The sequence below is a fragment of the Lolium perenne genome, chromosome 1, assembly GCF_019359855.2.
Source record: "Lolium perenne isolate Kyuss_39 chromosome 1, Kyuss_2.0, whole genome shotgun sequence".
Taxonomy (NCBI): domain Eukaryota; kingdom Viridiplantae; phylum Streptophyta; class Magnoliopsida; order Poales; family Poaceae; genus Lolium; species Lolium perenne.
In genome coordinates, this window is record NC_067244.2 from 197,762,585 (window position 1) to 197,833,966 (window position 71,382).

Here is a 71,382-nt window from a genome sequence, read left to right on the forward strand (position 1 = left end):
ATCGAGTGGTATTCAATCAATCTTCGGAGACGGCAGTTCTCCTCCTGGAGTATCTCCACTTCTCTTCTCAGAGCCCGATATTGATCACAAAACTCATCGGTAACCCGTAGAACTTCTTCCATCATGGGGAAGGAGTCGAGGCTGAGAGCGGGTGGTAGAGGTCCCTGCAAGTTATGAGAAAAAGAACGTCGAGTGTCAACAGATCCCACCAAGATTTGCTTGCTCCCTCCGGCTTGCTGATCTTGTCTTGATGGCACCTCCTTCACTTCTTCCTCCGAAAGCCCCTTGCCCTTGTTCTTGGAAACCATGGTGCTTCTAGACTGAAAACAGATCCTGGCAGAAACAGCTCGAAACAAAACACGTCGAAAACACGATATACGGACCTCCAGGGGTCCGGGGGATTATATAGCAAAAATTTTCTCGACAAAAGGAAAGCACCAGATCGAACCAGAGTCGGAAAGGGGCGACGGGGCGGCCAAACCATAGGTCGGCGCGGGCCCAGGTCAGGCCGCGCCGCCCTATGGTGGCACCCCCTCGTGCGTCCTTTCCACTCCGTTTCGAACTCGTAATTTCTCATATTTTCCAAAAACTGCAAAAATATAGTTCGGAAAGTAAATTGCGTACTTTTCATTACCAGTACTGTTACCTATTCAAAGTCGAGTTCTGGCGGACTGTCAATTTGCCCTTTGATGAAAGCTTCCGGTGTTTCCATTTGAATAATATCAACATCAACATTATAGGAGTCACCTGAGATATAATGCTTGAGTCTTTGTCCATTCACCACTTGCGTAGCATTGCCTTGGAGAGAGCTAATTTTGATTGCTCCTGAACGATACACCTCCTCGACAACATATGGTCCTTCCCATTTCGAGAGTAATTTCCCTGCAAAGAATCTGAGACGAGACCGATACAATAGGACTTTATCCCCAATATTAAATTCTCTTTTGATAATCCTCCTATCATGCCATTTTTTAACTTTCTCTTTAAAGAGTTTAGCATTTTCATAAGCTTCACTTCTCCATTCATCTAGAGAACTCAATTGCAACAACCTCTTATCACCGGCAAGTTTAGGATCTTTATTTAATTCTCTAACAGCCCAATAAGCTTTGTGCTCTAGTTCTAAAGGTAAATGACAAGCTTTCCCATAAACCATTTTATAAGGTGACATTCCCATGGGATTTTTATAAGCAGTTCTATAAGCCCAAAGTGCATCCTTCAATTTACTAGCCCAATTCTTTCTGGTTTTATTAACGGTCTTTTGCAAAATAGATTTAATCTCTCTATTTGATAATTCTACTTGACCACTAGTTTGAGGATGATAAGCAGAAGCAATTCTATGATTAATACCATACCTAGCAAGAGTTTTTCTAAAACCTCCATGAATAAAATGAGAACCTCCATCGGTCATAATATATCTAGGTACTCCAAATCTAGGAAAAATAATTTCTAAGAGCATTCTTAAAGAGGTCTCACCATCAGCACTTTTTGTAGGTATAGCTTCCACCCATTTAGTAACATAATCAACAAAGAACGAGTATATGAGTGTTACCTTACGAAGACGGAAAAGGTCCCATGAAGTCGAATCCCCAACAATCAAACGGTTCAATAACAAGAGTATAATTCATAGGCATTTCATTGCGTCTGGAGATATTACCAACCCTTTGGCATTCATCACAAGATAAAATAAACTTTCTCGCATCCTTGAAGAGAGTTGGCCAATAAAAACCTGATTGTAGAACCTTTTGCGCGGTTCTTTCTCCGGCGTGATGTCCCCCATAAGCACTACCATGACATTTACTCAATATCTCCTGTTGTTCATATTCGGGGACACATCTTCGCATAATACCATCCACTCCTTCTTTATATAAGTGTGGGTCATCCCAGAAATAATGCCTCAAGTCATAAAAGAATTTCCTCCTTTGCTGAGCTGAAAAGGTTGGAGGCAAGTACTTGGAAACAATAAAGTTAGCATAATCAGCATACCAAGGACTGTCTCACAAGCTCACCTTTATTACAGCCAATTGTTCATTTGGAAAACTATCATTAACAGGAACGGGATCATAAGCAATATTTTCCAATCTAGACAAATTATCAGCAACAGGATTATCAGCACCTTTCCTATCTACAATATGTAAGTCAAATTCTTGCAAAAGAAGTACCCATCTAATAAGCCTAGGCTTAGCATCTTTCTTTGTCATTAGGTATCTAATTGCAGCATGATCAGTATGAATAGTAACTTTTGAATCAACAATATAAGATCTAAATTTATCACAAGCAAAGACTACAGCTAATAATTCCTTTTCAGTTGTAGCATAATTTCTTTGAGCAGCATCAAGAGTTTTACTAGCATAATGAATAACATTCAGCTTTTTATCTACTCGCTGTCCAAGAACAGCGCCTACAGCAAAATCACTAGCATCACACATAATTTCAAAGGGTAAATTCCAATCAGGAGGTTCAACTATAGGAGCAGTTGTTAAGGCTTTCTTAAGAGTTTCAAAAGCTTCCTTACAATCATCATCAAAAACAAATGGTACATCTTTTTGAAGAAGATTAGTAAGAGGTTTCGAAATCTTGGAGAAATCTTTAATAAATCTCCTATAAAACCCAGCATGACCAAGAACACTACGAATACCTTTAACATCCCTCGGATAAGGCATCTTCTCGATTGCTTCAACTTTAGCTCTATCAACTTCAATACCTCTCTCAGAAATTTTATGTCCCAATACAATTCCTTCATTAACCATAAAGTGGCATTTCTCCCAATTAAGAACAAGGTTAGTTTCTTCACATCTCTGCAAAACTTTATCAAGGTTTCGCAAGCAGCTATCAAAAGAATTCCCATAGACGGAAAAATCATCCATGAATACCTCTACAATACTTTCACAAAAACCATGAAAAATAGCAGACATGCATCTTTGAAAAGTAGCAGGAGCATTACATAAACCAAAAGGCATGCGTCTATAAGCATAAGTTCCATAGGGACAGGTAAAAGTGGTTTTCTCTTGATCTTTAGCTTTAACAGCAATTTGTGAAAACCCAGAATAACCATCAAGAAAGCAAAAATGAGTATTTTTAGATAATCTTTCTAGCATTTGATCAATAAAGGGTAAAGGGTAATGATCTTTTTTAGTAACTTTATTAACTTTTCAAAAATCAATGCACATTCTATACCCTACAACTACTCTTTGAGGAATGAGCTCATCATTATCATTAGGCACAACAGTCATACCTCCTTTCTTGGGAACACAGTGCACAGGACTAACCCATCTACTATCAGCAATAGGATATATAATACCAGCTTCAAGGAGTCGTAGTACCTCATTCCTTACCACTTCCTTCATCTTGGGAATTAGACGACGCTGAGGTTCAACAACAGGCTTTGCATCATCTTCCATATTAATAGCATGTTGGCAAATAGACGGAGAAATCCCCTTCAAATCATCAAGAGTGTAGCCAATAGCGCCTCGGTGCTTCTTCAATATTTCCAATAACCTTTCTTCCTCAATCTCTGAAAGCTTAGAACTAATAATAACAGGATATATTTTCTTATCATCAATATGAGCATATTTAAGATTATCAGGTAAAGGCTTTAAATCAAAAACAGGATCTTCCTTTGGTGGCGGTGTTGTACCCAAATCTTCCACCGGTAAATCATGCTTGAGAATAGGTTGGCGAAGAAAGATTTCCTCAAGCTCATCTCTTTCTTTCCTAAAAATTTCGCTCTCGCTATCCTCCAAATGTTGCTGCAAAGGATTATTAGGAACAAGAACAATAGATGCACATTGCTCCATTTTAAAATCATTACTAGGCAAATCAGCTTTATAAGGAGTTTTAGTAAATTTAGAGAAGTTAAACTCATAAGATTCACCAGCAAATTTAGTCAAAAAAATTTCTTTCTTGCAATCTATAATAGCTCCACAAGTATTTAGAAAAGGTCTACCAAAGATAATAGGACAATAATCACTAGTAGCAGAACCAAGTACCAAAAAGTCAGCAGGATATTTAATCTTACCGCATAAAACTTCCACATCTCGAACAATACCAATTGGAGAAATAGTTTCTCTATTAGCCAGCTGAATAACCACATCAATATCTTCAAGTTCACAAGAATCAATTTCGTGCATAATCTCCGTGTAAAGCTCATACGGAATAGCACTAACACTTGCACCAATATCACATAATCCATAATAGCAATGATCACCAATTCTAACAGATATCATAGGAACACTAGCTTGTTTGGGTTTATTAGGATGTGAAACAATATTAGAAGCATCTTCACAGAAAATAATATGACCATCCTCCACATTTTCAGTCACAAGATCTTTAACAATTGCAACAGCAGGTTCAATTTTTATTTGTTCTTCAGGTTCTACAGGTTTCTTTTCACTTTTATGAACCGCACTATTTATAACAGAATACTCTTTCATTTTAGCAGGGAAAGGAGTTTTTTCAATATAAACTTCAGGAATAACATGATCAGCAGTTTCAACTACAGCACATTTATTAATAGATGAATCAATTTTATCTTTATACGGTTCATGATACTTATCAAAATTCTTCTTCGGCAATTCATAATGAGAGGCAAAAGCTTTATAAAGATTTACAGCAACTTGAGAATCAAGACCATATGTAGCACTCATATTACGAAATAAATCAGTATCCATAAAAGCTTCAATGCATTTATAATCATAAATTATACCTGATTCTCTATCCTTGTCGTTCTCCCAACCTTCAGTATTTTCTTGGATCCGATCAAGAAGGTCCCTTTTAAACTCTTCTTTGTTGCGTGTAAATGATCCAGAGCAAGAAGTATCCAGCAAGGTCTTGTCTTGAAAAGAAAGTCTTGCATAGAAATTATCAATAATAACATTACCAGGAAGCTCATGAATGGGGCATTTGAGCATTAAAGACTTCAATCTCCCCCAAGCTTGGGCAATACTCTCTCCATCATGAGGCCAAAAATTATATATGCGATTCCGATCCTTATGAATTTCACTTGGAGGATAGAACTTAGAATAAAACCGGGGCACAATATCATTCCATTCAAGAGAATCCCCATTATCCAATAATTTATACCAATGCGCCGCCTTACCGGACAGCGATAAAGAGAATAATTTCTTCCTCACTTCATCCATAGCAATACCTGCACATTTGAATAACCCGCATAATTCATGCAAAAACAGTAAATGATCACCGGGGTGGACAGTTCCATCCCCTTCATAGCGGTTATCCATAACACGTTCAATAATTTTCATAGGTATTTTATATGGTATCACTTCCTCACCTGGCGCCTCATCCACTACCGTTGCAGTAGTAGTAGATTTCCCAAATAGAAAATGAAGAGAAGATCTCTCCATAATGACTTATAGCAGCAGGCAGAAATAAAATCAGCACAACAGTAAAGGTTTTCCTTACCAATTCCACTTACCAATAGCGCTTTATCGCTCCCCGGCAACAGCGCCAGAAAATAGTCTTGATGACCCACAAGTATAGGGGGTGTATCGTAGTATCTTCGATAAGTAAGAATGTCGATCCCAACGAGGAGCAAAAGGTGTTGACAAGCAGTTTCGATGAAGGATTCACTGTAAATGCTCACAGACAAATATTCAGGGGGTTTTGATGTAGCAGTTGAATAAAGTACGAGTATGTAAAGTGCGAGAGTAATAATTGCAGCCAGTGGCCCAATCCTTTTTAGCACAAAGGACAAGCCGGTTTGTTTACTTATAATGACCAAACGTTCTCGAGGACACACGGGATTTTAGTCTAGTGCTTTCGCTACATACGGCTAAATAATCTTCATTGTTGTGATAAGTGTTGTGTGGGTGAACCTATGCTAATGTACCGCCCTTCCTAGGACTAATACATACTTGTGATTATACCCCTTGCAAGCATCCGCAACTACAAGAAAGTAATTAAGAAATAAATCTAACCACAGCCTTAAACTCTGAGATCCTGCGATCCCTCCTGCATCGATATACCAACGGGGGTTTAGGTTTCTGTCACTCCGGCAACCCCGCAATTAGCAAACGAATACAAGATGCATTCCCCTAGGCCCATAAATGGTGAAGTGTCATGTAGTCGACGTTCACATGACACCACTAGAAGAATAACACCACAACTTAAATATCACACCATTGAATATTACTCATCCATAGTTCACTACTAACATTTAGACTTCACCCATGTCCTCAAGAACTAAACGAACTACTCACGAGACATCATATGGAACATGATCAGAGGTGATATGATGATGAATAACAATCTGAACATAAACTTGGTTCAATGGTTTCACTCAATAGCATCAACAACAAGTAGAAATCGATACCGGGAGAGTTTCCCCTATCAAACAATCAAGATCAAACCCAAATTGCTACGGCGGTGACGGTGTCCAGCGGTGATGACGGCGGTGATGATGGTGGAGATGATGATGATGGTGATGGCGATGATGTCCAGCTCGATGACGGTGATGATGGCGTCGATTTCCCCCTCCCGGAGGGAATTTCCCCGGCGGATTCCTGCCCGCCGGAGAGCTCTTTTCTCTCTGGTGTTCTCCGCCCCGCAGAGGCGGCTGTAACTCTTCGCGAGGTACCCCTTCTGGCTTAGGTCTTCGGGACGAAGGGTTTGGCGAAGAAAAGGAGGCGAAAGGGGCCGTGGGCCCCCCAGACCACAGGCCGGCGCGGCCAGGGCCTGGGCCGCGCCGCCCTAGGGTGTGGGCCCACCCTGGCTGCTCCTGGCTCCTCCTTCTGGCTTCCTTCGTCATCTTGAAAAATAGGATTTTTGGTATAATTTCCTTCCAGAGTTGATCTTCCGAAATATTGCGTTCTGACGGTGCTTTTTCCAGCAGAATCCTGGCTCCGGTGTTCGATCCTCCAATAATGATGAAACATGCAAAATAGATGAAATAACATAAGTATTGTGTCCCAATATGAAATATATCAATGAATAACAGCAAATTATGATATAAAATAGTGATGCAAATTGGACGTATCAAACGGGAATGGCGTTGCTTCCGGTTCTGGGGGCGGTGTTGGTGTTGGTGTTGTTGTTGTTGTTGGGGGCTCTGGGCGGAGCGCGGTTGTAGTAGTTGTTGTTGTTGTAGTTGTTGTTGTTGTAGCCTCCTGGCTTGGAGTTTCCTCCACTCCGGTTCTGATAACCGGGGCGCGAGTTCTGCGTCTGGGGTCTGTTGTTATTGCCTCTCGGAGTGAAACCTACGCTTGAGCTAGGGCGATACTTCTGGGTGTGGCTAGATCCACTCTGGTTCATCATGCGGCACTTGCGGTTCTCATTGTCTTGGTTTAGCTTGCCCTCCATCTGGATGGCGGAGTCAACAAGGGCTTCAAGGTCGGCGAAGGGGATGTTGACGAGGACAGTCTGCATCTGAAAGAACATCTCTCACATTATGTTTTGTGTGTTTGATGTCAATATATATGATACACTAATGTTTGTTTAAGTGGTACAGGGATTACATAGATATTTATTCATGTGTGTTGGATTTGATCGTGTGTCAAAAGGATTCAGAAAAAGGTTGGCCAGGCCGGATAATCCGGGCCGGATATTGTTGAAATATCCGGCCCCCTGGTTTTGGCTAAGTCTTCGAGGAAATTTGGTTCTGTATGGGGGCCGGACATTTGCCCGGATAATGTCCCGGTATTGTACCAGGGCCGGATTATCCGGGCCGGATATTTTGGAAATATCCGGCCCCCCCGTTTTTCGCTAAGGACTGGAAGAAAATCTAATCTGGCTATGGGCCGGACTTTTGGCCGGACAATGTCACACTTTTGCCCCGAAGACCGGATTATCCGGGGGGGGCGGATTATCCGGCCCTTACTTAGGCCGGATTATCCGGCCCCCCGGAAACAGCAACGGCTCCTTTTTAAGAGGGGGTATAAATACCCCCCTTCTTCCTCCTTGGTTGCTTGCTCAATCATTGCACAAGAATTCTGCCAAGCCACCTCCATTAGAGCCACCTCAAGAAAGTCAAGATTTACAAGATCTCCTTCCTCCCCCAACCAAATCTCTTGATCTTTGGAGATTCGAAGGAGAAGACACCGATCTACATCCTCACCGAAGCGTTCTTCATTTCCCCCTCTCTTGTTTGAGGGATCTCATGCTAGTGTTCCTATTTGGTTCCCTAGTTGATTTGTGTTGATGTATTGTTGTTGATTGTTGTGTTGTAACAGATTTGGGAGCCTCCAATTTGGTTGTGGATGTGTGCCCCAAGAACCTTGTAAAGGCCCGGTTTCCGCCTCGAGGAAATCCCTTAGTGGAAGTGGGCTAGGCCTTCGTGGCGTTGCTCACCGGAGATCTGAGTGAAGCCTTCGTGGCTGTTGGTTTGGCTTTCGTAGCAACCACACTCCTCCAAACGTAGACGTACCTTCTTGCAAAGGAAGGGAACTACGGGAATCATCTCCGTGTCATCGCGTGCTCCACTCTCGGTTACCTCTATCCTATTCTATCTCTATATCTTGCTTAGTTGTTGTCCTTGTCATATAGGTAAATTCACTTAGTTGCATATCTAGAGAATTTACCTTTTGTGTCAAGCCTAAATTGAAAAAGAACTAAAAATTGGTTAGCACCTATTCACCCCCCCCCCTCTAGGTGCGGCATACGATCCTTTCAATTGGTATCAGAGCCTCGGCTCTTATTTCGGGCTTAACCGCCTAAGAGTATGCCGGACGAGGAGTCCTCGGAAGGGGCCGCCAAGATGGTCTCCGTGGAAGACTTCAATTCGTTGAAGTCCTCCGTGGAAGCCCAAATGGAAAGCATGAAAAAGATGATTGCCGAGCTTTTGGCTCCGGCCCTTCCCAAGGCTCCTAGTGTAGAGGTAAAAGACACGGGTGTGTTACATGAGGGAGAGGCTTCGGACTTACCCTCATCTACCAAACCCGTGGAAGGTGATAACTTAAACACTATCAAATCCCCCATTGCATCTCCCAAGGGAACTAGTGAAAGTGAGAGCTACAATCGAGTACCTCCACCTTTCCAATCACCCGATATGCTGAGTTCCCCATCCCCATTTGAACATTCGGGCGACCCACCTAAGTTTTCTATTGAAAATTTCGATACTTGGCGATTTGAGTTCCGCTCTCATGTTTGTAGTGCCTCCAATGAATTATGGAGAATCATCATGGAGGGCTTCAAGCCATACAACCCCGACAAGTTGACTAGAAGAGAAGCGGTTGATAGTCAACTCAACGTCACCGCCTTGTACATGATTCAAACTAGTGTGGGGACAAAGGAATTGCATCGTGTCCGGAACTATACCACCGCCAAGGAAGCTTGGGATGGTTTGACCTCGAGTTGCATTGGAAGTGAGAGCACAAGGAGGAACAAGTATAATGCTCTCAAGAATAAAGCCGAAGGGTTCATGAGGCTACCTGGGATGAAGATCATGAAGACATGTATGGAAGACTTCTCACCGTTGCCGATGCCTTCCGGCTTGTTGGTGCCACCCACATCAATGATTCTTGGATCAAGGAGAAGTACATTGAATGCATGATGCCATTTGTACCCATTGATGTCAAGACTCTTGTGGGAAGGGAATGCTATTCCTCTCTCACCTCTCAACAAGTCGTGCACGAGTTGCAAGCTCTCAAGGTGCTTGAGGAAACATCTCATGATTCTCGCAATCGTGCTATTGGGATGGCAAAAGGTTCCAACCTTGCCTTGGTGGTCAACTCCGTTGAAGAAGTGGTTCCTCAAGAATCGTATAGGGCATCTTGGAGTATGACCTATCCGGAAGATTTGCAATGCCACTACCATGATCACATGGCCTTCCATGCAAAATCCTTTTGGGTTGATCCCTCCAAGGCCAAGGAAGACAACATCAAGAGGAACAACAAAAATGGGTTCACTAGCTTTGGTCCAAAGACAAGATCATGCTACAATTGTGATGACAAGCGCCACTTCATTGCCGAATGCCCCTATGAGAATAGAGAGCTTCATAATGGGAGGCTCATTCCCAAGGACAAGAGCAAAGACTCAAAGGGCAAATATTCAAAGCCCCCCAACAAGAAGTTCTACAACAACAAGACCAAGAAGGGCAAGAGACCCTCAAGAGTTGTGCTAGTAACAAGGGAAGAATATTCTACGGATGAAGTTGAAAGTTCTAGTGGTGATGAAGATGAAGAAAGCTCAAAGGAATTAGCCGCCATCGTCACCACCAACACACCCTCTTCATCTCTCTTTGAATCTCCCAATGAGAACCCTCATATCAAGAATGCACATTGCTTCATGGCAAGGTCCTCCTTGGACACACCTATTGTGCTATCAACTCAAGAAGAGTATACCTCCGGAGATGATGATGTTGATGATGAAGAAGATGCAACCTCTAATGGATTGGTCGCTCTTGCCTCCCTCTCCACCAAATCTTCATCACCAAGTGAATCCCCCAATGAGGTCATTCATGTGGAGGAAGAAAGTTGCCTTATGGCTAAATCCTCCGAGGTATCATCCCCTAACCCCTCTATGCCTAACTTATCTAGTGACCTAGGGGTTGATGATGATAGTCTAAAAGTGAAACAAGAAATGCTAGAGTTTGATGATTTCATTCTTAACCTACAAGGTAACACTAAGAAGCATGTTTCTAGCCTCATGGTTCGTATCGCTCAACAAGGTGATATGCTTGAGAAAAAGGGTCAAATAGAGAGAGAAGACTCTCTTGAAATCCATGCTCTTAAAAATGCTCTTGAGGAAAGTCAAGAAACTATAGCCTCTCTTGAGGAGAGGCTAGAAACTCTTGAAGAGCCTCAAGATAAAATTAACAAGCTCACAAAAGCTAGAGATCTTGCTAGGGCTAAGTCTAAAGTGCTTAAAAAGGAAAAGGCCCAATTTGAGGTTGATCATGAGAAACTTGTGAAAGGTCTAGATGAACTAGACAAAGCTCACAAAGCTTTGAAGAGTGAATACACTCTCTTATCCAAGTCTTATGAGCAACTTCAAATTAGGCTTGCCTCATATGATGTGCCTAGCTCCTCTACTCCTTCATGTGATCATGCAAATGTTATCGAGGAAAATGCTAGGTTGAAAGATGAACTTGCTAGGACCTCCTCTCCCCAAAGTAAACTTTCCTTGGATGATCTTTTGAGTAAGCAAAGGTCAAACAATGGGAAGGAGGGACTTGGTTTCAATGCCAAGGCTAAAAAGGCAAACAAGAAAAAGACCAAGCCCGCACATGAGAAAGCTAATGGTGAACCCCGAAAGGGCAACACCATTAATGATGATGGTGCGGGAATAGATAATCCTCACTATGTTCTCTTTAAAGATTATTATGGTGATGTTTATGCTAAGTATGTTGGTCCATATGATGGTTATGTTGCTTGGTCTATTTGGGTCCCAAAGACCCTTGTTGCTAGCAAAAGAGGACCCATTGAAAAATGGGTACCTAAATCCAAGAATTGATCTCATGTAGGACTATGCCACGAGGTTCAAAATGGGTACTTGATAGTGGATGTACAAGTCATATGACCGGCGGCAAGAACCTCGTCAAGGAGTTGAGGCCTAACATAAATGATATCACCGTCTCCTTTGGCGATAATTCTACATCCGAGGTATTGGGTTTTGGCAAGGTTGTGGTTGCACACAACATTACTCTTGTGGATGTCATGCTTGTCAAAACCCTTGGTTACAATTTGCTTTCCATTTCCGCCCTTGGCAAGATGGGTTTCGCCGTCTTTATTGATAATGATATTGTGGTCCTCTTGTGGAGCAAGACTCTAAAAGTCGCATTCGTTGGGTATCGCGAACACAACTTGTATGTGGTGGACTTTTCGGGGACCACCACGTCAAGTGCGATGTGCCTATTCGGAAAGGCGGATGTGGGTTGGTTGTGGCATCGCCGCCTAGCCCATGTCAACATGAGAACTTTGCAAAGTCTTCACAAGGGGAACCATATTGTGGGACTAATGGAAAATGTGTCTTTTGCCAAAGATCGTGTTTGTAGGGCTTGTGTTGAAGGCAAAATGCATGACTCTCCGCATCCAAGCAAGACCATCATCTCTTCCAAGAGGATCTTGCAGCTCCTTCATGTGGATCTCTTTGGTCCCGTTACTCATGCAAGTCTTGGTGCGAAGAAACATTGCTTGGTGATTGTCGATGACTACTCAAGATACACTTGGGTTTACTTTCTCAAGACGAAAGATGAGACTCAACAAGTATTCATTGATTTTGCTACCGAGGTGCAACGCCAACACAACCTCCTCATTATGGCAATAAGAAGTGACAACGGCTCCGAGTTCAAGAACTACACACTCAATGATTTTCTTAGTGATGAGGGGATTCGTCATCAATATTCCGCTGCTTACACCCCTCAACAAAATGGTGTTGCGGAGAGGAAGAACCGGACTCTTATGGATATGGCAAGGTCTATGATGGCGGAGTACAAATCCCGCTATAACTTTTGGGCCGAAGCCATCTCCACCGCTTGTCACTCCTCCAACCGGCTCTATCTCCGCAAGGGCTTGAACAAGACTCCATATGAAATACTCACCGGGAACAAGCCTAATATCTCATACTTCAAGGTGTTCGGGTGTAAGTGTTTCTACAAAATCAAAGGGGTTCGTTTGTCTAAATTTGCTCCTAAAGCTTTGGAGGGTATATTTGTTGGTTACGGTGCCGAATCTCACACTTATAGAATCTTTGATGTATCCTCCGGGATTATCATTGAATCTTGTAGTGTGAAGTTCGAAGAAAATGATGGCTCCCAAGTGGGGCAAGTTGATGTTTGTGCAGGTGATGAAATACCTCAAGATGCCATAGTAAGAATGGGTGTGGCATTTTTCCGCCCCATTGAGGGACACGGTGTGGCGTCTCGGGAAGGACTATGCTCTACCACGGTGGAGCCCTCATCTTCTCAACATCAACAAACCCCATCAAGTGAAGCAAATGATGCACCAACCCAAGAACAAGAACAAAACCCTCCCCCTTGTGTGCAAGATCAAGGACAAGATCAAGGACAAGATCAACCACGGATTCATGATGGATCCGATGAATATCCTTTCAACATTCTACTCTCACCGGATAATGTCCAAGATCAAGCACATGAGGATGAGCAACCTCAAGTAATTGAGGAAGCTCAAATTGAAGGTCAAGACGGGGACCCAAATGATCAAGTTGATCAAGTGACACCTCCAAGGCCAAGAAGAACCAAGGAGGAGATCGAGGCCCGTCGTTTGGCAAGAAGAGATAGGACCCTTGAAATTCGTGGACACACTCATGATAAGGTCCTTGGTGATGTTCGAGCAAAAGTCTCCACAAGAAGGCAATTGGCTAACTTTAGCAATCATCATGCCTATATCTCCGTAGTGGAACCCAAGAAAGTGTTTGAAGCCCTTGAAGATTCGGATTGGGTGGAAGCTATGCATGAGGAACTCAACAACTTCAAGCGCAACAAAGTGTGGACCTTAGTAGAGAAGCCAAAGGAGTGCCGCAATGTTATAGGCACTAAATGGATATTCAAGAACAAGCAAGATGAGTTTGGAAATATTGTGAGGAACAAGGCAAGATTGGTGGCTCAAGGTTTCTCTCAAGTTGAAGGGATTGACTTTGGAGAGACCTATGCTCCCGTGGCTCGTCTTGAGTCCATCCGTATCCTTCTTGCTTATGCATCGCATCATAACTTTAAGTTACAACAAATGGATGTGAAAAGTGCTTTTCTTAATGGTCCTTTGCATGAAGAGGTTTATGTTAAGCAACCCCCGGGGTTCGAGGATCTCAACTTTCCTAACCATGTCTACAAGCTTGATAAAGCACTTTATGGTCTCAAACAAGCTCCTAGAGCTTGGTATGAGCACCTTAAGGAATTGTTGGTAGACCGTGGGTTTGATGTTGGGCTAATCGATCCCACTCTTTTTACTAAGAGGGTAAATGGGGAGCTTTTCGTTTGCCAATTATATGTTGATGATATTATATTTGGCTCTACTAACAAAGCTTTCAATGATGAATTCTCAAAGCTTATGACCGATAGGTTTGAGATGTCTATGATGGGAGAGATGAAGTTTTTCCTTGGTTTTGAGATCAAGCAATTGAGAGAAGGAACCTTCATCAATCAAGCAAAATATCTCCAAGACATGCTCAAGAGGTTCAAGATGACCGAGTTGAAGGGTGTTGCCACTCCTATGGTTACCAAATGTCATCTTGCACTAGATCCCAATGGTAAAGAGGTGGATCAAAAGGTATATCGCTCCATGATTGGATCCTTGCTTTACCTTTGCGCATCTAGACCAGACATAGTGTTGAGTGTTGGTGTGTGTGCAAGGTATCAAGCTTCTCCTAAGGAGAGCCACATGATGGCTCTCAAAAGAATCTTTCGATATTTGGTTGATACCCCAAGATATGGTATTTGGTACCCCAAAGGCTCAAGTTTTATTCTCAATGGATATACCGATGCGGATTGGGCGGGTGACAAGGATGATAGGAAATCAACTTCCGGGGCTTGCCAATTCCTTGGTAGGTCCTTGGTGTGTTGGTCTTCTAAGAAGCAAAATTGCATATCTCTCTCCACCGCCGAAGTCGAATATGTTGCCGCCGCAAGTGGATGCACTCAATTGTTATGGATGAGGCAAACTTTAAAGGAATATGGTGTCATTTGTGACAAAGTGCCTCTATTATGTGACAATGAAAGTGCCATCAAGATTGCCTATAATCCGGTGCAACATTCAAGAACGAAGCATATTGAGATCCGGAATCATTTCATTAGGGATCATGTTGCCCGTGGTGATATTGAGCTTATCTATGTTCCTACCAAAGATCAACTTGCCGATATATTCACGAAGCCTCTTGATGAAGCAAGGTTCTCTTATTTGAGGAATGAGCTAAATATCATCGATTCAAGGAGTATAGCTTGACCATCTTGCAAACACACCTTCGTCTCAAAACTTTATTTGGTTTAGATGTGGGCATGGACATAGGGGGAGTGCGGTTTAAATTATTGAGCTATCCCTCCCCCCATAATGCCAACATTAAAGATTTCATTCTCGTTATATCATATGTTGATATGTGAGCTTAAATGATGAGTATTGGTTTGGACCCAAGATATATCTTCGCGGTGCCATACCATAACACTCATATATGGTGGCCTAGGCCACCACACTCTTCTTCGTGAAGAGTTGGAGTTGTTTGGTTTTTCATTGGATTTTATTGACATCTCCATGTTCTTATGGGAAATCACTCTAGTTTGGCCTTATTTGCTCATATCTTGCAAACTTGAGTGACCATGTACCATTAACAGTTTGTATCTTCTAAAACCTAAGCCTACCCTCTCCTATAAGCCATTTCCATCTTGCTCATTTGTCATGTTTGGTAAAAAACTTGGAGTTTGAGGTTTTTCGGTCGGATGATCTAGGGTGTTCCATCTTATTGGTAAATTTGCACCTTATATGTGACGTGATACTTTATTACATCATATATGGGTGTTGCAAATAACCAACGAAAGATGGGCCGGATTCCCGGTGATTCTGGAATTTTTCAGAACCCCGGATAATCCGGCCCCAGGCGACCCCGGAATATCCGGCCCGGCCGGATTATCCACCCTAAGCTAGGGCCGGATTATCCGGCCTGGGCAGATCTTAAAAGGGTTGAGTCGAGGGCGCAGGGGGCAAAACGGTTCAGACCTTCCCCCCACGCGCCTCTCTCCTCTTTCTCCTCTCAAGGCCGCCGGATCTCCTCCTCCTCGCCGGAGACGCTCCGTCCGCCCTCTCTCGGAGTTCTTGGGTGGATCGGGTGCATCTCCTCCCTAGCTACCTTCTCCTCCAAGCGGTTTCCACAATGGATGTGGGTATGATTCACAATCTCTAACCCTAGATGTTGTGTTTTATATGTGCTATTTTCTTGGTGGAAGTGGTGTCTAGTTGTTCCAAATCACGAGTAGTGTACTCCTCTTGCATGCTATGAGGCCGATCTAGTCTTAGACAAGTTTTTGATTGGAAATCTGCACATCTCGCAGGGCCGGATTATCCGCCCCCCGAGCCGGCCGGATTATCCGCCCCCAGGGGACCCCGGATTATCCGGCCTGGAGCTTCATCGCCGCTGCAGTTTTGCTTCAATCTATCATGTCTAGATGTGTACCGACTTATAGCATGTTTCTCGAGTATATTACTATATCTTACATGACTTATGAGCATTACCTTCTCTTTGCTTCCCGCCTTTGCTTCTCACAGGTGGTGCTTCTCGGGGTGGACGGAGACGTCAAAGGCATGATCGATCTAGTGACGAGTTTGCACCCAATGCACCTCGCAAGTCCGTCACCTCAAGGAGGAAGAACAAGGAAGTGAGGGAGAACTACAAGACCATGGATCCAGTGTCTTATTCTGCTATTCGTCTGAAGAACTGGTATGAAGATGTTCCAAGGGATGAAGAGATAGAAGGCAGGAGATTCTGGTGCATGGAGCAAGTTTTCATCTACAAGGACATCTATGAGCCCATGAAGAATCTGAGACCCATGCAAGCTATCAATGTGGACATTCTGGCTGAAAACGATCATTTTGAAGATGCTATCTGGGTTGCTGGAAGAATGGGCTTGAAAGATATCATGAAGATTCAATGTGACTATAGCCCAGAGTTGGTGAAGCAATTCTTTGCCACTTTGGCAATCAAGACCGATGAGGAACGCACTATGGAATGGATGTCTGGCTCTACTCACTGCACTGCTACTCTGCGCCGCTTTGCTGGTATTCTTGGAGTTCCTATTGATGAGGGTCGTCGTCTACATGGACCACAACAGGCTGACAAGAATGTTCTTATGAATCTCTATACCTCAGCAGGAAGGATTGGTTATACTAAGGGGCTGCTCCTCATATACAGTCAGTTGCTCCGGTTCTTTCGGGCAACCATTTGCCCAAGTGGTGGTAACAATGATGCTATCCGGGGAGTCCTGGTGGATCTTATGCACCTCAGCTTTAAGTGTGCTCGTGATGGTAATGAGGTGCGGGACTACACTCTTGATATCATGGACTTTATCTTCCATGAGATCCGTGATGCCATGGTCTCCCGGACCACCATTCCTTATGCACCCTACATCCAGCTTCTCATCAACAACTCTGTGTCTGTGAGTGAAGATTTGAGTGGGTATCCGTTGGTGAAGCACCATGTCAAGAAGGCCTACAAGCTTAAGCCAGTCTCTTCACCGTGCACACTGGCTCTTTCATGGGTGATGCTCGTTCTAGTGGTGTTGCTCCTGCTCGTCATCCTGATGTCCCGGCTATGAGGAAGGAAGTGACTCGGCTTAGTTGGTTTCAGCGTCACATCCTTTGCATGAACATTGAGATTCACAAGGAGAACTATGCAGCTAGCCGTGAGCGTTCTGAGATTAAGCATACTCAGGCGGTTATTCTACACAAGCTCAGTGGTGATCAAGGTCCCCCGCCTCAGCCTCCAGCTCACCAGGGTTACAGTGGTTGGCACTCTGCACAGGTTCCATGGAGTGATCTTGATGATTGCCTTCAAAGGTCCAACACCTCTCGTCGCTCTCCGGATGCTCCTGACACTGATGAAGAGGAAGAAGAAGAAGAAGAGGTGCAAGAGTCCGATGATGATTATGCCTCCGAGTGATTCCCATGGGACGTGTAGCATCGCGCTTGTCCCCTTTTTGGCGTCTCGATGCCAAAGGGGGAGAAGTGTTCTATTAGGATTCTCGGGGATTTGCATGGTTTGGGCACAAGCATATGCGTTTACCATTCTTATATTGCTTGTGTTCCCGCTTATTTGAACTATTTGGTTTGTTTGTGTGCCGTTCAAAACTATGTGGTATGTGGTGTGAGACATTGTTATGGATTTCGGATTTCTATTTGTTGAGATCAAGGATATTTCATTATGTGTGATGCTATATCTCTGTATTATATATCTACACATGGGTATGACTTCTTACATCCTATCTCAACTTCATATGTGTCAATGTCTTTTGTTAGAGCTCATGTTGGATATCTCTTGTGTTGAGGCACCATACTCCTATGTGTTGTGTATTTGTATTCAAATGCAAATTACTTATATGCACACATGTAGGGGGAGTGCCTCTATGTTTTGCCATCATGCTTGTCTCTATAATGATTCTATTGCAAATCCGTATATTGTCATCAAACACCAAAAAGGGGGAGATTGAAAGAACATCTCTCACATTATGTTTTGTGTGTTTGATGTCAATATATATGATACACTAATGTTTGTTTAAGTGGTACAGGGATTACATAGATATTTATTCATGTGTGTTGGATTTGATCGTGTGTCAAAAGGATTCAGAAAAAGGTTGGCCAGGCCGGATAATCCGGGCCGGATATTGTTGAAATATCCGGCCCCCTGGTTTTGGCTAAGTCTTCGAGGAAATTTGGTTCTGTATGGGGGCCGGACATTTGCCCGGATAATGTCCCGGTATTGTACCAGGGCCGGATTATCCGGGCCGGATATTTTGGAAATATCCGGCCCCCCCGTTTTTCGCTAAGGACTGGAAGAAAATCTAATCTGGCTATGGGCCGGACTTTTGGCCGGACAATGTCACACTTTTGCCCCGAAGACCGGATTATCCGGGGGGGGGGGCGGATTATCCGGCCCTTACTTAGGCCGGATTATCCGGCCTCTCGGAAACAGCAACGGCTCCTTTTTAAGAGGGGGTATAAATACCCCCCTTCTTCCTCCTTGGTTGCTTGCTCAATCATTGCACAAGAATTCTGCCAAGCCACCTCCATTAGAGCCACCTCAAGAAAGTCAAGATTTACAAGATCTCCTTCCTCCCCCAACCAAATCTCTTGATCTTTGGAGATTCGAAGGAGAAGACACCGATCTACATCCTCACCGAAGCGTTCTTCATTTCCCCCTCTCTTGTTTGAGGGATCTCATGCTAGTGTTCCTATTTGGTTCCCTAGTTGATTTGTGTTGATGTATTGTTGTTGATTGTTGTGTTGTAACAGATTTGGGAGCCTCCAATTTGGTTGTGAATGTGTGCCCCAAGAACCTTGTAAAGGCCCGGTTTCCGCCTCGAGGAAATCCCTTAGTGGAAGTGGGCTAGGCCTTCGTGGCGTTGCTCACCGGAGATCTGAGTGAAGCCTTCGTGGCTGTTGGTTTGGCTTTCGTAGCAACCACACTCCTCCAAACGTAGACGTACCTTCTTGCAAAGGAAGGGAACTACGGGAATCATCTCCGTGTCATCGCGTGCTCCACTCTCGGTTACCTCTATCCTATTCTATCTCTATATCTTGCTTAGTTGTTGTCCTTGTCATATAGGTAAATTCACTTAGTTGCATATCTAGAGAATTTACCTTTTGTGTCAAGCCTAAATTGAAAAAGAACTAAAAATTGGTTAGCACCTATTCACCCCCCCCTCTAGGTGCGGCATACGATCCTTTCAGCATCTCATCATGCAGTCCGTTCAGGAACCTCTCCTTCCTCTTCTCAACTGTGTCGGTCTCATCAGGGGCGTACCTCGACAGTGTAAGAAACTTGTCGCGGTATTCTACCTTGTTTCAGTTCACGGAACTCATCCCTCATCTTTTTGATAAGACCCGGGGGTACATGGTACTTTCTGAACTTTAGCTTGAAATCCTCCCAAGTCATGAACTGGCCTCCGTTCATGGCACGGGTGCTTGTCCACCAAGCGCGGGGTGGTCCAGCGAGATAGTGGGTTGCAAACAAGACCTTCTCGTTGGCTTCCACTCCGGCTACTTCCAGGTTGTTCTCCATAGTCTGGAGCCAGGCATCGAGGGGTTCCTCAGTCTTGCTAAACACCGGAGGGTTGGTGTTCTGGAAGTTCTTGAGCTTGGATCCGGGGTGGTCATGATTTCCAGGGCCTTGATTGGCAATGTTCTGCAAGGCTGCGATGTTGGCTTGGCGTTCAGCTCTTTCCGTTTCCCTGTCGGCAAGCAGGGTTTGCAGTAGTTGCATCATCGCATCGTTGGTGCGATTGGGAGGGGCCATCTGAAGATAGAGAAGATCATGAGATAAGAGGGAACATTTCTATGGTTTATTTTGGGTAAGTTTGAAAACATTTGAAACTTGTAATCTTTTCATGACAGACATAACATTAATTCATTCATTCAACACATAGTACAAACTAGCACACTCATACTCCAATGGTTTTAAGAACCATTCTCATGCTACGATACAAAGGACGGGGTACAACTCACACCTACATAAGTGAAACTAGTGCAACTACTCCTCATCCTCGACGTCGATCGGGACGTAGTCGTCGGGTCCTGCCTCCAGGAACTCGTAGTCCTCCTCCTCAGTGAACTCGTCCTCCTCAAAGTCGTCGTCATCGCTCAGGAAGGCTCCTCCTCCCTGAAGGTCGATACCTCCGTCGTCATCCTCCATCTCTCTGAGCTGATCCTCCTGGGCCTTGACAGTGGCCTCAAGTGACGCGATCTTGGCGCGAAGGCGCACAATCGTAGCGTCCTTCTTGGCACGCTGCTGGCAAAGGCTCTTGCGGTCGTTGTTGAGTAGCTTGATCGCCTCACCCTGCTCGATGATGTGAGCATGGGTCTGGTTCGCGTAAGCGCGAGTGGCGTCGAGGTCCTTCTGAGTCTGATAGAGCATGAAGTCCAGGTGCTCAGCATGGTGCCTCAACTCCGGGTGCGGCTGCAGCTCCATGGGCACTCCCATGGCATCACGCCTCACGAGATGCGCGAAGCGCGAAGCGAGGATGCGCACCACGTTCTGTCCACAGAGGCGTGCAAGTGCCTCCTGAAGGCCACGTGCGAGTCCATCGAGCCAGTTGCTCTCGCGGAAGGAGAAGAGGATCCTCTCTGAGGTGGGAGGCTCCATCTTGCCCCTCAAGTCGGCAGTGATCACCCACTGCAACTCTCCTCCGGGCGTGTCGTCCAACTGAATCCCGTGGAACTCGGGGTGTGGGCGCCCAAGGAAGTCAGAGACGGCGTTGAGGTCGTGCTCGAAGATCAAGCTCCCTCCGTTCCCAAGCTGGTAAAACTTGGTGTTGATGGGTTCATTCGGCTCCATCTAAAAGAGAATTGGATGAGTAAGTTAGAGAGTGCAAAGTGTGGCAAAATTTTAAGTAGATTCAAACAAGATAGAGCATGATTCATCAAATTTTGGCAAAGTCTCAAAGGCAAGAGTGTAAGTAAATTTTCACAAATATTCTCTTCATTTGATTTTCAAAGTTAAGTTTTTCAGAACGCCCATTCTAACTAAGGTCTTCTAAGGTCAAACAATGGCTCTGATACCAACTTTTCAACACCCGGATTTTTAAGTCCGGATGCCTATTATGTCATACATCGCAATCCCAGGAATATTGTTGTTGCGAGGCATAATAGTTAAGTATCACAGTCATCATTCATTATAAACCATAATGTCTTACAAATTGGAATCACATGATCCATATTACACGAATAGTTGATCTATCGATCAACGAACAAACACAAGTTCATAGCGGAAGCGTAAGATACAAGGACTCTTAAGTCCACAGGCCAACGCTTGACGTCGGAAGACTCCTAGTTGTCGTAGGCATCCTGCTGATCATCTCCTTGTTCATCTTCATACTCTGGCCAGTTGAATAGCCATGGACAAAGCCGTGAGTACTTCATGTAATCGCAAACTAATACTAATGTAAGTGCTAGACATTTCTAGTAAGGTTTGCTAAGCTCTAGTTTATTTGCAGAAAGCCAATTCTAGTTCACCAATATTTGAGTAAAACCTTATTCATGTGCTAACTAACTCAAGTGGGAACATTAGTGTCATTCCCACCATTCAGGTGGTGATTTCAATTCAATTCACCACAAGTCATTTCACCATCTCATTTCAACATCATTTTCAAGAATTTGACATCGAAAACTGTATGGCCTTTCCAACCGTCCATAACCGTGGACGCGGCTATTCGAATAGATTGACACTCTGCAGAGGTTGCACACTTGTGCCACAACATTTGATTTCATCCGCCGGGATTACCCCGAATCATCGTAACACAGTACGCGGATCATCAACCATAACCTTTCACTTACAAATCCTAGTATGAGCACCTCTCCCCATGAGCTTGGCCTCCCAGTGAAGACCAATCGTCAACCCGGGAACCGCACAGGCTTGGCCGTACAATTCACCTCAATTTCACATCATTTCTCAACAACGGAGGCAGCCTCAAGCGTAACCCCTATGACGTGTGTTCAGAGGGAACCCATACTAAGATGCATAAACTTCCAGTTAAGCCCTACCCATAATCAGGTATTGTGGGGTACTCAATATTGGAAAGGTATCACATTCAAACCAATATCATGTTTATCAAAAATCACCATCTTCTCTTTGGTCATATTCACCTTCAAAAATCATTCAATGGAATGCTTCATCATTCCAAGGTTTCAAAACTCAATTCAAGTCACATTGTTCCCATCTAGAGTAGTCAGGTTTTATTCATTAGCACTAGCTCTAAATCATGAGGGGTGCTATCTTGCCTTGCTTGAGTAAGACTAACTTTACTACTCTAGTAAACCTCTTTTCATTGACCAAAGTTAACTATAAAAGTAACTTCTTGAGAAAACAAGTAAAGACTTGTAATGTATAAACTTGGTATAGGCTTATGTAAGAAAAGGTAAGATTCATGGTGCCTTGCCCCAAGGGGCTTTGCACTTTGCAAGAATATTAGCTTGCCTTGGTAGTTCTCAAAATTCTCCTCCTCCTCCTCTTGGTAGCAACCTTCTTCTTCCGTGTACTCTCCGGTGCTAGCGTCTAAATTTAAATACGAGTATAATCACTCAACTAATTCAATGGCTATTCCATACATCACATATAATCACACAAACTATTCTATGCACACAATTAATCTAATTAGGGTGCATGGGTTGTGTTGCTTGAGGGGATTTAATTTCCTTTTATTTAATATGTAAATGATAGTTTCCATAGGGTTCTTGAGAAATAATTTCCTCTCATTGAAATCTTCTTAAGATTTAATTTCTCAAACAATCATACATGAACTTATATTGACTTAAGTCAAACATTCATCATCATCATTTGAGAACATGATTTAAATGAGGTAGACCACCTCATACCATTTAATAATGCTACATATGATTTAAATCTCCAAGCAATTCATATAAGTGAGTTTGGCCAGGGGTCCAAACATCACATGAATTCATTTTAGACAAGGTTTAAATGAAGTATAGTACTTCATATGATTTACTTAATAGTTTTGGACAATATCAACTACATAAACTAGCCATATTATCCATTAATTAAACTAGGGCATGATCATGCAAAGTGACCACACCATTTTCTTGCATAAACAATTAGTGTAAGTCAAATGTGAGCTATTAGAGTTGGAATTAACTTAATATCTCTTTTAGTTGATTTTTAATAATTATCTAAATAGGGAAAAGTCCCTGCCTTCTTCTTTTTATCAGATTAATTCTACAACAAATTTTGAGATGGGACCAGTGGCATTTTGTAGATCTTTTTACTAGCTTTCCAACCATATAAAATTCATTGAATTTGGTTAAGCCAATTTGAATCTATTCAATTTCAAAGTTTGGGCAGTATTGAAATTTATTTGGATTTGATTAAATGAAATTTGAATTAACAGGGCCGGCGGGAAAACGAAACTGGGCCAGTTCGAATTAAAACGGCCCAGTCCAGCCCACCACGGTCCACAGACGCGTGGGCTTGCTGACAGCGTGGGGTCCACGCGTCAGCGGCTCATAACGACCGAATCGGTATGTTTTAAACTGGCGCGTTGGATTAGAAGTGAATCGGACGGTCGAGGTTCATCGTCTTCTCCGACGAGAACCCGACGTGCTGGCGGCGAGGGTAGGGGGTCGGAGAACTCACCGTGGCTCCAGCTAGGGTGGGCAGTGTGCGTGATGACGTTGTGGACGACGGCGGAGCTCCTGGTACCGGCGGCTCCTCCTGGAACGGCTCCAATCGACGGCGGCGACCTCCGGGTACTGGCGGCGTCGATCTTCAAATTGGGGCAGCGACAGCGATGATTGAGTGAGTGGTGGAGTGGTGGAGAGGCAGTGAAGGGTGGCGAGTGCGGTGGTGTGCTCCGTTGCTTCCAGGGAACTCGCTATTTATAGGATTGAGAGAAGGTGGCGGGGCAGTGATGCGGTCGACCATGGCGCGGCTTCTCCGGCGAGCTATCAAGCTAGGCGAGGGCGCAGGTGTGTTCGTGGCGTCGCTACGGTCCTCTGGGCGGTGACAGCTAGGGTAGGCGGTGCCTAACGCGGTCGCAATGTTTCCGTGTCTGGCGGTGTCCGCGTCGGGGTTTCCTCTTCATCTCCGGCGGCGGCGGGCACGGGTCGTGGTCGAGAGCATGTCTGGCGGCTGCGCACGTGTGCGGCGGTGCTCAACTCATGGCGAGGTGGTCCAGGGCGTGCTCGAGGTGGCCAGACGGCGCGTGTCCAGGGCGCGTCTGCGAGTGTCCACGCGCGACGTCGTCGGCATGGCGTGGCCACCATTGGGCGCGTGTGTTCCGGCGGCTGTTGAGCTCCTCCTCGACCAGGGCTTGCTCTAGGAGATCCAGTAGGGTGTGGTGGCAAGCATTGGCACGGTGGCCAGGGTTGGGGAAGGAAGGAGAGAGGGGTTGGGTGGACATGGTGTCCATGGCCGGCATGGCCATGTCCATGCCATGCATAGCTCCTCCTTAGGGTTTCTATTTGTCATTAAGGGTGAGAGGGGGCAGGGGAACCATTTAGAGTAGTGTGGTGTAGATTAGGTTTGTGTAGAGCACTATTTCAAATAGTGTCAAATAGTTACATAATGATTATTTGTGAATTTTGTCCAAATTTGGTTCAATTCAAATGGTTACAAGTTTTGAATTGTGAGTATTTCATTGAGTTAGAAATGACCAGAGGTGATGAAGTGTGGTGGTTGAATTGTTAAATTCAAAGTTTTGCAAAAATTGACAAGTGTGAGATTGTTGCATCTATTAAAATGTTGCAACTTTGGATGAGCATAGCAAATGATCAAGAAAGAATTTGGCATGGTGATCTTTACAAAAAGTGTTCACCTTGATGTTGTCTTGGATGAGGTGCAAAGAGTTAGCAAGGTTTAGTTTGAGAAATTTGAATTGCAAGGGCTCAAAGTAGTGATCAGACTATAATTGGCAGATTTGGCCATTATCATATGTGAGCAAGTTTTGGATTTGAAATCCATTTGAATTGTGCTCTTTTGATTACAAAAGTTGTAATAAGTGTTTAGTAACATTATTCAACTAATGGTGAAGACCAAATTAGCCTAGGGTCATAATTTATAAAAATGCCATAGGGCATATGTGAGGGTTTTAGGGTTTTTCATTTATTTGATTTCTTTCTCTTTTTGATTTATTTGGTTGGTGATCTTCTCATGATCACATTAGGGTTTTAGGGTTTAGCTTATACACATAATAACAATCATCATGGCATATCAATCAAATGCACAAGTCCTATGCATGGCACTATATGCAATTTAAAAAGTTTTTGTTGGTTTGAAATTTTGCTCTCTGGAATTCTCTAACTTTCTTTTTATTGAAATTTAGGATGTTACAGCTTGATACCACTACTAAAACCGTCATTACAATGCAAGTACAAGTGACGGATATTCAACTCTCTATTCAAGCGTTGCAGTTGGCTGTTGAGAACCTGACCCAACAACAACAACAACAACAACAACAACAACATGAAGAAGGGGACAATGTTCATAGAGATGAAGAACAACCTGCTGCTGCTGGTCGTGGTGTTGGACGTGGTAACCGTGGTTGTGGCTTTGTCGAACTTGGAGCCCGCTGTGTCCATCCACAACCGCAAGACGATGGTCCAGGTAAGCCAAAGTTCTCAATACCCAAATTTGAAGGAGGTCGTGATGTTGAAGAATACCTCACTTGGGAGATGAAAATTGAGAAGTTGTGGCGCCTACATGACTATACTGAAGATAGGAAGATTAACCTTGCTTCCTCAGAATTTGATGGCTATGCATTGCGTTGGTGGGATGGAATTACACGTGCTCGTTGATACGTCTCCAACGTATCTATAATTTCTGATGTTCCATGCTTATATTATAATAATTGCTACATGTTTTATGTACACTTTATATCATTTTTATGCATTTTCCGGGACTAACCTATTAACAAGATGCCGAAGTGCCAGTTCCTTTTTTCTGCTATTTTTGGTTTTAGAAATTCTACATAGGAAATATTCTCGGAATTGGACCCCATGAAAACAGAAGTCAATATTTTGCCGAGACGGGCCCAGAGAGCCAGAGAAGGGCCAGAGGGGGCCAAGGGGCCCCCACACCATACCATGGCGTGGGCCCACCTTGGCCGCGCCACCAGGTGGGGAGGGAACCCTGGGGACCCTTTGAGGCCGCCCTTCCGCCTATATATTCTTCCAGATGCGAAAACCCTAAGGATATCAATCATATTCCACCAAGGGTTCCGCAGCGCCCCCGCCATCGACGACAAGTTTCGGGGGACAGAATCTCTGTTCCGGCACACCGCCGGGACGGGGAATTGCCCCCGGAGCCATCTCTATCGACTCCATCGCCATCTTCATCGCCGTTGTTGTCTCCCATGATGAGGAGGGAGTAGTTCTCCTCCGAGGCTGAGGGCTCTACCGGTAGCTATGTGGTTCATCTCTCTCTCCCATGGTGTGATCTTTATGTGATCATGAGCTTTGTAATCTAGTTGAATATGTAGATGTTGCTCTTGTATATTATGCACTCTAGAGGTTACTTTAATATGAACTCCGGAGTCACTCTCCACGGTGTGATGGTGACAGTGTGCGTATCGTGTGTGATTCCTTTATGATGTTGTGGAGCTTGTTTACTCCGGCTTGAGGTGTGCTTTTGCAGCCCTACACAATGAATGGTGTTTGTTATCCAATAACAGAGTGTTTGAGAGTAGCATTTATTTAGTCAGTTATGTGATCATTGTTGAGAGTGTCCACTAGTGAAAGTATGATCCCTAGGCCTTGTTTCTAAGCATTGAAACACCATTTCCAACAAGTTCTGCTACATGTTCGCTTGCTGCCATTTTTATTTCAGAATGTAATTACTACTTATAATCATCCATATTACTTGTATTTCACTATCGGTCGAGGGTACTCCTCGCCAATGCCCTCCGATAGGGGCTTAGGGTTGATGGAATCCTGCAAGCTGACACGAGACATCGGTTCACAGACAAGCGGGGAGAGCGATTTACCCAGGTTCGGGGCCCTCGATGAGGTAAAACCCTTACGTCATGCCTGTCTGTTCTTGATTATGATGATAATGGGTTACAATGGGGTGCCGAATAGTTCGGCTGAGATCTCGTCGAGATGGCTATTGCTAAGGTGACCTAGCTCTAAGCTTTTGCTGGCTAAGATTGCTAAGATTGATCGTGTCCCTCGGCAGCCCCTCTCCTGGCCTTTATATAGGAGGCCAGGTCTCAAGAGTCTTAACCGAGTACGACTAGGTTTACAGTAGTTTCAGATCTAATCTTTCCTTGTTCGGCTGCTTCCTTGTCTTGCTCGCCAAGGATTCCTCTGGTGCGCCGTCCAGGTGGCCCATCTCGCCTTCGAGTGTCTTCATGGGCCGCCAATTAGTCAATACAAGATAGGACAATGTCGGTTACCCGAAGGGTAGTGCCCACGTCAGTAGCCCCCGAGTGTCTAGCCGAAGATAGTTCGGGTAGAGACTAAAACATGTCTTCTCCTGATGTTCTTCTCCTTCATTGCTTTTGTTCATCTTGAATCTGCTTCATCTTCTTCTATCGGGTGCGCGTCAGCGCTCCCGATGGGAGTAGCCCCCGAGTCTAGGTACGGATGCTTGCAATCCGTGCGTAGATTCAAGTTGTACCACTCGAATATTCTCCTCTGCCGAAGTTCTCCGCAGGTCTTCATGGGTCAGTCGATATATTTTCTTTATGTAAGGGATAATGAGTAACGTGCCCAACTTTTGTTGGTTAACTGCCGATGACAAAACAACGTTACCCTACACAGAATCAAGTCCCCGGGCATGATCCTGGAGTGCAAAAAACTTCTATCGGGTGCGCGTCGCGCGCTCCCGATGGGAGTTGTCCTCGAGTCTGGGTGCGAGTGCCTGTAACCGAGTGCAGACTCGAGCTATTCAAACAATATTTCTTCTATTCCTTTTTCCTTCAACTGCTCATTATGTCGGGTGCGCATCTCGCACTCCCGATGGGAGTAGCCCCCGAGTCTGGGCGCGGGTGTTTGCAGCCGAGTGCAGACTTAGGTCAAGTAATTATCTCTTCCTCCAAAACATTTTTCCTTCGAGTCTTCATTTTATCGGGTGCGCGTCAGCACTCCCGATGGGAGTAGCCCCTGAGTCTAGGTACGGATGCTTGCAATTCGTGCGTAGACTCAAGTCCTTCATCCGATAACTTTCCATTTTTCCTTCGAATGCTTCTAGGTTTTTTTTATGACGTCACTGTTGACGTGTAGCAGCTGTGGGCTGATTGACAGGACTTGACCTGACGGGCCTACCCTAGCTCTGCGCGGGCAGTTTTTAGGGCTTGACCAGTGCACGCGTGGAGGTCAAGGTGTCTCCTCGATTTATCCTCTACTTCAGGTTGCGTTCCGCGCGTAATTGGAGGTATCTATCTACCCGGGTTCTCGCTGTGAAAGATTGGGCAACACCTAATTGGCCCACATATGACCATAGATATAAAATACGATAGATAAGATAACTAACTAGGTGGAGTCCTGAAATTGGGCTTCACCTCGGGCTTCATGCCCGTATCATCTGAAGTTGGGCTTCACCTCCTCTTCATAGGAACAATAGGAGGTGCAGGGATGCCCTCATCAGCCGAACTCCATCTCTTAAAGCTTGAGCTTCCATCACTAGGGTAGGCGATCCCTGGTTATACCAAAGGGCTTGTGCCTTTAGAAATTTACATGTACGATCACGTATAACACACCCATATGTGCCCTCATTACTCTCAATATTAAATCCATAAATCCATCGTTAACATTTATGTTATAGTACCTTGATCCGGTGGTTTCCAACTTGAATTAGTTCTTTTCGGTTGAACACTTTTGTTTTTCCCAACCTGATGAAGATTTGTAGATGAATCTTATCCTGGCTAAAAAGCGCCATGAGGCACTGGTTCACGGTAAACATATCGATACATGTATCAACTATCACACGCCCGCATCGGCAGTTTGCATCTCAGCGAATTCCGTCGGAAAGAGTGACCTAGCAGAGCCTTGTCAAAATGGCACCCGTTATGATCTAATAGAACCACGCCACGTCAGTGCTACGAGTCTGCAACGGCCAAATACCCCAAACCATCCAAAATCTACCCAAAACCACCCAACTCCGCCCAAAAACTGACCGAGGGGGAGATTTACCTAGTATTGAATAAGTAAGTGTTAAAATCACACACCAAGAATTTAGCAGGATTTTGCTCGTAACAAACATTTGAGTTTAGGGGGATTTTGCTCCAATCACCAACATTTAAGGGTAAAATACATAGTTAATCCTTATTTTTTCGAAAAGACTTCGCTGATCCGCCAACTTCCCCCAACAAAATGTTGCCTCGCCAACTTTTATGAAGAAAACAAAACTATAACTTGCGCCATGTGAGGACTGAGGAACTAACAAGGTCTTGAACAACTATGAGCCCCCACGTCTTACGTGTCTTCAGCTTCGAATACGTCTTTTTTTTAGCACACGGTGTGCATGTCCATGAATCACTACTTTCATTGAAGCCTATGACTGAGAAATAACCAGAATGATAGAGCTCATCATGGTTGGTTTTCTTATGAGTGCTGTATCATATTTCCAATTTTCCAAACTCAGCCTCGTGTCGGACATGGCGCACACGCCTCATCAGAGAATCATGAGAAGGCAATCGTGTTTTTTCTATAGCAAGCTCTTTCTCGCCTGGATCGATGGACAAGGTGATCAGAGGGATTTTTTTTAGATTTTTTTTTTTTTGAGGGGAAGGGATTTTTTTTAGATGAAGACGATCAGAGGGAGTGGCGTGAAATTGGAGGAGAGGGGCCGGAAGAAGCTTGGTGGGCTGTCTACCGAGTTGGGCCATGAAAGAAGATGTAGCCCACGCGGGGTCGCGAGGCTGGCGCACGGGCACCGCGGAGGGAAACAGACTCGATGTTTAGTCCCACATCGACAATCGACCGGAGTTGTGACCGGTTTATAAGCTCGCTTGTTGCAACTGTGATTGTCCCTTCGGGGACATCCGATAAAATTGGAACGATACAGAGAAGATTAGCATGGCCCCTGCGCAAGGATGACACGCACAAATCGAGAAATGGTCCAAATTTTTTTGAGATTTCAAACGCCGGTCCTTCCCACTCTCAGATATGCCCCTAGATTCTTTCTTTCGCGACCTTGGTTTTTTCTGTATTAGCGCTCCAGTCCGTCTATGCTCACAGGCGTGCTCTAGCGGTTTCTACTTGAGCCCTTCTATTTTACGTGCCTTACAAATAGGTCCTTTTTAAGAAAAATGTTTCATGCCTTTCAGGCCATAACATTTCTGACTATTACTAGCGCCAGGTCTTCATTTTGCTACGAATATGTGCCTGCTATTGTAAACCCTAATTGCTTACGATCTGACGAAGCTTCACTTTCAAACTGGTCTTTTAGCTTTTCTTTCAAAAATTTCATTGCACATAGCCCTACATCAGTACATGATAGCTAAGTTGTTTCTGTGATGTTTAGTACTAAAATGTTTCTCAATAAGGATTATTCACTATATCATCACAAATCAAACTGTGAGAAGGATGCAGTGCTTTGTAATCCAACCATGTATGTACAAGATAGTAGATAACGCACGGGGGCTGAAACCATGCTTGGAAAGTTCGTGAACAATTAGCCGTAGCCACCTGACGCACGTTCAGGCCTCGCACTCTTTTTTGCGAACATAAAATAAAACACTAAGGAGACTACTAAGTGCGGAAAAGAGAACCAGGAGATAGAAACAATTGCATGTAAGTATGGATCATTTTAGTGCTAGAAGGCCAGTCTTGCTACACCACACAAACCTTAGACAAGAATACATGTTATGTCTAGTTCATATTGTCTTTTTTGAAACAAGTTCCTGCAGCATGTCCGTCAGGTCTTTTTTTTTTCAGAAGCTTGTGATTTGTCTGGCTTCACTAGTCGTAGTCGGCGCCACCAAAAAACGCGTAATCTGGTTCGGCAGATGACCCCAGCATAGGAATGTACTCCGATCCTCTCACATGAACACCGAAGCAAGCTGAAACATATACACACACAATGTTAGAGATTGGAAAACAAGTAGAAATGGATTTATCTCAAACAATGCAAACCAGCTAAAAGATAACTGCATCTGTCCCACATATGAATCAAATATTAACGAACTGGAACATGAAGATGATACCACAAATGCAGATCTAAGCAGATGAGATGGTTTTGAACTAATTCAACACACGCCAGATTACATAAAGAAATTGACAAGAAGAATATTAACAAATAGGGAGTGCAACATGCTTTAAAAATATATATACACAGTGATTAACAGAGACAAATACAAGTGGCAGAAAGATAGGCCCAATAACAATAGCATTAATAATATCGAAACAAATGCATAAAGATAACTGATGAGGTGATTTCAAAGCACACCTAAGTCTGAACCTGATGCGTTCGAAACATAATTCCACAAAAGCACAAACAAAGCTTTAAAAACTATCAGTAGACTGATTTCAACTTATGTCTATTCTGCTGCGAGAAAGTTCAGAAGAGAAAAAAACTATAGAAGCTTTTGTACCAAGTAAGTTCCTCTTGTCAGAGAATCAGGTAATTAAATTAGGTGAGTCCCAATTATTATTTAAAGCGGAAAAATCGCGTGCTTGTATTTTTCTTCATTTTAACAGTGTGAGTGCAAGATGCTTGTTTGGGAAAAAGCAAATGGACAAGCAAGGGTGGATGCTTGAGTTCAAGGCTTAGCAACTTCTGCATATTCGAAAATTCAAGAATAATCCAGAGACTTTGCATCATCTTAAAACTGCGCAGAGGCAAAGAAAATATGATGAAAAAATTCATGCAAAAAAGATGGTTAATTCCATTAACTCATATCTCTGCATGAAGTAGGTACTCAAGTTATAACATGGTGCACATCTTTGCCTTTTTTGAACTTCTTTAAAGATGCACAGGTAGTTAAAGCCTAAGCTCAAGCACGCCACCCTTCTACATACAATATCTACTCTCCATTCTTTTGTTTAAAAATGTGAAACTAAGTTCAAACAACATTTTACATAAGACTTATCTAGATGTATTGCAATAAATCATGAGCTCACGTCATACACAATTACGGTCACACCAAATGATTCTAGTTGATTAGCACTAACACAATTAAGGTCACATCTAACAAATATACTATAGTAGAACAATAATGCCAGTTTGATCATTGACAAACTTTAACATGATCATGATGGTTCTTGTCGAAAAGAACAAATCGATTTAAAGATGAATATCCAGTGTCAAACACAGATAGATGTACGAATCTTCCATAACGGAATGCATCACCAAACAAAAAACTTGTGATTTAAGAATGAAAATCATGCTTACAGAACTGGAATACAATGTTTAATGCAATGTCAGCATCATTAATCCTCGCAGATAAGACCAACAGAGGACGGTCAGTTTCACAACAATATAACTTAGCAGTTACAGGACATCACATTTTCAGTCGAGAAGAACCTTCTCAGACTGGCTATTCTAGCAACTATACACAAATTCCTCTTTTCTTAGCATCTATCGGTGGTAGGTACGAATCATCATTTAAGATCAGTCTGATGGTCTAGGAACTAAGATGTGATGGATGTGTCAAAGACCCTAGACAATATATCATGTATGTAAAGGTGAAGATAGTATATTCCATCGTGACTCATATTTAATTATCCAGAAAACAAGATTATTAAGTATCATGCTTAGCCAATTATGCCTTGGTAATTTATGCAATTCACTAACTAATTTAATCAATAAAAAGTGGTTAACATTTGCATAACATATACACCACTTAGTCGACAAATTATTGCACTTCCATGGGAACACCTATGGAAGTTGATATCTACATATTGCCACTATGGTAGGACATACATATGACATATACGATATTCATCATGTTGGTGTGATATCATGCCTTGTTCATATGTTCTGCAAGTGTTACTCACTGCTTTTGCCGATTAAATTCATCATTAAAGTGCATATCTCCTTACATTTGAGCAGATGGAAGTTGTGCAGAAAGATAAATTAGCTATTGTAAGTCAGCACGTCCAATCTTTGTGTCAATATCTTATCTTTTTTCTTGTCATCTGCAGTTATTTGGCTAGTCAAGATGTTATCACTGGCACTATGTAAAGCACGCACCAGATTAATTACAGTAAAGAAAAGGAAAATAACGAAGAAGACGTATTTTCTTTTGTTTGAATGACAGACTGTATCGTTCAATCCTAGCTCTGGGCCTAACGATTTGTATGATCCGTGGAACAGAGTTGGTTTGTCTGCCACCACTTCATCCCTTATAAGCCCAAGACTAGTCTAAAATGACAGATGGAATCGTTCCACCAATACTAATGGGCTTGTCCAATGATCAGCCATACTAGTATGAAATGATTCTTCAAACCAAACAATAGGCAGTTCTTGTTGTGATCTTCCCTCAGAGGTTTACACCCGCATTTACTTAGCATACATTACACAAACGAAGAATCGTAGGTAAGTTTAATAGTACTGGGAATGACAGAAGTGATACCATTTTCAATTTTCACAACACTTTGAAGCATAACCTCCATTTTCTTCTTCATCTCATTATTATCATCCATCAGTGGCACCAGAAGGGTCAGCTCCCTATAAATGTCACGTACAGATGAACATATATCTTTAGCATATTCGACTTCCCCATCAGATATACGGCCAATTGCAAGCCTCATTAGCTCCCCTGACAAATCAGCAACCTAGTCATTGGCAGCACAGAAATAGCATTAGCTTCAAGCAAGCACAGAAAAGGGAATGATACTGAATGAACTAGAGTAGTATTAGTATTTACCCCTAAAATATAGTCAAGCACGTTTATCTGCAAGGGCTCAACAGATTTATCACTTAGCGCTAGCAAAGAATCATTGATCTCATCTAGACTCAATAAAGTGCCAGTCTTGCAAAATCTACAAAAGGTCGCAGCTTCGATATATTCTTGTACCTGCAGCATTTATGACATATCAGATCTCCGGCAAAATAAATGCAAAAAGACAATATTGGATACTCACACCAAAGGTATACGCTCTTCTTAGCTTCCAGAAGTCGGTTCCTTGCAATTCTTTTACTAACTTTCCAATGTGTTGGTTAACCACAGCAGCAAGATCATTTTCTGCCTTTGAAAGAACTTCCTCCTTATTATTTCTGCTGATCCTGGAAAAGAACAATAGTATAGGGATACATGTGAAGTTTACCGGCAAATACACTGGCAGAGAAGATTTAGGTACACATAATTAAGCAGGCGTATTCCGTATTTGTATAATTATAAAATGTAGTCATGATGAAAGAACACTTTGAGGTGAGTACGTATTATTCTCCAGTGTTGTTAAGTAAGATGGATAGTGGTGAAACTAAATGATAATTAGCAAATGAGTAATCTGATTACTCATACGTTGGCAATTGAAGGAACCACAAGTATGATGAATTCCTGGAGCTATCTATAATTTGTTCTTAGCAACGAGCTACACGATGGACAAGAATTTTAAACTAAAATGGTGTACCTTATTGTCACATTTGATTTGAAGGAAGCAAATACTTTGAATGACTGAACTCGTGAAAACTTCCTGATCCTCCGGGCAGTTAATTACTGACTTGGGATGTGTTTTGTAAAATCCGGCATGATGTGTTTATACCAATACAAGCACAAATTAATTGGAAAAAAAAAGAGAGAGATTCTGTATTCCACCTTTTAATGTCACAGGACATATACCAATTCACATTAGATCAAAATTAGAAAGTAAGAGCAATCTAAATGGTTCTGGCTTCTGAGAATCAGACTCGATTTTCTCAGTTTTCCCAACAAATAAATAAATAAACCATGGCACAGCTAGCACAAGTGTTGAGGCTCAAATCAAATAGGCCACCAAGGCGCTGTATGATTACCTGTGGACTTGAAAGATGACCTTCTTGCTGTTCATTGTCACATCCCGACTTGCTTTCACTAGCCTTTCCCTTTTATCATTCTACAATTATACATAAGAGCGTTGATAAATATAATATAAAGCACTTAATGCATAATAGAGTATGGATAAACGCATCATATCACAACACAAGGCCTTGCTTTCAGTTTATAGAAGGAAGGCAAATTTTGTAATGGAAAAACTAGTGGAAAGGAAGGTTTGGAAAGACTTGCAGCATATAGTTCAGGGAGCCCTGAAGAGGTCAAGCGGCATAACATTAAGTACTCCCTCCGGTTCAAAATAATTTCTTAAAAATGGATGTATTACACACTAAAACATGTCTAGATAAAACTATTTATTTTGAACCGGAGGGAATAGTAGATCCAACTTAAGCAGACTAGTGGAGTTAATTCACACAAAATAAAATGGAATGTGACAAACGGGTTGCAACTTTCTTACTATAATATTACAGACATTCACATGAAAACCGATGTTCCTTGTTTATCTGAAAACAGAGATGGTAAGAATCTAACTTAAGACAGGGGAGGGGAGAGGAAAGAGAATATCTCTAACACATGAATCAATTGGGTAGAGACTGAGCACCGCCTGTGGAATACATCCAGGTTGCCTAGAATCCGGTGTTGTTTCCTAACAGCTCAGGTAGCAGCAAGCCACCTGAAGCGGGTGGGCGCGTAGTACTTACGAGCGCGTTGAGGTAGTCGGTGTGCCTGGCGAACTCGGCCTTCATAGCCGAGGCCGGAGGAGGCGCCGCGTCGGTGGCCATTGTCCTGAACCTCTTGGGCGGCGGGCCGGCGGTAGACGCTGGGGACAGAGCAGCAGACAGTGAGGAAGTGCGGCGTGCGGGTATGGGGGAGGAGGAGGAGGGCGGGAGGGGAGGAGTTTACGCGAAGAAATGGTTTTGCAGCCGGGTTGGGGTTGGGGCGCCGCCATGGTGATGGTGATGGTGATGGGGAGAGGAAGCGAGGAGCGCAGGCGGAGGAGGCGGTGGCAGGCGCGTAGCCGTAGCGGCACCATCTGGCTGGGCCGACCCACCGTTTCGGTGCGGCACTTTTTTTTTGAGGTCGCGTGGGCCAACTTGTGCAAATCTTTTCGTGCGCCAACTTGTGCAATTCTTTTACTACCATCCCATGAAAACATAAAATTAAAGACTAAGTAACTGGGCAACTTTCTGCAATGAATGGATTTATTATCATTATCTTGGTTATTAGGACGATAATAAAATAAGTTGCTTGCAATGATAACCAGAAAAAAAATCATTACTAGGGGCTTGTTGGTATTTGAATACTATGAAGGTTATTTACGTGGATAGTCAAATGTTCTAGCTAGGTTGACTTATTCCAACATTTATTTAGATAAAAGGAGCACCTCTTTAATTTTAATTGGAATATCTCTTCTCATAGAGGTAATGTCTCTCGATGATGAACAAGATGAAATGCCAAGAAATGCGTGTGGCAACAAAATCAACAAGCATTGACCATTGAAAAACTTAAATCATGTTTTAAAAAATGGACAAGGATCCTAACTTAACATGTTACACGCCAGGCAAGCTATGAAAAGTGTTGTCAACCCTTTAATACTTGGCTTTACATGCTACTTTACTGTCGCATGTAAATTATATGAGTGAACAACACAATGATCTCATGGAGCACACGAGATGATTCTCGTTCGAGGTCCGCCCCTGCTTTTTGAAGCTTTCATTATTTATTTTGAAAAGGTGCAACCCAATCCGAAACAAAACTTTATTATCTCTGTTAGGAAACAACGTAATACTTTGTTTTGTCTATTATGGCAAAGCTTTTTTATCTCTCGATCTTATTCAAAAAGGTTAGAAAAATATCTTGCGAGAGTGCCACGAATAGCTATTTTAATTTTGTATCATGCCTAATGTATGTTGTTACAGTAAGGATTTTAAAGGGAAGATGGCTTTGCTGATCCGCAAAGCTAAAAGGAAAGCAAGTGTGGGCATGAAGAACTAAGTGTCTTGCTTTTCTTAGTTTAAAACATTATTTAGTTCCTTTTTTTCAGAAGCTTACCTCTACCCTAGTTTCATTCCATGTGTATCGATGAATCGGCATTGTCTCTCATGTTGCTCATACTCTCGTCGTGAACAACCGCATCAATCCCACCTCGCACGTTGCTCTCCAAATAAAGGCGGGGTACTCTAGCGCCGGGTTCAAGCTCCCCTTTAAACGCACTTGGGAACGTAGTATTACCCGTTAAACCTCTAGTAGTGGTTTTATCACTATTTAACTATGGTGACAATCACTTATCGTTGTTTCGATCACGTATTCTATCTTCCTTACTCTTTGTTCCACTTTCTTTCTCCTCTGTGCAAGCTAGATTGCAGTGGAATGTTTGGTTCCGAAGAACATTCAATATTTCGATGGCTAGGTTTTTTTTTTTAATAATGGGTTGCTTATTAAGTATTTTATGCGAGTGATTTATTAAGTTGAGTCTACCTACAAATTTAACCATAGATACAACAACTTGTCCAAAAAATTGAGTTATAATCATCACAAAGAAAAACATGTTTATGCTAAATGCTTAGTCCAACTAAACTCTCGAATCCTCCGTCCTAAATAGAATTTGGCCATTTGGGACGAACTGGGTATTAAACATGTACTCCCTCTGGACGTGACACGGCTTTAGTTCAGAACATGTATATCTAACTAGTTTACGTCCGCGTCAATTAAAACAGACCCGAGGTAGGTAGTAGTACCTCTTCTCTTATGAATAAGGCTCACATGCATTTCAAGATGAACTTTGACCTAATAAATTGGACATAATTAATATTGTTAGAATTTTATTGAAAATAATATTAGTTTTATATATAAAAAAATTATACACATAAATCATTTTTTGTCAAACAATAACCACGAAAAACGAGAATGAAAATGAGAGGACTCACACTTGAGTTGGTCGGCCGACCGACTTAACCTTATCCCGATCAAACAAACCGACCCTCAAAGGCTCCAACCGGATCCCACCACATTACAGTCCCCTCGTTCGCGTAGTAGCGGGCTTGCCGATCTAAAATCCCGTCCGGTCGCCGAAACCCTAGAGGCCGCCGCCGCCGCCGCCGCCGCCGCCGCCGCCCACATGGGAGCCCCCACGGTGGCCCCCATGCCCCTCCTTCCCGCGCCGGACGGCGACGTCGACCGCCAGGAGCAGCTTCAGATTGTTCTCTCGTCCGCCGCCGTCGCCGCCGCGCCCTCGAAGCCCGAGCCCGAGCCCGCGCCGACGGTGGCCACGCACACGCGCACCATCGGCATCATCCACCCTCCGCCCGACATCCGCGTCATCATCGAGAAGACGGCCACCTTCGTCGCCAAGAACGGCCCCGACTTCGAGCGCCGCATCGTCCAACTCAACCAGGGCAACGCCAAGTTCAACTTCCTGCAGCCCTCCGACCCCTACCACGCCTACTACCAGCACCGCATCGCCGAGATCGCCGCCCAGCCTCCCGCCACCGACGCCCAGCAGCTCCCGTCCGACCCCGCCGATGGCTCGGATGACAAGCCCGACCACTCCGCGCCCTTCCGCGTGGCGCCGCCAACCAAGGTGCTCGTGCCGCCCAAGGCGGAGCTCTACACCGTGCACCTGCCCGAGGGTATCACCGGGGAGGAGGAGCTGGACATCATCAAGCTCACCGCGCAGTTTGTGGCTCGGAACGGTAAGAACTTCATGACTGCTCTGGCCCAGCGCGAGGCCACCAACCCGCAGTTCAACTTCATCCGCCCCACCCACAGCTTGTTCACCTTCTTCACCATGCTCTCGGATGCCTACTCGAGGGTGATGAGGCCAGATGAGGGCGTGCCTGCGCTCATCAGGGACCTGCGGGAGGGGTCCAAGGACCTCACCACCGTGCTCGAGCGCTGCCTCAACCGGCTGGAGTGGGATCGGTCGCAGGAGCAGGCTAGGCAGCAGGCAGATAATGAGGTTGAGCTGGAGAGGATGCAGATGTCCATGATTGATTGGCATGACTTTGTCGTCGTCGAGACGATTGAGTTTGCAGATGATGAGTACGAGGGGCTTCCTGTCCCGCTTACCCTAGACGAATTGAAGCGCCGCAAGAGGATGGAGACCTTGAGAGAGGACGATGAACCCGCGGAGTTAGCTGAACCAGCTAAGGATGATGCGATGGAGATGGATGATGATGAGATGCAACTTGTTGAGGAGGGAATGAAGGCTGCAAGGCTCCAGGAGAATGAAGGAGGAGCACAAGTTATGGTCACTGGTGATGATGAGCCACCTATGAGGATTGTCAAGAACTATAAGAGGCCTGAGGAGAGGATGCCTGCGGAGAGGGATCCCACCAAGGTTGTTGTCTCACCGATAACCGGGGAGCTCATTCCGATCAGCGAGATGGAAGAACACATGCGCATCTCGCTCATTGACCCCAAGTACAAGGAACAGAAAGAAAGAATGATGGCCAAGATTAAGGAGACCACACTTGCTCCTGACGATGAGATCTCTCGTAACATCATTGGTCTTGCGCGCACAAGGCCTGATATATTTGGAACGACCGAGGAAGAGGTTTCTAATGCCGTCAAGGCAGAAATTGAAAAGAAGAAGGACGAGCAGCCAAAGCAGGTTATTTGGGATGGTCATTCTGGTAGCATTGGTTGGACTGCCACTCAGGCAATGTCTATGGGTGGTGAGGAACAGCAATTTGATGCTTCCAATGTGCGAGGTCCAGCTCCACTTCCTCAGCCTGGCATGTCGTTGCCCCGGCCTCCTCAACCACTTCCTCTGATTAATGTTCCCCGATTTACACCAAATCCGATGCCTTATCATATCCACCCCCCGCCTCATCATATGCAAGGAGTTCCACATATGATGCCCAACATGCACCAACCTCCACCACCAGGTCAACAGCAGATGATTAGAATGACTGGTCCCATGGGTCATATGCCAAACAGTATCCCTCCTCCTCCAGGCCATACTACCCAGTTCATGCCTGGTCCACCACGGTTCCCTATGCCCCCGCCGCCACACATGCAGACCATGCCAACAATGGTCAACCCCATCGGAATCCCCCAGCCTCCACCACCTTTGCCTCCTCAACCACCTGCTGAGGAGCAGCCACCTCTACCTGATGAACCAGAACCTAAGAGGCCAAGAACAGATGATGCTTCTCTCATTCCAGCAGAGCAGTTCCTTGCTCAGCATCCGGTAATGTCTCTTCTCATCTATTTCTGCACTAATTACCTACTTCTCTTTCTTATTATCTGGCATGGTAATGCTAACATATCTGTTTCCTGCAGGGCCCTGCTCGCATCTCGGTTTCTGTACCCAGCCTTGATGAAAGAAACTTGCCAGGCCAAGTTTTGGAGATCCCTGTCCAATCTCTCTCAGACACCGTCGGCAGTCTCAAGGAGCAGATTGCTGGAGAGCTGCAGCTTCCTGCTAATAAGCAGAAGCTGAGTGTTAGGACTAGTTTCCTCAAAGACAATCTTTCTCTTGCTTATTACAATGTTGGCCCTGGGGTTGTGATCAATCTAGCTCTGAGGGAGCGTGGTGGGAGGAAAAAATGAGCTTTTCTTTCCCCAATTTACTCATAGGGCAACACTTACAACCAAGCTTCAGTGGCCATCATGGAGATCCTTTTTGTTGGTTCCTGCCTTGTGGATTCTTGTATTGTGCTTTTTATAAATTCAGCACTGTAATTTGCACTATTTATTTCGCAGACCTGCCTATGTTTTATGGATATGATTACATATTGTTGGAGGTGTGTGTGCATGATGTTACTTGATGGAGCTATACTTGATATTACACCAGGGTTCAGGTGCCCACCATAGCTTCTCCTGTTCAGTCTTCTAAGATCTTTATAGCATCAAAGTGCACAAAGCTTCTTCCCATGCTATGAGATGTTCTCTTGAATGAATACTTGTGTGTTACTGTAGATGCTGCTGCACTGCATCGTAAAGGTACTATCTTCGAAATGCTTATAAAGAAAGGTCTGTGTAAAGCTTATGATTGTAGGTCTAATTAAATTAGAATTGTGGGTGATGTCTCTGATGTTCAAAATTTTGTTGACAGAATAGCATGGCTTTCATCAGAGATCTCACTGCTGCTGGTATCTTATAACACATACCTTTTTGTTAAGGACTTAATTCTGTATGCACTGATGGCTATATTTTTATCTTCATTTTGCCTGGTTCATTAAGATTTGCATAAGCTCATGCAGAACCAATTTGCTGTATGCTAGTATGTTAGCCACCTTTGTTGGCTACTGTTGATATTATTAGTTTCTGCTGTTGCATACTTTCACTAGTAAACTTGTATAGAAAGAAGCCATTGAATATCTCGTGCCTTTAACCTTGCTGAAGCAACAGGAGTAATCTTACCACAGACGATGGATAGTAATGTCTGGAGGGAAAGGCTAACTGCTTAAAATTATTGTGGTATACTTTCACTACTAAGCTGGTATCGAAAGCAGCCATTGGATATCCTGTGCCTTTAATTCCGCTGAAGCAAACGATGTATTTTTTTACCACAAATGCAATGCAAGCACTATGTCATCCAGTAAAATATTGATGCCTTCTTAGGTTGTAATGTTTCTCTGAAGGCCAATATTGATTTGCTTAATGGAACATGCTGTTACAGAAATGCGTATATTGTGAAAACCATACCAAAAGCTGATACATTAGCTTAGTCCTTGTTCTGTATGTGTGAAGCTATACTTAGGTAATCCGCACCGATGTTGACCACACTAGCTTAGAGAAATATGCTAATATCAATAACATGGGGCATACTCTGATGGATTTATTTCAGAAAAACTTATACGTACTAGTTGAACTGCAGTTAGATTGGAAGGACATTCTCACCTTGAAATGAACAGTTTTATTTACTGTCGAAAATAGATGTTTTTTAGTTTCATTCACATACAACATAACATGTACATACTTCATACCATTTTTTTTTAATTTACTTTTTGCCATATCCCTCAAAATGAGCGATTTCACTATCATCAAGTTAAGATAACAGAGCAAAAAAAATCAGGTTCAGCTGATCGCCTGCAAAGGGTAACTGCCATGGTGCCATTACTAAAGGACCCAAACTAAAAGTGTTCAAGCCTAGCTTGTCCTCTGTTAATTGTGTGTGTGACTCTGTAATGCCACTGCCAGCAAGCAATTAAAACACAGTTTGTTGGACATGTTGCCTAAAAACAGCAGGCAGTATTTGCAAACCAAAACCAGCTCTGAACTACATATATTTTGGACCAGTTCTGATTTTCCTTTGATGAACACAACTAACGATTAGTTTAGGTAGCTAGGCTGTTAGGCGTTGACACAACAATTTATTCATAATTTGCAGCACTTGGATCTCTGGTAGCAGTTGAATGCTAACTTGTTAAGTGTTTCATATGTGTCAATAAAGCCACATCCCGTGCATAAGTTGCATATATGATGGCACTTAACACCTACATGTGTTTATAAACTGTAAATCTGTTGCACATTTTCTATGTACATATGCGGATCTATTAAATGATCAGTACTTTTCTTGTGAAAGATTATGTCAATAATGTATAACTGGAGACTTAAGACTCACATGTTTTAATTATTTGGATTTTTTATTTGTCGATGTAAAATCTGTCAGGTTCTCATTTAGCAATTGTTTTTGTTTTAGGATCATCCTATGCTTGCGAAAGAGTATGAACGTGTTAGAGCAGGCAAGCCACCTGCTACCATAGAGATGTCCCGCTATGGTTTGGAGCCACCCCCAGCAAACAAGAGGAATGATGTTGCTGCTTGGAGGCAGGCTCTACGGAATGCTCAGAGCCAACTGCAGCATCAAATTATAAGGTAAGGTGGTGCATTTTGAATAATCACGTGTTGTGAATCAACATTTCTTTAGAGAAGATAGACAATTAGCTGATTGGCAACTCTAAGTGGCCTTCTAAGGCAGCTTGTTTATAACAGTTTCAGTTTATGAATATGAATGTTGTGTAGTTGTGAAGTCATAAAGCAAATGAGCTCCTGTAGTGATTTTTTTAGTGCTGTGGTCAGGATATTCATGGAACCTTTCCCCATACAAAATGTCATTTACTAATAATAAGCTAAACACACTGGGCATTGAATTAGAATTGTACTGTGAAGTTCAAGCAGTATATTGCACTTAGCTGCATTAGAATATTACATTATTACGTTGATCAACATCTTGTTGTATCATGCCCTGCTGACCATTTTTTTAGTAATTAGTTATCACCAAAGTTTTCCATTACTATAATATCTTGTAAGCTATCTATGCTGTAAAAAATACAGGTTATAATATGTTCAAATAAGAATTTGATTCAAAAGGCAGAACTATTAACAGAGTGTTCTCCAGTTTGTTGAAATGACAAGCAAAATATTGTTGCGATGTAAGAGCTATTTCTTTCATATATGTACTATTTATAGAATGGAAGGTAGCACAGTGCTCGTAGTTGTATAGAGTAATAGACATACTATAATAACAATATTGTTAACAATTCATGCTCCAGTTTTAGTTTAGTGGTTTTGAGTGTTATATAGAAGTCTTTGAATGATTTAGCTTCAGTTGTGCTATGCATTTTATTTAGGAATTGCTGTCTCTTTGTTTCACCATATGCATATGGTTCTTATCAAGTTATCATGTGCTATTGCTTTCAAACATACTTCTTTTATCCTTTTTTGAAATGAAGTTAGTATTACAGGATTGAGAATCTGGAGCTTATGCTGAAGCACGGTGTTGAGGTTTGGAAGCTCCAGAACAGGAAAATGGAATCGGTTTTGTCTAGGTAATTTGTTCTCACCATTGTCCTTGACAGTGTTGTATCACTTTGATTTCAGTGCTGTGCATATCGTCCTATTTTCCTTGAATTTCGTTTGACATGGTTCAGTTTAGTGTCTGCGTTATCACTTATCAGTACTGTTCTATGTCGAAGGTGACTAGAAACCAATATTTCTGTAGGCCGGTCTCACCTGTGTGATGCATCAGTGTTAGTGCAAGCACTTGCTTGTACATGCTTTATTATTGGGCATGCATGCCAGCTTTTCAAAAAGTTGATCACCAGCTATGACTCACTGTGGTAATCTGATACTCTGCAGGATGCAAAAGATGGCTTTGGAATACAACGAAAAAATAGAAACCGTCAACCGTGAGAGGAAATTTCATCAGGTAGCAAATTGTTGATCTCTTGTCCTAAATTTGTACCAATATGCGTGTACTTTGCAGTTAACTGATTATTATTATTTTGGATCAGCAAAACACTGGTGGGCAACTCCATGCATTGACAGTAGAATGGCAGGAACTGTGCCAGAAAAATATAGCTATTCAAGCTGCCTGTGTTGATCTGCAGAATCAGATTGATCAGCTTAAACTTGAAGCTAAAGAACAGTACGATCTCCCTCCCCTGCTCTCGCTCCCCCTCTCTCCCTCTCTTTACGAGCCCTGACAAACTCTTTCACAGGGGAATGCTAGTGGATGACAGCAATGGAACTAATCTGCAAACATCAGAAGGGATTTGAGGTACCGATCTCTATTTTGTTTTTTGAGAAAATTGCAGTATCATTCAATTTGTTTTCCAGTTAATTTAGGTGTCATGACGCAGAATTTCATTTCTGCTGTTGACAGGTTGAGATGTTTCTAGACACAGATGTAGGAAGGAAGAAGCTGTGATGACCCTGGTTCCATGAGATGTCTGCTAGAGGCTCCATTAGCCACCGTGCTTACTTGACCTGCAACTGTGAGTTCCGGATACAAATCCAGGTACCTTGACAAATCCCATCCGTTGACTGTACATGGTGGCATGTGCTGGTGAACACCTGGTAGAGAAACAGCTTAAACACATGTAGTGTTGTGTGGTGGATTGTTAGTGTTATGTGGCAAGAGGAACAGAATGCCCATCTTATTTGTTCATTGCAAATGGACGCTGACTTTTCTGGGTGTAATTGTACGTTTTGACATTGAATTATGAGCTGAATCTTTGGTGCTTCTGCCCTGAAATTGCCTGTTTCGACGGCAAATGTAATGGGAGTTGTTGCCGTTTGGGTTCCTGGCCTATGTTCGTGGAGACTTTATGAGTCAAACCAGTGCCCTTCTATCCAGTATCAGAACGTATTTTTTCTATAAAAAAGTGTGCTAGACTGAGTTGTGCTTAATAATAAAGAATTGAAAAGAGTATAAACTCTACATTCATCTAGTTCCCCATTGATTTATTTGGAAAAATAAAATCCCTTTGAAGATTAAAGGAGTCCTGATATGTGCACAAAAAGGTGATTCGGAACTCTGGATAATCTATTGACATAAAAAAGGAAACATATATTCCAGAAAAGTAAAGAATTGTACATGTGATTTCAGAAATGTAAACAAGAACCACATACTCCCTCCGTCCATAAATAGATGCCAAAGATTTGTCCAAATTCGGATGTATCTATACACTAAATCATGACTAGATACATTCATATTTAGACAAACTTTTGGCATCTATTTATGGACAGAGGTAGTATTTATGCAAGGACGGAATCACACAGGCTGTATGTGCTTAGTGCAAAAGCAGGAATCGTACAGCAACTCATGATTCATGAATGAGATATGAGAAACCATTACAAGTGCATAGCAACAAGGCATGACCTAGTTCCCAACATATATAAAAGGATCTCGTGTTAGATATCTTAATAATGTTCCCATACCAACTTATATTATATTGTGAGACATTGGAGATAGCCAAATTTGTGTACAGTATGTTTCCTGCCATATGGTGTTTTCTGACCGTAAAGGCCCATGGCAAGCTGTGTATCCATCATCTTCCCACTCCAACCAAACAAATGATGTAACTGGTGATGTAAATCCGGAGGAGGAGACCGAAAGGGTTTGGTAATCAGTGAGCCGTAGCCCCTTACTGTGAAAAGGTGGTTATTTTTATTAGTGAACGTGGGGATGTTCATATCGTTGTCGCAAAACCATAGTGTAGTGGAGTCGTCCCACCCGCGGACCACAATCTGGATTGATCCACCTTGTTGTTAGAATAGTACCTCCGTCCTAGTTCATAAAACTTGTGTGTATTTCTAGGTAGTCAATTTGGTTAACATAATAATAATTGTACAACACAAAAGTTACGTTATTAGAAAATCGTAATAGATTGTGTGAGTTTATAAAAATGGAGCGATCCGCAGGTTATAGTTAGCCTCAAATTTTGCAAGGGGCAGAATGCCGTACAATTACGTGGTTAGGTTATAGGCCTGAAGATGTCCTTCAGGTGCTAGACCATGATCGTCTTGTAACCTTTCATGCTTAATAAAAAGTTTCTTTTCCCGCAAAAAATAATGATATATATTTTATATATGTGCTATAAGAGCATCTCCACCGGCACGCCCCATAGCGATCTCGATAGCGTTTTGGGAACCGGGAGCGAAAATGGGCTCACACCGGCGCGCCCCAAATAGCGCCGGCGCTTTTTCGAGCCCAATGAAGCACCGACAACCCCGTGTCGGCCCCTTGGTGAAGAGCGCGAATCGGGCACGCCAGCGCCTCGCGAGGCGAATTTTTTGAGCGTGGGAGCCACCTGTCAGCCACACATCTCAAAATTATACATCTTTTCCACCAAAACCCCATCCCTTCCACGTTCATGTCTCCGCTGGCAGCCTCCACGTTCATGTCTCCAGCGGCACCCTCCACGTTCATGTCTCCGCCGGCACTGTTGACGTTCGTGTCTCCCCGGCAACCGTGGATCCTGTTGCAGCGATGGAGCTGCGGCCAAGGCTCGTCGCCGATGAGGAAGCCATCGAGGTTGAGCCGCCCTTGACCCCGTTCATCTGATCAGTTGGCTTGGAAGCCGAAGTTGTTTTTTGCAGCCGGAGACAGCGATTCAGTGGCCGTATGTTGGCCCAAACTTCATATTCGAAAACCTATTCAAATTTGGTGGCCGTGTGTTGGCTCAAACTTTAAATTTGAAAACTTATTTGAATTTCTAAGCTTTTGTTTGAGTTTTCAATTCAAATTATCTATCGGGGTTGTCGTATGGGGCGCCGCCATGGTGATGGTGATTGATGGGGATATGCCCATAGGGGGTGGGTCGCCAGTCCCACTCGCCGTGAAGACGGAGGCCCAGGCGGACCGCCAGTCGCCCAAGCGACTGGGCCCTAAGGCGACTGGGCCGTGATCCCAAGGAGGTGATCTACGCGACTGGATAAGAAGATTACTTGCAAGAGGGTTAGCGGATCCCGGATTAGTAGCAACTGATACGATTCGGAGTTATCTCCATGTAACCCTAGATCGGGGGTGCCTATATAAACCCCCGAGCTTAAACCCTAGAGGACACCTTATTCGAGATCTAATCTCCCCTTGTAAGCTCTTGGCGTAGCCGCCGACTGAGCCCCCCCATTGTAATTCTCCACTGAGCAATAAAGATCTAGCAGGACGTAGGCCTTTTACTCTCCGGAGGGGCTGAACCTGGGTAAAACCCTTGCGTCTCTTGCACCTCGACCCGTAGATGGCGATGTTCCCTTCCCCTCGCATCAACGAAGTGCTACCCCTGTAGCATCTGCCGTGGTCACATCCACGACAGTGGCGCCCACCGTGGGGCATGGGACATCAAGCCTCCGAGCTACGGCGAGGCCCTACTCGCCAGTGCGGCGGCCGGTTGCTTCCGGCAGGATGATCGCCACCGGCAATTTCTTCCACATCCAGCCAAGCACCTACCGGCCCGCCTTGTCGCCTCTCAAGCACGCCTGGATGGTGCCGATCGGCTCCATCAACCTCTTCGTTGGGCTCGCCGGCGTCAGCGACCCCGCTGAGCCTCGCCCCGGTCGGTCGCACGACCCCTTCGCGCCGGGACAGCTCCTCACTGCTACTCGCCCGGTCACCGGCGAGGTATACGCAGAGGCTGAGATGGCCCTGGAAGACGATGCCGAGTCGGCGGTCGTGGCACCGACCGCCAACTCCACTGTTGCCTCGACAGCCGCCGACTCCGCCGACACCGTCCCAGCCGCCGACTCCGCCGACACCGTCCCAGCCATCGACTCCGTCATCGCCGCGATCGACGCCGACTTCACCGACATCATCGCTATAACATCGGGTGCCGGGTCCTCGTCCCCGACTGCCCGCTCTGTTGCCACGGCATCGGCCAAGGACTCTATCTCCTTGGTCTCCCACCCAAGCGACTTCGAAGGTGGCTTCGAGGACGACTCCATCCTCTCCCTCTTCGGCAGCGACTCCGACTCGGACTCCGTCGAGGCCCCACGCTACCGCTACCCGACCGCAGTCTTCATGGCAGGGGGCGAGGAGGAGCTTCCAGTCGACGCCTTCACCACCCCCCTCCCTGCAACCGCCACCGCAACAGAGATCGAGGCCCACCGGGCGGCCCTCGAAGAGCAGAGGAAAAAGGAGCTCGCCGAAAGGCAGAAATTTCGTCTCGAGCAAGATGAAGTGAGAGCCGTATCCCACTATCGTCAGCAGCGAAACCGCCGGCGCATGGAGCGTGCCCGCGCAAACGACTTCCCCAGCGCGCGCCTTAACTTCGACGACCCAGACGGAGAAATCCGGGTCGCCCGAATCCAGAACCCTGACATCCCGGAAGGAAGTCGGGCTGTCGCCGATAGAGCGGCGCGCGGAGCACCTCCGCCACCCCCACCGCCACCACCCGAAGTTCCTCGGGCAGAAGTTGACGCCAACGGCCTACCGTTGCACTCGTCTCCAGCCGACAATGTTGCGGCTGCTCAGGCCGTCCTCGCAAGAATCCCCGAAACGGGAGATGGAGCAATCCTTGTCCAGCATGCCAAGGCCTTGGTCGCCAAGGCATTGGAGCAACAGCACGCCACAGCCGATTCGCAAGGGCGACTCTATTCGCGCACATCCGCCAGTCGCGCGGCGTCGTCGGACGCGGCAAACCGCGCAGTTGTCAACGCCAACAACGGCCCGCCGCCAGCACCGCGCGCGGCCCACTCGTCTAACAACCGAATCGAGCCGCGCCCCGCGCGGGTGATGGTCGCCGCCAATGGACAGCCAGTCGACGCCCGAACCCACATCGTCAACGACCAAGAATGGCGGGCGCGTAATCGGTTGAACGACCGCCACGCCGATGAAGCCCCGCGCCGGAGCGCGTTCACTCGAATCGGCCCCGCTTGCTTCGGGCCAATGATCAGAGGCGAGCCGTACCCTGTGGGGTTCAAAGGACCCCGCGACATCGAGAAGTACGACACACATATCGACCCTACGGTCTGGATCGACTCGTACGCCATGGCAATGGGGATCCAGGGCCACTCCGAGCTACTCGCAGCACGCTACCTACCTCTCATGATGGACGGCGTCAGGACGGCGTCAATCGCCACTGGTTCAACACCCTCACCGTCAACAGCATTGACTCTTGGGAAGAAGCCCGCGCCGCATTCATCCAGCACTTCGCCAGCGCATACACCCGTGCCACAACCATAGAAGACCTGGATCGCTGCGTCCAAGGCCCGCGCGAGTCGACCCGCCGGTGGGTGCAGCGCTGGCAGGACATGTGGACGACCTCCAGTGGCATCAGCACGGACACGGCAATCTATTGCTTCCGACGCTGCTGCCGGTACGAACCACTAAGCGCCAAGCTCCGTCGCGTCAGCAGGGATAATATCTCAATCTCCGAGCTCTTCGACATCGCCACCCGCTACGCCGACGAAGACCCTACAGTCGACTCGGACGACGAGTACGGTCAGCGACGCAATCGCCGCCCTGCGCACACGGAGCCCCGGCGTGGCGACTACCGATTCGCCGGCCGGTCTAACAATGGCAAGCGCCGCGGAGAGGGAGGACACAACGAGCTGGTCGCCACCACCGATTACGAGCAGCGCGAGCCAAAATCGTTCCGGCGCGACACTCGCGCACCACGGGAGGATCGGCCTCAGCCCAAGCGCTTCGACGCCCGCAGCCTCCTAGATGCACCATGCATCTATCACAGCAAGGAGGGCAAACCCGCCAATCACACGACGGGAAATTGCTACTCCCTGAAGCAGATAGAAAGGGCCCGCCGCGCCAAGGAAAATGACGGCGGTAACCAGCACAAAGACCGCGCCAAAGACCAAGACCAGCACAAGGGAGAAGGCTTCGGTCGCAGCGCCGGCTCGCTCCACACCTTCACTGGGGTCGGCGACCGGCGGGACAGGAAGGTCCTCGCAAGGGCAGTGGCGGTACATGCAGTCATTCTGTCCGACGTGCCCCGGTGGCTTAACTGGTCCGAGCAAAGCATTACCTGGAGCCGCGAAGATCACGCTCCCCGCATCGAGTACCCCGGCCGAGTGGCACTAGTCGTCAGGCCCAAGGTCGCCGACTACTGGCTGCCAAAAACCCTGATGGACGGGGGGAGCTCCATCAACATTATGTACTACGAAACCTTCCAGCGGCTTGGTTTACCAGACTCACGCCTCGAGAACACCAAGGTTACGTTCCACGGCATCGTCCCTGGGCGGAAGGCCTTCCCGATCGGCAAGGTGACGTTGCCAGTCACCTTCGGCACGCCCGTGAACTACCGCACCGAGCGGATAACGTTCGAGGTGGTGAACTTCCGTAGCTCCTACCACTGCGTACTCGGCCGACAGGCGTTCGCCCGCTTCATGGCGACCCCCCACTACGCATACAACATGATGAAGATGCCAGGGCCTCGAGGCGTCATCACCGTCCACGGCGATCCGGAGATGGCACTGGAATGCGAGGACGTCAGCGCCAAGCTCGCCGACGCCGTCATCGCCGACGAACAAGACAACTCCGCCGAGCTCGCCAAGTACCCAGTAGATCGCAACGACCCCGCCATCCTGGAGAAGCCAACCGAGCTCGACTCGTCCGCAGCAACCTTCAAGCCTGCAACCGGCACTCGCCAAGTAGATCTTGTAGAAAACGATCCAAGTAAGCAAGTTACCATTGGGACGGGCCTGTCCGCCCAATAGGAAAGCGCGCTCATCAAGTTCCTCCGTGAGAATCGAGATATCTTTGCATGGAAACCGTCTGACATGCCAGGTGTCCCGAGAGAACTTGCTGAGCACAAATTACACGTCGATCCCTCCGCGCGACCCGTTAGGCAGGCAATGCGCCCTGTAGGAGAAGAACGGCGACGCGCAATCGCCGAAGAAGTAAACCGGCTACTCGCCGCCGGCTTCATCATCGAAATCAAACACCCAAAATGGCTGGCAAACCCAGTCCTGGTGCTAAAGAAAAACAAGACGTGGCGAATGTGTATCGACTACACAAGCCTCAACAGCGCATGCCCCGAGGACCCATTCGTCCTACCGCGAATCGACCAAATTATCGATGCGGTCGCCGGGTCCGAGTCGCTATGCTTCCTTGATGCGTACTCCGGGTACAATCAAATAAAGATGGCCAAGGAAGACCAAGAGAAGACAGCATTCATCACGCCCCTGGGCGCCTACTGCTACACGTCCATGACCTTCGGCCTCAAGAACGCCGGAGCAACGTACCAGCGGTGCATGAACAGCTGCCTGGAAAGCCAGATCGGCCGCAATGTGCATGTCTACATCGACGACGTGGTGGTCAAATCGACTCACCAGGCCGACCTCATCAATGACCTCGCCGAAACATTCGCCAACTTACGGCGGTACAAGATCAAGCTCAACCCTCTAAAGTGCACCTTCGGGGTTCCGTCCGGACAACTGTTAGGCTACGTCGTCTCCAAACGAGGCATCGAGCCCAACCCGGAGAAGACACTGGCGGTCATGCGCACCAAGCAGCCGACCTGCCTAGTCGACGCGCAGAAACTCGCCGGCCGAGTCACCGCCCTCAGTCGCTTCATACCCCGGCTCGGCGACAAGGCCATGCCACTCTACCGCTTGCTCAAGAAGTCGGAATCATTCAGGTGGACAGATGAGGCGTAGCAGGCCCTGGAAGAACTCCAGCACGCTCTTTCGAATGCCCCTATCCTCGCGGCCCCGCTGCCAAAAGAGACTATGCTCCTATACGTCGCCGCGTCGAACCGCGCTATAAGCGCGGTCATGGTTGTCGAACGGAAGGAAGAGGGAAGGGAGCAACTGGTACAACGCCCGGTCTACTACATCAGCGAAGCTCTAATCGAATCCAAGCAGCGGTACCCGCACTACCAAAAGCTGGTGTACGCAGTCCTCAGGGCCCAGAGGCGACTGGCCCCTTACTTCCACGAGCACCCCATCAAGGTAGTCGCCTCAACGCCACTCGCCAACATCATCTGCAACCGCGACGCAACTGGCCGGATTGCCAAGTGGGCAGTCGAGCTCGGCGTCCACAACATCACCTACGAGTCGCGCCATGCCATCAAATCTCAGGCACTCGCCGACTTCCTCGCCGACTGGGAAGAGGCCCAGCAGCCAAGCTCCCCCGCGGACCTTAAACACTGGACACTGCACTACGACGGTTCTAAAAACCTCGAAGGGGCAGGCGCGGGAATCGTCCTCACATCACCAAAGGGCGACACAGTGAAGTACGTCCTGCAACTCAGATTCGAGCCTTGCACCAACAACATGGCCGAGTACGAGGCGCTTCTACACGGTATGCGAGTTGCAAAAGAGATGGGCGCAACACGGCTGCGCTGCCTCGGCGATTCCAACCTGGTCGCCAGCCAGACTTCCGGCACCTGCGACGCCACCGACACCAACATGATCGCATACAAGCGCGCCGTCGACCAAGCCGGCGCTAGCTTCGCCGGTCACATCGTCGAATGGGTCGACAGGCGCAAGAATGAAGAAGCCGATGCGCTAGCCAGAATCGGGTCCAAGCGACTCCAACCCCCTCCGGGCGTCGTCCTAGATATCCTCAGCCACCCCTCGGTGCGCGCACCCCGCGAGCTGGACATTGCCGAGCCACCTGCTCCCGACTCCACCTTAGTCGCACTCTCCGCCGACAGCATCGATTGGACCGAGCCATACATAAGCTACCTCGAGCGCCAGACACTGCCAATGGACGAAGCCAAAGCACGGGCCATCGTGCGCAGGTGCAAGTCCTTCACCATCATCAACAATGAACTATACAAGCGCAGTGTCTCGGGAGTGTTCCAACGATGCGTCGCTACCGCAGAAGGGCGCAACATTCTGCGCGACATCCACGCAGGGGACTGCGGCCACCACGCAGGAGCGCGTTCAATCGTCACCAAGGCCTTCCGTCACGGCTTCTACTGGCCAACAGCCCACGAAGATGCAGTCGCGCTCGTCCGTTCGTGCGCCGGGTGCCAAAAGTATGCAAGCCAGTCGCACATGCCAGGGTCGGCATTGAAGACCATTCCCCTCACCTGGCCCTTCACCGTCTGGGGCATGGACATGGTGGGGAAATTCAAAACGGCCCCCGGCGGATATACTCACCTCCTGGTTGCGGTGGACAAGTTCACCAAATGGGTAGAAGCAAAGCCCATAAAGAAGTGCGACGGGAAGATAGCCACAAAGTTCCTACGCGAGCTTATCTATCGATATGGCTACCCTCACAGCATCATAACCGACAATGGCACCAACTTCGCCAAAGGGGAGATGGCTGACTTCTGTGAAGAGAAGGGCATCCGACTCGACCTCGCCTCAGTCGCCCACCCCGAGTCGAACGGCCAAGCAGAAAGAGCAAATCAGAGCATCCTTCACGGACTCAAACCGCGCCTGGTCGTGCCCCTGGAACGCGCAGCCGGTTGCTGGGCAGAAGAGCTCTCTTCGGTACTGTGGGGCATCCGCACAACACCAAACAGGTCGACTGGCTTCACGCCTTTTTTCCTGGTGTATGGCGCCGAGGCCGTTATGCCCACGGACATCGCCTACGATTCGCCTCGGGTCGCCAACTACGCCGAAGAAGACAACGAGCGAGCTCGCCAGGACGACGTCGACCTCCTTGACGAGGCCAGAGACCTTGCACTCTCCAGGACCGCCATCTACCAGCAGGATCTCCGACGCTACCACAGTCATCGCGTTCGGAGTCGCTCCTTCCAAGTCGAAGACCTCGTACTCCGGCTAATCCAAGACAAGAAAGGCATGCACAAGCTGTCCCCGCCCTGGGAAGGACCATTCGCCGTCAGCCGCGTACTCGGCAACGACTCCTACTACCTCACAGACGTCCGCAAGGACGACAAAAGCGAACCGCTCACCAGAGAGGTGGAGCGCCCCTGGAACGTGAACCTCCTCCGGCGGTTTTACACCTAAAGACAAAATGTAGCCCGCAAATTCAGAAGTTAATAAAATTCGCCGACCGCATTGATCTCCAACTCCGACTGCCTCTCCTTCACCCGCTAAATAACTCCATCTCTCATCCCGGTACATACCGGCCCAGTCGCCGCGACAAGCGACTCGGTACTGAGAGACCTTCGGTCGCCGCTGCTGGAAGAGTGAAGTCCACGATCGGCCAAGTAGCCGGGCTAACAAGGGCATGGCGGTGTGACTGGACGCAACACCAGGTCCGATCACCCACCACCCCTCACGCCGTCAGGTGAAAACGGCGACTGGAACCCACAGCAGGGCCGCACGCTCGGCCAGCCCCACGGGCCACGGCGACCGTCTTGTGCTACGCTATACAGCACACCAATGCCCTCCTCTACCTTAGGCTGGCGAATTGCGCGGCTAAGTACTTCGACTAGGGACCCCGCAAAACGGACCCGCGGCTCGCCAAGGAAAATACGCCCGCAATGACCCCCTTTGGAGTCGCCTAGCGACTGGCTCACCGAGCCACGACGAGTGGCGCGCTACATATTAACAGCGCAAACTACAACTTACCGCTACTCCACCCATGAGGCTGCTATTCGTACTATAACGACTACGTACTGCGACTGGGGACGCCCAGCTCGAAAAGGAAAACAGTCAAGTCGATAGCCTTCATCGGGGTCGCAAGGCGACTGGCCTGAAGGCCATGGATAGTCGGAACCAACTCCAAAGCATCGCCGCCACAATAACATAAATTCAAAAGCAACCACCGAATTATAGTTAAGCAAAAATTACCACTTTATTTACAACTGACACCCGCTCGCGGGAATTCAAGTTACTTCTTACACAGGGACTTAGAAACCTACGAGGACGGCCCCGGAGCCCCTTCTACGACAGGTTCGGCGCCATCATCGCCGTGACGAAACTTCGGCGTGTACAGAACGACCGTGTACGTAGACAAGGAGCCGGTGGCCGCGGCATGGAAGAGGCGCTCCGCGGGGTAGTCCACCGGGCCTGGCTCCTTCTCCGCGTCCCCAGGCGCCGCTTGGCTGGAGATGTGAGTCTCCAAGTCCGCAGTCGCCAGTACCCGGTCGGCAAAGGGACGCACCGCATCCATCAAGCGCAGCACTTCGGCAACGTCGAACTCGCCAGTCTCCGAGGGGAAGCCAGCGGTGACCTCCTCCACGTCGAACCCCTCGGAGTAGTGCGCCAGCACCATGCTCAGAGCCATGGTAATGCCAATACGGCAGGAGGAGCGGCGAAGCCAGTCAACGACGGCCGGAATATTGGACACGGCCCTGAAGACGGACGGCGTGTCCCGCGGAATCACCTCCCGCGGACTCAGGTACTGGAGCGCAGCCAGTATCTCCCCCGCACAGGCAATGATACGCGCGGTGGCAGTCGACAGGCATTCCCGCGGAGTCGCCGTCTCCACGAAGTCGCACGTACCTACAACCAAACAACACAAGGAAGAGAAAAATAAGAACTCGCCTTCGACATCGACTCGCCATGCTCGGGGACTGGCCCCCGAAGCCGACTCGCCATGCCCGGGGACTGGCCCCCGAAGCCGACTCGCCATGCTCGGGGACTGGCCCCCGAAGCCGACTCGCCATGCTCGGGGACTGGCCCCCGAAGCCGACTCGCCATGCTCGGGGACTGGCCCCCGAAGCCGACTCGCCATGCTCGGGGACTGGCCCCCGAAGCCGACTCGCCGTGCCCAGGGACTGGCCCCCGAAGCCGAGTCGCCACGCTCGGGGACTCGAAGCCCCGGCAAGTAAACAACAAGCGCAAAGACAGGAACTTACCAAGAATCTGCCGTGACATCTCTCGGACGAAAGCCTCGAAGTTGGTCTTCTCGGCCTGCACCGCCAGGACGATGCCTTCGGACGCCTCCTTTTCCGCAGCCAACTCCTTGGCGTACTGCTGCTTCAAGGCCGCAACCTCCTCCTGCAGAGACGCGGCAGCCCCACGCGCGGAATCCCGCGCATCAGTCGCGGCTTCCAGCTTCGCCTTGTACTCAGCGATGACATCCTCCAGTTCCCGACCCTTCTGCTCCAAGACCTTCGTCAATTCCGCCACCTCCGCCTTCGCCCTTTTCCGGGACTCTTCGGCTTGCTGCGCCCGGAACTCGGCTTCGCGGTAGAAGGATTCCTTGACAAATCCTTCCCGAGCCTCGGCAAGAGCCTTTGCCTGCGCCTCTGCTACAAAAAAAAGAGGGCGGTGAGAAGAGAAGTATCATCAAAGCCAGCTCTACCGAGAGAGGAAGGCGAGTGGGCATGACTTACTGCCTAGAGCAATGAGCTTCCGATTCTTTTGCGCCGCCTCCTCCACGAGCGCGGTCAATCGCTTAACCTCCACCTGCAAAAATCCAAAAACAATGTCAAGGGCGATAAAAGAAGTCCAGACAGACAAAAGGAGACTCGACTCGCCCTTTCAGACCAAGTCGACCCTCGGGGACTGGGGGTGACTGGACTGCGAATACAGAGATACTCACCACGTGTGCTTCACCAAGCGCCGTGTGGAGCTCAGTGAAGGTCAAGGTAGAGGGCGGTGGATGTCGCGACTCGGCCGCTTCCCCCGCCTGCATCACCGCCTCAGTCAACGGCACCTCGCCCGTCCGCGTGTCGGCGTCGCTTGGTGGGGCTCGGTCCCTAGCAGCCTTGGTCCGGCGCTCCTTCAGCGGCTCCGAGAGGCCGCCCTCCTCGACAATGTTTTCTTCGACCTCGGGCACCTTCCGGCCCTCGGTCGACCCGACGCCTGCCGACTCCTCCTCCACCACGGGTGGAACGGCGTCCGGTCCCGTCGCTGCGCTCGCCGTGCCCCCGCGAACCATGCTGGGCAGGGGGAAGACTTCGGCGGTGGGCTCGGCGTGGCTGGCGCCCACCTTCTCAGCCCGGCTCGCGGTAGCGGGCTCTTCCGGAGCCGCCCCCGCGCCCCCGAGGTCGGAGGGCGCCGCTTTCTTCTCTGCGGCTTTCTTCTTCGCCTCAGCCGCCCTTGTGGCCGCCGCCCCAGTTGTGGCTGGTTTCGCCAAGGTCTTCTTCTTGGACCTACAGGGGAGCAAGGTGAGTCGACACCCAATCCCGCCACAAAGAGAATAAGTTTGATGAGGAGCACTTACTTCACCGTGGGGATCGCCTTTACGCCTGGACCGGCCCGAGCTCCCGCATCGATCGCGTCCTTCAAGGGGCGCTGAAGCCTCATGGAACCTTCCAGGAGAGTGGGGCGCAGTCGCTTCGACAGCGGCTCGGCCCCTTCCTTGGAAGGGTCCGCCTCGCCCTCCGGGCGAGAGGTCGCCTCCTCTTCTACCGCGCCCTGGGACGAAGACCCGGCACCCCTCTTCGACCCGCGCGGGAGTCGGATGAAGTCCCGCGCCTCGGAGTCCGACTCGGTGCGCTCCTCCTCGTCGTCGACCTCTTCTTCTTCGCCCTCGGTCATTTCCGGAGGCTCCTTCCCGGCGAGGGGGGGAAGGTGGTCAGCGATCTTCTGCCAGCGCTACATTCGAATCAAGGAAACAAGTCAGAAGAGAAGAAACACGGCCAAGCCGTGCGGAGTCACCATACAAAGCATTACCTGAGGCGCCGGGGTATCTTCGGAGTAGGGCTGCATGCCGTCCTCGAAGGAGGTAAAGGTGGCCGTGGTGATCTTGGCGAGCGCCTTCCGGTACTCGCTCTCGTCCCACTCAGTCGCCGTCGACCGGGTGCAGTCATTTTGCCCCCGGTATTCCCACATGGGGTGAGCTCGGCACCGCAGGGGGATCAGCCGCCGGCCAAGCCAGCAGTTATACATATTGACCGCCGTCAGGCCGCTATCCTTCAGCGCCTGGATCGCCTGGCGCATCTCCTTCACCACTTCCTCCTGCTCGCGCGGCAGCGACCGGACGTTGAGGCGTCGCGGGATGCTGGGCTCGGGGCTGAACTGAGGAATGCAGACCTCGCCGGGGGGAGTGTACTCCTTGGCGTAGAACCAGAAGCGGCGCCACTGCGATTGCGCCTTCTTGGGGAGCGCCATGTCGATGAAGCTTTCCCCGGACTTCACCTGGAAGGTGATTCCGCCGTTCGGGATGAGCGCCTCGCTGCTCTTGCTGGCCCGAGTCGCCCGCCCATGGAAGATTGATACCCACAGTGGGAAATAGGGCGGACAGCCCAAGTAGCACTCGCACAGCGCCACGAACAGCGAAATCTGTTGGACGCTGTGCGGCCCGAGGTCGGAGACCTTGATGTTGTAAAAGGCTAACAACTGCCGGAGGAAATCGGAGGTGGGGAGAGCGAACCCGCGGTCAAGGAAGCTCAGGAAGATCACGAACTCCCCGGGCCGCGGGAGGGGTTCCACCTCGTTCGCCGGCGGAACTCGCCACCGCTCTTGCTTGAACTCCGGGATGACCCCGGAGGCGACGTACGGGAGGAGAGACTCCCGCGTGACCTTCGACTTGCCCCAGCCTTTCGCCGCCATGGATGCGTGTGGAGCTTGGAATGAGGATGAGATGAGGAGAAGATGAGAGAAGAGTGCGGAGGAGTGGTGAACCCTAATCCCAGGGGCAACCCTTTATACCGCCCGCACTCGCCCAGATTAAGGATGAAATCCGTTCGTTAATTCGTCCCGGAATCGCCGCCCCGCAATCAACGGTCAAGATCTGCGCCGGCTCCGGCTGAATAGCCGTTAAACTAGCCGTTAGCGGTCACGTCAGGCCCAACGGTCAACAACATGCAAACGGTTCATGCCTCGGTCAACGTGAAATCTAGCCGTTGGCTCCTCCACGTGTCTCTGTGGTGAATGCGCGCCGACTGGCCAACGACGATTGGCTAACGCCGACTGTCAGACGACGACTGGCTAACGCCGACTGTCATACACCGACTGACTGACCAAGTTCTGGCGATTGGAGACTGACACCGAACCCGCAACTTTATCTTCGGGAGCCCGGTGGCGATTCACCTTGATCCATCGCTGTGCCTCTCCAAGACTCGCTCTAGATCCGCGCTTCATCACCACCGCGCTCGGGGACTACTGATGGGGATATGCCCATAGGGGGTGGGTCGCCAGTCCCACTCGCCGTGAAGACGGAGGCCCAGGCGGACCGCCAGTCGCCCAAGCGACTGGGCCCTAAGGCGACTGGGCCGTGATCCCAAGGAGGTGATCTACGCGACTGGATAAGAAGATTACTTGCAAGAGGGTTAGCGGATCCCGGATTAGTAGCAACTGATACGATTCGGAGTTATCTCCATGTAACCCTAGATCGGGGGTGCCTATATAAACCCCCGAGCTTAAACCCTAGAGGACACCTTATTCGAGATCTAATCTCCCCTTGTAAGCTCTTGGCGTAGCCGCCGACTGAGCCCCCCCATTGTAATTCTCCACTGAGCAATAAAGATCTAGCAGGACGTAGGCCTTTTACTCTCCGGAGGGGCTGAACCTGGGTAAAACCCTTGCGTCTCTTGCACCTCGACCCGTAGATGGCGATGTTCCCTTCCCCTCGCATCAACGAAGTGCTACCCCCTGTAGCATCTGCCGTGGTCACATCCACGACAGTGATGGTGATGGTGATGGGGAGAGGAAGCGAGGAGCGCAGGCGGAGGAGGCGGTGGCAGGCGCGTAGCCATAGCGGCACCATCTGGCTGGGCCGACCCACCGTTTCGATGCGGCACTTGAGGTCGCGTGGGCGAACTTGTGCAAATCTTTTCCTGCGCCAACTTGTGCAATTCTTTTAACCTGAGCTCCGTTCACGTACATGTAAATTTTTCAAGACATATTATTAAATAGAGGAAAATTCTATTGAGAAAATGCAAATCAACATCTCTCCTCTGTAATTTCTTTCACCTTCAATAAGAAGGGTGAAGCTAGAAGTAAAATTAATTGTTTCAGCTCTTGATGTTGCTATATAATCTTCCACTAATTGGCAGTAACACATACTAGTATAATGAAGTTTTGACTAATCTTATTGGGTTCACCTAAACCCAGTTGTTGTATGCCAGCTCCTACCAATGAACTAAACGCATGTAGAAATTAAAATAACATGTGCTGAATATTATTAAGTTTGATGTTCGTGTGATGGGAGAGAAGCAACTTTTACTACTTTAAAGTGCATTGGTAATATAGAAGTACACACTTTTATGAAGAAAGTTTGAGACTAAACGTCCACTTGTTTGATGACGGAGAACAGAGGGAGTAAGTAACTAGACAACTTTCTGCAATGAATGGATTATTATCATTATCTTGGTTATTACGATGTAAATAAAATAAATTGCTTGCAATGATAACCAGAAAAAATCACTGGTAGGGGTGAGGTTATTTACGTGGCCAGTAAAATATTCTAGCTAGGTTGTGTTATTCCAACATTTAGATAAAACGAGTACCCCCATAATTTTAATTGGTACCTTTCTTTTGATAGAGGTAAAGAAAAAGTGGTCCAAAATAGATACATATGTCTCTCGATGGTCAACAAGATAAAATTGCCAAGAAACGTGTGTGGCAACAGTATCAACAAGTATTGACCATTGAAAAACATAAATCATTTTAACACCCGGCTTCACCGGAAATGGTGAATGGAACCTGGGTACGCGCGCACCCGTTTACGTAAAGTTTAAAATAATGCTATTTAAAAGTTTCAAAAAAATGTGAAGTAAAATTTTGCATGTATATACTATGTTGATACTTACTCGTGTGTGTTTTCACGGAAAAATACCATTGTATGTGACCTACACAAAAATGACAAAATGCAAATTCCTATTCCTGTGAATAGTACAAATTCCTGTTCACTATTCTCATTTGGACATTTTGTCATTTTTATGCAGGCCACACACAATGGTATTTTTTCGTGAAAACTTACACGAGTAAGTATCAACATAATATGTACATGCAAAAATTTACTTCACATTTTTTTGAAAATTTTTAAATAACATTTTTTGAACTTTTCATAAACGGGTGCGCGGGCACCCAGGTTCCAAACGTCCGGGTCGCCGGCTTCACATGCTATTTTACTGTCGCGTGTAAATTATATGAGTGAACAACACGATGATCTCATGGAGCACACGGGATGATTCTCGTTCGAGATCCGACCCTGCTTTTTGAAGCTTTAATTATTTATTTTGAAAAGGTACTACCCAACCCAATCCAACACAAAATGTTTTATTATCGTTGTTACGAAACAACGGAATACTTTTTTGTCTCTTCTGGCAAAGCTTTTTTTTATCTCTCTTATTTAGAAAGGTTAGAAAAAATATCTTGCGAGTGCCCCACAAATAGCTATTTTAACTATGTATCATGCCTAATTTATGTCGTTACAGTAAGGATTTTACTGGGGAGATGGCTTTGCTGATTCGCAAAGCAAAAAGGAAAATCCTATGCAGGCATGAAGGACTGAGTGTCTTGCTTTTCTTAGTTTAAACATCATTTAGTACCTTTTGTTCGGAGCTTACCTCTACCCTAGTTTCATTCCATGTGTATCGATGAATCGGCATTGTCTCTCATGTTGCTCATACTCTTGTTGTGAACAACCGCATCAGGCCCACCTCGTGCATTGCTCTCCAGACGTAATCCACTTTTGTTGTGAGGCGGGGCACTCTAGTCTAGGGCCAGCTTCAAGTTCCCTTTAAGCGCACTTTAGAACGTAGTGTTACCCGTTAAACCTCTAGTAGTGGTTGTATCATTGTTTAACGATAATGACAATCACTCATCGTTGTTTTGATCACGTTTCTATATTCTTTACATTCATTGTGCCTTGTTACTCTTTGTTCCACATTCTTTCTCCTCTGTAGTGAAATGTTTGGTTTCGAAGACCAAAGAACAAACATTCAGTATTTCAATGGCTAGGTTTTTTTTCTAATAATGGATTGCTTATTATGTATTTTTTGCGAGTGGTTTATTAAGTTGCTTCTACATACAAATTTAACCATGGATACAACAACTTGTCCAAAAACTGAGTTATAATCATCTCAAAGAAAAACACATCTATGCTAAATGTTGAATTAATCCAATTAAACTCTCGTAAGTTGTACTTCTTCCGTCCCGAAAAGAATCTGGCAATTTGGGAAGGAGTGAGTATTAAGCATGTAGTTCTCCGTTATTATGAATAAGGCGCACATGCATTTCAAGATGAACTTTGACCTAACAAATTGGACAACAATATATTGATTATAGTACATAATTAACATTGTTAGAATTTTATTGAAAATAATATTATTTTTATATCATTTTTTATCCACATAGATCATTTTTTGTCAAACAATAAACACGAAAAAGGAGAATTAGAATGAGAGGGGTTGTTATCAGATTTGAGTTGGTCGGCCGACCCACTTAACCTTATCCCGATCAAACCGACCCTGCTGAACCCTTTCATCAAACCTCAAAGACTCGAACCGGATCCCACCACTACAGTCCCCTCGCGTAGAGGTCTTGCCTCATCGTTCTCGTTTCCGATCTAAAATCCCGTCCGGTCGCCGAAACCCTAGAGGCCGCCGCCGCCCACATGGGAGCCCCCACGGTGGCCCCCATACCCCTCCTTCCCGCGCCGGACGGCGACGGCGACGTCGACGTCGACCGCCAGGAGCAGCTTCAGATTGTTCTCTCGTCCGCCGCCGTCGCGCCCGCGCCCTCCAAGCCCGAGCCCGCGCCGACGGTGGCCACGCACACGCGCACTATCGGCATCATCCACCCTCCGCCCGACATCCGCGTCATCATCGAGAAGACGGCCACCTTCGTCGCCAAGAACGGCCCCGACTTCGAGCGCCGCATCGTCCAACTCAACCAGGGCAACGCCAAGTTCAACTTCCTGCAGCCCTCCGACCCCTACCACGCCTACTACCAGCACCGCATCGCCGAGATCGCCGCCCAGCCTCCCGCCACCGACGCGGGCATGGCGGCCGTGCCCGACGACGCCCAGCAGCTCCCGTCCGACCCTGCCGATGGCTCGGATGACAAGCCCGACCACTCCACGCCCTTCCGCGTGGCGCCGCCAACCAAGGTGCTCGTGCCGCCCAAGGCCGAGCTCTACACCGTGCACCTGCCTGAGGGTATCACCGGGGAGGAGCTGGATATCATCAAGCTCACCGCGCAGTTTGTGGCTCGGAACGGTAAGAACTTCATGACTGCTCTGGCGCAGCGCGAGGCCACCAACCCGCAGTTCAACTTCATCCGCCCCACCCACAGCCTGTTCACCTTCTTCACCATGCTCTCGGATGCCTACTCAAGGGTCATGAGGCCAGATGAGGGCGTGCCTGCGCTCATCAGGGACCTGCGGGAGGGGTCCAAGGACCTCACCACCGTGCTCGAGCGCTGCCTGAACCGGCTGGAGTGGGATCGGTCGCAGGAGCAGGCTAGGCAACAGGCAGATGATGAGGTTGAGCTGGAGAGGATGCAGATGTCCATGATCGATTGGCACGATTTTGTCGTCGTCGAGACAATTGAGTTTGCAGACGATGAGTACGAGGGGCTTCCTGTCCCGCTTACCCTAGAGGAATTGAAGCGGCGCAAGAGGATGGAGACCTTGAAAGAGGACGATGAACCCGCGGAATTAGCTGAACCAGCTAAGGATGATGCGATGGAGATGGATGATGATGAGATGCAACTTGTTGAGGAGGGAATGAAGGCTGCAAGGCTCCAGGAGAATGAAGGAGGAGCGCAAGTTATGGTCACTGGTGATGATGAGCCACCTATGAGGATTGTCAAGAACTATAAGAGGCCTGAGGAGAGAATGCCTGCTGAGAGGGATCCCACCAAGGTTGTTGTCTCACCGATAACCGGGGAGCTCATTCCGATCAGCGAGATGGAAGAACACATGCGCATCTCGCTCATTGACCCCAAGTACAAGGAACAGAAAGAAAGAATGATGGCCAAGATTAAGGAGACCACACTTGCTCCTGACGATGAGATCTTTCGTAACATCATTGGTCTTGTGCGTACAAGGCCTGATATATTTGGAACGACCGAGGAAGAGGTTTCTAATGCTGTCAAGGCAGAAATTGAGAAGAAGAAGGACGAGCAGCCCAAGCAGGTTATTTGGGATGGTCATTCTGGTAGCATTGGTTGGACTGCCACTCAGGCAATGTCTATGGGTGGTGAGGAACAACAATTTGATGCTTCCAATGTGCTAGGTCCAGCTCCACTTCCTCAGCCTGGCATGTCGTTGCCCCGGCCTCCTCAACCACTTCCTCTGATTAATGTTCCCCGATTTACACCAAATCCGATGCCTTATCATATCCACCCCCCGCCTCATCATATGCAAGGAGTTCCACATATGATGCCCAACATGCACCAACCTCCACCACCAGTTCAACAACAGATGATTAGAATGACTGGTCCTATGGTTCATATGCCAAACAGTATCCCTCCACCTCCAGGCCATACTACCCAGTTCATGCCTGGTCCACCACGGTTCCCTATGCCCCAGCCGCCACACATGCAGACCATGCCAACAATGGTCAACCCCATCGGAATCCCCCAGCCTCCACCACCTTTGCCTCCTCAACCACCTGCTGAGGAGCAGCCACCTCTACCTGATGAACCGGAACCTAAGAGGCCAAGAACAGATGATGCTTCTCTGATTCCAGCAGAGCAGTTCCTTGCTCAGCATCTGGTAATGTCTCTTCTCATCTATTTCTACACTAATTACCTACTTCTCCTTCTTATTATCTGGCATGGTAATGCTAACATATGTGTTTCCTGCAGGGCCCTGCTCGCATCTCGGTTTCTGTACCCAGCCTTGATGAAGGAAACTTGCAAGGCCAAGTTTTGGAGATCCCTGTCCAAACTCTCTCAGACACCGTCGGCAGTCTCAAGGAGCAGATTGCTGGAGAGCTGCAGCTTCCTGCTAATAAGCAGAAGCTGAGTGTGAGGACTAGTTTCCTCAAAGACAATCTTTCTCTTGCTTATTACAATGTTGGCCCTGGGGTGGTGATCAATCTAGCTCTGAGGGAGCTTGGTGGGAGGAAAAAATGAGCTTTTCTTTCCCCAATTTACTCATAGGGCAACACTTACAACCAAGCTTCAGTGGCCATCATGGAGATCCTTTTTGTTGGTTCCTGCCTTGTGGATTCTTGTATTGTGCTTTTTATAAATTCAGCACTGTAATTTGCACTATTTATTTTCCAGACTTGCCTATGTTTATGGATATGATTACATATTGTTGGAGATGTGTGTGCATGATGTTACTTGATGGAGCTATACTTGATATTACACCAGGGTTCAGGTGCCCACCATAGCTTCTCCTGTTCAGTCTTCTAAGATCTTTATAGCATCAAAGTGCACAATGCTTCTTCCCATGTTATGAGATGTTCTCTTGAATGAATACTTGTGTGTTATTGTAGATGCTGCCGCACTGCATCGTAAAGGTACTATCTTTGAAATGCTTATAAAGAAAGGTTTGTGTAAAGCTTATGATTGTAGGTCTAATTAAATTAGAATTGTGGGTGATGTCTCTGATGTTCAAAATTTTATTGACAGAATAGCATGGCTTTCATCAGAGATCTCACTGCTGCTGGTATCTTATAACACATACCTTTTTGTTAAGGACTTAATTCTGTATGCACTGATGGCTATATTTGTATCTTCATTTTGCCTGGTTCATTAAGATTTGCATAAGCTCATGCAGAACCAATTTGCTGTATGCTAGTATGTTAGCCACCTTTGTTGGCTACTGTGCCTGTTCGCAAGTCACTGGTATTCCTGTATCTTGCGTTGGTCTTGCAGCTTAGCTCCTGTTTGTGCACCTAAGCATTGATGTTCTATTTTTATGTGTGGTCATACTAGTAATATCTGCATAAATGTTCAACTTACGTGTTTACCGCACTTTGATTAGCTTAGTTATTCCATGACAATATATGTAAACCCAAACAGCTACCTTCAAGCAACAATATTTTCTTTCTTGGTGTAGGATTAGACAGGTTCTTCCTACATTACTGTTTTATTTATATGTTCTTGACATTGGCATGGATTCCAACTCAAGATTGAACTCCCATGCAAAACATAATGTGTATCAGATTCCTGTTATTACACATTGTACTCACTCCGTTCCTAAATATAAGACATTTTGGCAGTTTAATTTGAACTGCCAAAACATATTATATATAGGAACTGAGGTAGTACTTCGCGTCAGTAGTCTAGATACTCATACCCATTATTAGTAGTCCAAGCGAGAAGCAGCGTGATCAGAGTAGTATCTGCATTTCATAAACCTCGAACCAGTTTCTGGATTTAAGTAGCTTGATTTTATGGTTTTGTGGTGTTGTTCCTCCATTTTCTTATGGGTGTATTAACCCTTTTGAAAGACTACTATCCTGTTCTTGATTAGCCAGCGTCATACCAAGTGAAAGCCGGACATTACCTAAACAATCTCGAGTCAGCAACATTCTTTTATTCATGATGCAGCTTATGCATTTATTTTGTATGCTGCATAAGTTGGCAGTTGCAACTTGCAATTTGTTTGGTTGATGAGTTAGTATATCTGCTGATGAGCTAACATTTGAGCCGTCTGGTTCTAGACATCTGTCGGGTCTAACGGACTCTACCAAGTTGCAAGGAGGCAAAGGAGCTGCAGCAGGCAGAAGATGGTTGTTATCATGGGTGCATCCTTTGTTGTCTTTATTTTACTTTCATATACTAGCTAGATAACCCTGAGTTGCTAGTTTGCTACAGACCAACAAACAAATTGGATTGTCTCAGCATTTCAAACCTTTGTTGTTATGCTCAGCGACACCTGAGGCCCGGGCATCAGCTCTTGCCCTAGCCCTGTCTAACTGAATCTTCAGATTCAGAGTATGGGCGTTAATAAAATTTTAAGTGGGACGGGATTTTCCACCAATCCCCGTGTCCCATCCCATCTCACTAATCCCACTTAAGCCTCTAACAAATCCCACTAATCCCGTACAGGCTAAGTGGACAAGCCCACCTAGCCCACGGAGCCCACGGAGACAACATGTCCGTCTCGATCGAATCGATCCCCATTCTCAGAGCAGACCCTCTTAGAGCCGCAGTGCTGCTGCACTTGCCCGAGCGGAGGCCTCTGCTGTCTCCTGGTCTCTACGCCACCGCAAGCACTGTGTCACTCCGGAAGGGTTAGGCATCAGTGCTGGTTCGTTTCCGCTGCGGCGGGGACCAAGAAGTTGTTGCCGGCGACGCCTGCCTGCTTCCAAGAAGTTGCTGCAGGCTGGACTCGTCTGGATCGGATTGGTAAGCTCTCCGATCTCCACTCTACCTAACATCATGCCATCAGCGGTGAGCTAGTATTACTTACACTGCATTGAACATGGTAGCTCTAGTTTCCCCTCTGCTAGGATGGTCATGCGATCCTGCACTGGTACCAGTGTGTTTATGTGTGTGTTTGGTGTGTGCTCTCCTGGTCCTGGCCATCAGTCGGCACATGGTAGCTCTAGTCTCATGTCGTTGTCCTGGATCAAGTGGGGAAGTTCCTTTTATAGCTCTCTTAGGGTACTGGCACCTGTAGTTTTCGTTATGTTACTATCTGTGTATTCTGTATCCTATCTCAGAGCTTACTGAAAGAAATTGGTATCAAAAGTTTATGGTTGTGTTAAATCTTGCTCTTTGATGTGTTCATGTTTACTTGTGCTTCGTGATATTCTGTGCTGACATGTGTAAAAATTTCTGAAATTTTTTAGGGCTACTGAATTTTATCATTAAATGGCTTGCCAGCTTATGGATACGATTATTCTATATGTTCTTATTATGGTCCTGCTCCACCACCTTGAACTTTGATTGCTTACGTTCACGAACCATCTAATCAGTGTAGTTATGAAGCTTATTATAGCAAGTGGTTGTACTTCTGCATATATACATATAGAAGTCACTTATATCCATTGCCTTTCATTTTCTCAGTTTCTATTCTTAGTGCATTTGCTCATATTGTTTGCGGGTCCGATTAGTACTTCGTATTGTGTCTCGAGCATGTCATTTTCAAACTGTTGGAGAAGCCATCCATTGGAACAGTAAGTTTATTGCCATTAGGCAGAAAGTGTGGGCTGAACTAGCAGGTGTTTAAGCAAATTCGCCCGTAATTGCAGGTCTTAGCTGTTGGTCCGGGTAGTCTCGAAACGATGAAGGCATGAGGCAACCATTGTTGGTGTTAACGGGTAGCATAGTGCTGTACTCAAAGTATGCAGGCGGTGAGTTCAAGGGCTCTGACGGGACAAACTATATTGTGTTGAAAGCATCAGATGTGATTGTTGAGCTCGTGTACTTCAGTTTTAAGCTCACAATAGACGCCAGCACAAGTGGTAAGGTTGCTATGTGGCAATCACCAATCTGCGGTGATGCTACTTCAGATTATTATAGGATTATATGATCAAACCGCTTGTCTGGGGTTGAAGACGTTCACTGAATTTGTTTACAAAGTCAGTTTGGGGACGAATACCTGTTTTCTCCGCCTTTTACATTCACACATGTCGGTTTCTGATTAACTGAGTGTTGTTTTCCCACCTTTTACATTCACACATGCATTGGGCCATGTTTTCTTTTTGTGAAGGGGTCCTTACACTTGCATAAGCCAGAGGGGAGGGGGGCATCAGGAGGATCAGAGAGCTTTGCTCCTTTTCCGTCGACTCGTTGATTCAATCCCACTATCACGAGCTGACGAGTGATTCAGACCTACCATATCCGTTGTCAATTTGCCTCGTAGGCCTACCTCTGGGTCTCTTGGAGACTCACTGCTACAACAGTGCCTCCACATTATGCTGCCACATTTTTGCTAATGCAGGCAAATTTTCAGTCGTTGACATTCCATCCCAGCCAAGAAACGAAAGATAGTCGCCATTCCCTCAATAAGCCAAGAAAGGAAAGAGCACATTCTTTGTTCCTTGGGCTTGTGGGCACGCCGGTCAAAGGAGGGAGACAAGAAGCAGGGCACAGCAGCAGTCCAACCAAAGCAGAGCTAGAGGGAGAGTTCCTGGTAGTGCGTGTTATAATTTCAGCGTTTTCCTTGTAATTCCTGCTGCCTTCTATGCCTACATATATACCTATCAAATCCAAATCCTAGTGTATGGCAACATGATGAGCAATAGGCAAAATGTGAGTACATAATTCGAATACAAAGAAGTAAAATGAGGAGCGAGCAGTTCATCGTTTGTATAGGGAAGCCTTGCTTTTATAAGAAAACTTAGGTGGTATGCTATGACATGTAGTCCTTGGTCCTTTGGTAGATCAAACCATTTGGTGCGCTTGGTCCTTGGGTAGGACAAGGCTACAAGAGCTTTACTAATTCTGTAAGCAAATGATAGATTTCGTTGGCCTTTTCTTAAAAAAAAGGAACATTACTGATATCCGATCCTTACACCAAGATGATGCACGTACCCAACACACAATTTAATTTTACAGCTTGTATGAAAAGAAGTCCAGCGTCTAACAATCAGGTTCTGATCAAGGAAATCACATGGTAAACTCATGCGGCGGTAAAATGAACGCTTGGTCATAGTGTTGTGAATGCGGATATTACCGAACAAATGATTCTGCTTAGAGGCAGCTCCGGTCCTGAGTTTTCAGGGCCCAGGGCGAAACTAGAAACTAGGCCCTTAATACAATGATCATAATAATGTTAACATATATGTATATGTACAAGGTTACGACTCTAAAAGTGGATCTAAAGACACAACATGTATTAAACAATTTGTCAATCATCACATCGACTCTGCCTAGAACCATGATGCTGGAGTGGTTGGTGGATGTAGTAAGTTCTCCTTTCGGCACTAGGCCTATAGCATCTTGTCCTTACATTGTCATAGCACACTTCCCTCTGAACAACATAGATGAGAAATCTGAAGGATATTTATGACAGTCAAAAGTTCTGAACATTATGTGATCATAGAAAGATGTCAGAACTCTCCTTAATTTTATTGATTACCTGAGTTGTGTTTATACACACATTACAAGAGGTATATATGAGAGAGCTACTAGTGCTACAGCAGAAATGGCCAGTGCCATTTGTCAACCAAATAGCGAGTCCATAGTGAGACACTACAACCCAAATAAGAACTGCTCCCTCCAGCTCTATATACTTGCCGCTAGTTAGTCTAGATTTGCATGTATCTAACATTAAAACACGTCTGAATACATAAGAATCTAGACATGTGTGATAGGTATTTAGGGATGGAGGGAGTAACAATCTTGACACGAGTCGGTGAATTGTAGAAGTAGTAAAAGTTGAGTTCTAAACTGCACATATAGTCACTCAACTAATCGTTCTCTTCTGAAATTCAAGTATTGCAACTTATATCAGCAGTTTGGTCTATTTGGAGTTGATAGTTTTCCTATTTGGAGTTAATATTTAGACAAACCTACCCTTGTACCTTTCCAATAATTTCATCAACCATTACTAGGGAAACCTACGATTATTCTGAATCTGTATGCTCTTTTTATGGTCCTGGCTTTTCGTATGATATGTAGTGTTAGCTGTTTTTACTGTCAGCACTTGTTTGATTGTAGTGTTCTGTCATCTGGACAGTATTTTGTGTTTGGGTATCGATGGATACATGATGGTGTAGTCATGCAAGGAGGATGTTTCTGCGCTGATAAGAATTCGGTAATGATGCATTTCTGTCTACTACTTTATGTATCTTTGATGGTTGAATTATTTTGGCAACCTCCAAGTTGCTCACGCTGTTTTGTTGTGTTTGTTCTTCGTGTGTCGTCCTATTGCCATGACTATTGATAAAACCACAACATATCATCTTGCTTTAGAGCTGACGGATTTGTTTAGTGATCCTGCTTGTTACTGTTTATTAGCACGAACATATATGGAGCAGTTTGATTTTGATGGTCTTTGCTTCAGTTTTAATAAAGCTTACTTCAGTTTTTGAACAGAGTAACAATTTCTTGTTGGTTTTCTTGTTATAGTATGTTACTGCAGGCCAGGATTACTGTATGAACTTTGTCAACCTCTCAGGATGAGGGACATGGTGCGTCTGAAGATCAACGCATTGTTGAATATCATGTACCTATACTGTACTTCAAATGTATTTCTGGTTTTTAGTAACTACCCAGCGGGGAGAGGTGTTTCTGGTCCTGAGCTCAACTGAACTCGTTTTGTGGACCGTCCAGATCGTTTGGATGTGTGCGGCAGGGACAATTCTTGTCAGGAACAGCAGGCAAGAACAGTGTTGTACGCATAGCGTACGTAGGTGTACGTAGCGAGAGTTGCTGACGGACGTGATATCGTCGCGTGGCTGGCGGGTGAGGACAGTTGACGGACTGAGATCCGGTGCCTCGCTGAAAGCAAGGCACGCAGCGCCTTGAGGCATTCAATCCGCCGCTCATTT

General features: G+C 46.5%; 4 protein-coding genes and 1 non-coding gene across 5 annotated transcripts; 4 read left to right on the forward strand and 1 right to left on the reverse strand.

Annotated features, from left to right (window-relative positions):
* The first annotated feature begins 30,078 nt into the window (after positions 1-30,078).
* On the forward strand, positions 30,079-30,181 carry LOC127328034 (U6 spliceosomal RNA). The gene has a single exon (XR_007868941.1). It is a non-coding gene; the product is annotated as a U6 spliceosomal RNA (small nuclear RNA).
* A 623-nt stretch (positions 30,182-30,804) lies between these two features.
* LOC127318305 (uncharacterized) lies at positions 30,805-36,081 on the reverse strand. Its single transcript, XM_051348778.2, has 7 exons — positions 35,933-36,081; positions 35,731-35,849; positions 35,011-35,090; positions 34,140-34,281; positions 33,923-34,072; positions 33,629-33,830; positions 30,805-31,114 (listed from the first exon to the last, which is right to left on the reverse strand). Exons 1-7 carry the CDS (start codon positions 36,060-36,062, stop codon positions 31,014-31,016), a joined length of 924 nt encoding a protein of 307 aa, XP_051204738.1. The 5' UTR covers positions 36,063-36,081; the 3' UTR covers positions 30,805-31,013.
* Positions 36,082-38,019: 1,938 nt separating this feature from the next.
* Positions 38,020-40,778, forward strand: LOC127318291 (probable splicing factor 3A subunit 1). The gene is made up of 2 exons (XM_051348769.2): positions 38,020-40,223; positions 40,316-40,778. The coding sequence occupies exons 1-2, from the start codon at positions 38,148-38,150 to the stop codon at positions 40,583-40,585; spliced, it is 2,346 nt and encodes a 781-aa protein (XP_051204729.1). The 5' UTR covers positions 38,020-38,147; the 3' UTR covers positions 40,586-40,778.
* Positions 40,779-40,954: 176 nt separating this feature from the next.
* Positions 40,955-45,084, forward strand: LOC127318315 (pre-mRNA-splicing factor SPF27 homolog). Its single transcript, XM_051348786.1, has 7 exons — positions 40,955-40,978; positions 42,681-42,856; positions 43,726-43,809; positions 44,120-44,189; positions 44,275-44,408; positions 44,482-44,540; positions 44,646-45,084. Exons 1-6 carry the CDS (start codon positions 40,955-40,957, stop codon positions 44,537-44,539), a joined length of 546 nt encoding a protein of 181 aa, XP_051204746.1. The 3' UTR covers position 44,540; positions 44,646-45,084.
* A 17,439-nt stretch (positions 45,085-62,523) lies between these two features.
* On the forward strand, positions 62,524-65,200 carry LOC127318322 (probable splicing factor 3A subunit 1). The gene is made up of 2 exons (XM_051348795.2): positions 62,524-64,697; positions 64,790-65,200. Exons 1-2 carry the CDS (start codon positions 62,592-62,594, stop codon positions 65,057-65,059), a joined length of 2,376 nt encoding a protein of 791 aa, XP_051204755.1. The 5' UTR covers positions 62,524-62,591; the 3' UTR covers positions 65,060-65,200.
* The last annotated feature ends 6,182 nt before the right edge of the window (positions 65,201-71,382 follow it).

Bases quoted from the DNA above. Each gene is read 5' to 3' on its own strand.
- LOC127318322 (XM_051348795.2), top strand. From the start codon at position 62,592: ATGGGAGCCCCCACGGTGGCCCCCATACCCCTCCTTCCCGCGCCGGAC. The intron at 64,698-64,789 runs GTAATGTCTCTT...TGTTTCCTGCAG, and splicing joins AGTTCCTTGCTCAGCATCTG to GGCCCTGCTCGCATCTCGGT.
- LOC127318291 (XM_051348769.2), top strand. From the start codon at position 38,148: ATGGGAGCCCCCACGGTGGCCCCCATGCCCCTCCTTCCCGCGCCGGAC. The intron at 40,224-40,315 runs GTAATGTCTCTT...TGTTTCCTGCAG, and splicing joins AGTTCCTTGCTCAGCATCCG to GGCCCTGCTCGCATCTCGGT.
- LOC127318305 (XM_051348778.2), bottom strand. From the start codon at position 36,062: ATGGTGCCGCTACGGCTACGCGCCTGCCACCGCCTCCTCCGCCTGCGC. The intron at 34,282-35,010 runs GTAATCATACAG...GTTCTTTTCCAG, and splicing joins GTCATCTTTCAAGTCCACAG to GATCAGCAGAAATAATAAGG. The intron at 31,115-33,628 runs GTATCACTTCTG...TATATGTTTCAG, and splicing joins TGTTGTGAAAATTGAAAATG to CTTGCTTCGGTGTTCATGTG.
- LOC127318315 (XM_051348786.1), top strand. From the start codon at position 40,955: ATGCTGCTGCACTGCATCGTAAAG. The intron at 43,810-44,119 runs GTAATTTGTTCT...GATACTCTGCAG, and splicing joins ATGGAATCGGTTTTGTCTAG to GATGCAAAAGATGGCTTTGG. The intron at 44,409-44,481 runs GTACGATCTCCC...ACTCTTTCACAG, and splicing joins AAACTTGAAGCTAAAGAACA to GGGAATGCTAGTGGATGACA.